At 41.0% G+C, this 72,089-nt stretch overlaps 3 protein-coding genes across 7 annotated transcripts; all 3 read right to left on the bottom strand.

Moving 5' to 3' along the window:
• Nucleotides 1–7,014: 7,014 nt before the first annotated feature.
• Nucleotides 7,015–11,134, bottom strand: LOC139415536 (t-complex-associated-testis-expressed 1). The gene is made up of 5 exons (XM_071163642.1): nucleotides 10,954–11,134; nucleotides 10,285–10,853; nucleotides 9,316–9,467; nucleotides 8,690–8,987; nucleotides 7,015–7,617 (listed from the first exon to the last, which is right to left on the bottom strand). The coding sequence occupies exons 1-5, from the start codon at nucleotides 11,132–11,134 to the stop codon at nucleotides 7,447–7,449; spliced, it is 1,371 nt and encodes a 456-aa protein (XP_071019743.1). The 3' UTR covers nucleotides 7,015–7,446.
• Nucleotides 11,135–20,754: 9,620 nt separating this feature from the next.
• LOC139415001 (E3 ubiquitin-protein ligase rnf8-like) lies at nucleotides 20,755–43,030 on the bottom strand. 4 transcript variants are annotated; one of them, XM_071162699.1, is made up of 9 exons: nucleotides 42,817–43,030; nucleotides 31,437–31,565; nucleotides 30,903–31,351; nucleotides 30,237–30,450; nucleotides 26,276–26,365; nucleotides 26,102–26,191; nucleotides 25,864–25,971; nucleotides 22,357–22,568; nucleotides 20,755–22,139 (listed from the first exon to the last, which is right to left on the bottom strand). In XM_071162699.1, the coding sequence occupies exons 1-9, from the start codon at nucleotides 42,940–42,942 to the stop codon at nucleotides 22,097–22,099; spliced, it is 1,461 nt and encodes a 486-aa protein (XP_071018800.1). In that variant the 5' UTR covers nucleotides 42,943–43,030; the 3' UTR covers nucleotides 20,755–22,096. The 4 variants fall into 4 exon arrangements, with proteins under 4 accessions (XP_071018800.1, XP_071018802.1, XP_071018798.1 ...); XM_071162701.1 differs by having other exon boundaries at nucleotides 20,755–22,134; nucleotides 42,817–43,020; XM_071162697.1 differs by having other exon boundaries at nucleotides 22,364–22,568; nucleotides 42,817–43,020.
• Nucleotides 43,031–53,299: 10,269 nt separating this feature from the next.
• LOC139414992 (NLR family CARD domain-containing protein 3-like) lies at nucleotides 53,300–64,181 on the bottom strand. 2 transcript variants are annotated; one of them, XM_071162686.1, is made up of 15 exons: nucleotides 63,463–64,181; nucleotides 62,739–62,790; nucleotides 62,374–62,556; nucleotides 62,190–62,210; nucleotides 60,197–61,946; nucleotides 59,717–59,890; nucleotides 59,391–59,564; nucleotides 58,143–58,316; nucleotides 57,886–58,059; nucleotides 57,524–57,703; nucleotides 57,164–57,337; nucleotides 55,503–55,676; nucleotides 55,236–55,409; nucleotides 54,405–54,578; nucleotides 53,300–53,799 (listed from the first exon to the last, which is right to left on the bottom strand). In XM_071162686.1, the coding sequence occupies exons 2-15, from the start codon at nucleotides 62,749–62,751 to the stop codon at nucleotides 53,766–53,768; spliced, it is 3,573 nt and encodes a 1,190-aa protein (XP_071018787.1). In that variant the 5' UTR covers nucleotides 62,752–62,790; nucleotides 63,463–64,181; the 3' UTR covers nucleotides 53,300–53,765. The 2 variants fall into 2 exon arrangements, with proteins under 2 accessions (XP_071018787.1, XP_071018786.1); XM_071162685.1 differs by having other exon boundaries at nucleotides 62,190–62,219; nucleotides 63,463–64,138.
• Nucleotides 64,182–72,089: the final 7,908 nt, after the last annotated feature.

Here is a 72,089-nt window from a genome sequence, read left to right as displayed (position 1 = left end):
TTTGCTGTTGTCATAACCAGGTAGCAAAGAACTTCAATTGGAACATCTGTTTTCAAAGTTGGATAAAATGTGTTATTTTTGTAAGAGTCTTAGAAGGGATGTCTTGTGACTGAAAATCCCCAACACAGCTCAACACAGCTCAAGACAGCTCAACGGTAGAGGCCTCCAACACAGCTCGACTAGAGGCCTTCATTGGAGATGACTCATAAGTGGGGCATGAGTTTAAGGAACATAAACATGATTTATTCAAGCCTTAGAGAGCAATTTGGAGATGGGAAGGAAAACCATGACGCCACATTAAATAATTGAGAGCAAGAAAAGTTTAAAACATCTGACTTATTTTTCTAGTAAATGCATTACTGGATATTTTAAATTATGTTGCAGATATCAAAGTACATTCATACAGTCCATAATGTGTTTCCCCTCTAGCTCATGGTTCTCAATGAAATGCCTTAGACGCAGATCTAAATTTTTTATTAAAACATTACAATTTGAAACACATTTGGGGCTATGTGACGGTGTAGTTGTTTGTTTTGAGGCCAACAAGAGATCTTTTTACGGAATTAATGTTCTTTCAAGATAATGATGATGAGAGATACAGCAGTTACAACATTCAGTTAATTAGCAATGGGAATCAAATATCACAGGGTGCAATAACATTCCCACTTCCTGACCCTCTAAATATAGTAACATAGTCAGATCCATGAATAATTTAGATCAGGAGGACTAAATGGTACAAATACTTCAAACTGAATCCATGAGAGAAGTCTTTCATCGCATCATTTTCCTTACTGTCAAAATGACTGTCACTCTTCACTACATGTTAATGCATTTCTGATTGACTTAATACATACATCAGCAATGTGATTATATCATGTCAGCTCAGCTGTCAATAATAACCTCAGCATTGCATATCTCTTATTTCCAATTAATATTTGAACACAAAATTATTATTAATTACTATATGAACAATCATTTCCTTCAAACTACCTCTTCTTTGTTTTCGTGATTTAAGTGCCTGACTGTGGGTGGTTAAAAAGTTAGGCTTAAAATCACACCTAAACCACATAGCACACCTACCAATTCATCCAAAACTACACCTTAACAACATACTGTAGATCACCTACCCATTCATCCAAAACCACACCTAAACCACATAGCACACCTACCAATTCATCCAAAACTACACCTTAACAACATACTGTAGATCACCTACCCATTCATCCAAAACCACACCTAAACCACATAGCACACCTACCAATTCATCCAAAACTACACCTTAACAACATACTGTAGATCACCTACCCATTCATCCAAAACCACACCTAAACAACATACTGTAGCTCACTTACCCATCCAACCAACCAACCAACCAACCAACCAACCAACCAGAAATACAAAGGCAGCAACAGAGCAACTCAACTTTCACTGCATCTCTTCTTAAGTAGCAATATACTGATGAGACAGGACATTTAATTGAGGCTGGCACCAATGATCAGGCCCTGAAAACGTCAAGATGTGCTTTGTCTATTGTCAGAAAAAGTAGGTTTAAAAGGAAGACCAAGTGCTGATTCTGATGATGCCTATCAGAAACAGCCAGACAGCCATCACAGAGACCCAAAATAGACTGAGGGCTGTGTTCAAATACTGATAATGTCAGCTTTAGTAATAAACCAGGAGGCTTTTTGAAGATATGAGAATAAACATGATCACAACTGAACAAATGTTCTATGTACTAATGGCTTATTTCCACTAGCAAAGTCTCAAAGCGAGGCAAGGTAAATAAAAAAAAATAAGTTCAATAAATGTGTAGAATTCACACCTAGGACCAATCACTTATAAAGTACACAGAAAGGGTGCCCAGCTCATGAAGTGAAAAATCCAACCCACTTCTCCCAGTCCACTGAAATATACGCACACATTTTGTAAATAACTCTTTAAATGGTTTTGAAGGTAGCGGTCAAAGGGCTTTGTTGCTGTGATCAAACTAAAGCTAACCCTAGGAGCTGGAGTCAATATGGCCCGGGATAAGAGCTAAGCTGACAGCTAGCCAGTCACTTCTGGCCCAGAGGCCTCTGCTATTTAACAGAAAACAACTTTGATGAATTCAGGGTGACGGCAGAGCTCAGTAATCTATGCCCAGGACTCATACTTACAATTCACACATTGTTATTAGATCTATATACACAAAGGATAGATAGGCCTTTCTCCATTTTATGTATCCTACTGACCTCAGATTCTCACAGCCCTTCCCATTCTTATCTCAGAAATGACTAGCATTATTGACTGATGTGGATATGTGATTGAATTGACTGTAAACATTGGATTGACCACTTAATAATCCAATGCTGTCAAAGATAAACTCATTCTGCTCATTCTGAAAAAACATACACCTATTTTGTGAAATCCGCTGATCATCCCACAAACAAAAATTGCATTAACAATATACTGGTAGATCTCTAGCAGAGAGTGTAATAGCATTTATTTCTCTTGATGCGTTTCTTCCTTGCACCCTACTACCTTTATAACGTCACTTGCCACTGGCCATTTTAGGGAACTAGATGCGAAGCAATTAAAGGAAGTTGTTCAACCTCAATCCCATTTTCTCGACAATAAACCAAAAAACACTTTAGCTATACAATAAAGCAGCAAACAAAAAATACACACCAGTCATAACCACAAGACACTGAGTCCTGTCATGGTTAGTTGTGGCTCACCTCATCTAAAGCGCATCTATGCAACCCCCATAACCAACTCAGGAGTGTAGTCAGGATATCCACCTTACATTTGTCATAAATTCTACCCCTTAACCTTTTCTTATTATCCCTGTCAGCTGACTTGACAGTGCTGTTTGATTTGTTTTCCAGATAGGAGGCTATGAGGATGCACTTAAGTGCCCATATTCACAGTCTCAGAGTAGGAGTGCTGATATAGAATCATTTTTGCCTTTCAGATCATAATGAAAAAGGGGAGACCTGATCCTAGATCAACACTCCTAGGTCTCGGTCTGCTCTGCAGTTCCTTAACGTGTCAGAGGCTTTGACCGTGGGTATCAGCTGAAACGAATGGTGTCCTTTATGGGGTTTTAATCACAGCATGTGACACAGCTCTGTAACCATACTGATGCTCCTATATCAGATGATGGAAGGTTATTATAACCTAGCTGGAGGTCACACACGTCATGGGAAGCACAGTTCACTCAGTCACAGAATGCCCTCTTTATTTAGATCACTCCTATTATGTCTGGGATGGGCTGAAGTTTGGAAACAGCAGATAGTGAAGCCCCAGAGTTTTAGACTTCAACAATGGTCAAAAAAAGATAGTGATACCGGCATTACATTACAGACTCAATAGTCCATTGCTCACTGACCAGCCTCTCACTAATAAAAAAAAAGTTCATTTAATGTAGATAAAACAGTTATATCAGATGGCGTCACTGTGATATGTAATTGTGTACAAATAAAAGTGTTTAACAGTGCTATGTTTACTAACCATAAAACAATAAATAGTATACAAGTACAGCAAACCAAGGTTATCAAACTGAGTTTTTTTAGTGACAATTCAGAAAACTGAAAATCTTTTCCTACCACAGACTGTTAACTTCGAACCCTTTATCCTAATGTAACATAGAACTAGGCTTGCAAAATTCCGGTAACTTTCCCCAAAATCCCGGTTGGTAAATTCCCAGAAACAGGAGGGCATAACCAGGAAATCCTGAATCTTCCAACCAGGATTTCTGAAAGACCTGGGAATTTTGAGAAAGTTAGTGGAATTTTGCAACCCTACATGGAACCCTTTATTGTGTGTACAAAGTGGAGTAATACCTTATAATACTGTATGTACTCTCACACCCAGAATGCTTTTGGGGCTCCTCTTTTTATAATGTTGTGTATCATTTTGTGGCTTAAAACAGGATTGCAGGAAAACGATTTTGTACTGTAAGTAATACAGAGATTGTAGGTTAGGACTGTCGTCGTGTTTCTTGTGCTTAGTCGATTGTGTCACCAGTAAATGCATAAAACGTGGTGTTTTATTAAACACTGCTAATCCTCAAATGTACTCGTCAACAGGGAAGTGTTTTGGGTTTTCAGATCAACAATCGACACATTTCTATATAAAATGGTGTTGTACAAGGAAAATGAATCTTGTAAATACAGTACAATTTCAATTGCAGACCCTGCGGCCAATCTGATGCTGTATGAGATATACACTTACTTTGCAATGGCAGAGCACTGTTGATTCTTTCCTTCAACGTTATTGGTATGTTTTAACACTCTTTCTTTATAGGGGAACGGCTGGAAGAGATAACACATTTTTGTATGGAGGTCAAAGCCGCAGATTTGAGTGCAGACAACTTGAGTGCAGACAACATAAGGAAGCCAACCGCTGACTTATTTGATCAATATTCCACTATCTTAGACTGCCATTCAGGCTAGTTACATTGGATGCGTCCCAAATGGCACCCTATTTCCTATGTAGTGCTCTACTTTCAAACATATCCCTCTGGGTTTAAAGATCTATGTGTTCTGGGCCTTGGTCAAAAGTAGTACATTCTCTAGGGAATAGGGTGCCATTTGAGACACACATATTGTTAAGTTTATTCACATTGCTCTGCCTGCATTATTCCTACTCTCTCAATGTCATAGATTGCTGGTCCTTGCAGCAAGATCTACAGTCAGGAAACATGTTTTGTACTGCCTAGGTAAGGTAAATCACAGGTTGAGTGTTTGACTACTAAATAATAAATATAGGGCAAAACTGTAAGTCTGCATGTACAGTTGAAGTCGGAAGTTTACATACACCTTAGCCAAATACATTTAAACTTAGTTTTTCACAATTCCTGACATTTAATCCTAGTAAAAATTCCCTGTCTTAGTTCAGTTAGGATCACCACTTTATTTTAAGAATGTGAAATGTCAGTATAATAGTACAGAGAATGATTTATTTCAGCTTTTATTTCTTTCATAACATTCCCAGTGGGTCAGAAGTTTACATACGCTCAATTAGTACTTGGTAGCATTGCCTTTAAATTGTTTAACTTGGGTCAAACATTTCGGGCAGCCTTCCACAAGCTTCCCACAATAAGTTGGGTGAATTTGGCCCATTCCTCCTGACAGAGCTGGTGTAACTGAGTCAGGTTTGTAGGCCTCCTTGCTCACACACGCCTTTTCAGTTCTGCCCACAAATGTTCTATAGGATTGAGGTCAGGGATTTGTGGTGGCCACTCCAATACCTTGACTTTATTATCCTTGAGCCATTTTGCCACAACTTTGGAAGTATGCTTGGGGTCATTGTCCATTTGGAAGACCCATTTGCGACCGAGCTTCAACTTCCTGACTGATGTCTTGAGATGTTGCTTCAATATATCCACATAATGTTCGTTCCTCATGATGCCATCTATTTTGTAAAGTGCACCAGTCCCTCCTGCAGAAAAGCACCCACACAACATGATGCTGCCACCCCCGTGCTTCACAGTTGGCATGGTGTTCTTCGGCTTGCAAGCCTCCCCCTTTTTCCTCCAAACAGAATGATGGTCATTATGGCCAAACAGTTCTATGTTTCTTTCATCAGACCAGAGGACATTTCTCGAAAAAGTACAATCTTTGTCCCCATGTGCAGTTGCAAACCGAAGTCTGGCTTTTTTATGGTGGTTTTGGAGTTGTGGCTTCTTCCTTGCCGAGTGGCCTTTCAGGTTATGTCGATATAGGACTTGTTTTACTGTGGATATAGATCATTTTGTACCTGTTTCCTCCAGCATCTTCACAAGGTCCTTTGCTGTTGTTCTGGGATTGATTAGCACTTTTCACACCAAAGTACGTTCATCTCTAGGAGACAGAACGCGTCTCCTTCCTGAGCGTTACGACGGCTGCGTGGTCCCATGGTGTTTATACTTTCGTACTATTGTTTGTACAGATGAACGTGGTACCTTCAGGCATTTGGAAATTGCTCCCAAGGATGAACCAGACTTGTGGAGGTCCACAATTTTTTTCCTGAGGTCTTGGCTGATTTCTTTTGATTTTCCCATGATGTCAAGCAAAGAGGCAGTGAGTTTGAAGGAAGGCCTTGAAATCCATCCACAGGTACACCTCCAATTGACTCAAATGATGTCAATCAGCCTATCAGAAACTTCTAAAGCCATGACATCCTTTTCTGGAATTTTCCAAGCTGTTTAAAGGCACAGTTAACTTAGTGTATGTACACTTCTGACCTACTGGAATTGTAATACAGTGAATTATAAGTGAAATAATCTGTCTGTAAACAATTGTTGGAAAAATTACTTCTGTCATGCACAAAGTAGATGTCCAAACCGACCTGCCAAAACTATAGTTTGTTAATTAACAAGTGGAGTGGAAGAGAAACAAGTTTTAATGACTCCAACCTAAGTGTATGTAAACTTCTGACTTCAACTGCATATTGACACTATCACAATGTTGCCTTGATGTTGCATAATACAGTTACAATGACCGCAAACCAAATCTGTGTATCAAAAGTGAAAAAAGGCTAACTCAATAAAACAGCTTGTGAAATTGTTGAAACGTGTCTTTTTACATACGACATATAACATGTACACAATGAAACCCATGTGGTAGAAGAATATAAAGCCTATATTTACCAGTATATCCAACTTCCCAACCTAATTTATATGCTATTATAAACTAGGTGGTTCAAGCCCTGAATGCTAATTGGCTGACAGCCGTGGTATACCACGGGTATGACAAAACATTTATTTTTACAGCTCTAATTATGTTGGTAACCCATTTATAATAGCAATAAGGCACCTTGGTTGTTTGTGGTACATGGCCAATATACCACAGCTAAAGGCTGTATCCAGGCACTGCGCGTTGCGTCGTACCCAAGAACAGCCCTTAGCCGTGGTATATTGGCCATATACCACACCCCCTTGAGCCTTATTCCTTAAATATATAACTCCACTTTGTACATTTACTAAACAGTGAATACAAACAATGAGTAGCCTACATACAGTGAAGGTGCCCCATAGCTCAGTGGTGGATCTCAACAACCTGAAGTCATCCCAGAATAACACCTACGTCAGTATTCATCCCTGACCTTCGGACCAAGCCCATTTATTACATCCTAATAAACTGGGGTTATTTTCCATGGGCCAAAGGTACAGTGATGTAGCCTATTTAGCTAAATTCTGATTTCAGTGGTAACACATTACAGACATCACTACATTTAACAACTTTGCAGATATGAAACAAATAGTAGGCATTCTGTCTAGAATATATGACAAAGTGGCACTTTGGTGAACACAAATGGGCTGTATGTTTATATGAATGAATGAAAATGTATTTTCATGTCAAATCGCCAGCTGGCAACCCATCCCCCAATGGGATTAATTGACACATAAACAAACATTACAATAATTCACTGTGATAATTCAGTGATGATTCTTCTTCCTTGTATTTAATAATGCTCTGAGGTTTAGGCTAGGTTCTCTTCTGTGTTGTGTTTCCTGTGTGCTTGGTTCTTATTGTTGCGTACCACCTGGCTGATGCAGTAGTCGCTCTCCTGGCCCACCTCTGTTAGGCGGATATCACACTCCACCATGCTGCTGTTGTGACACATGCCCTCCTCCAACACTTTACCACCATCCTGAATGAACACACACAAAACACAATGCACACAGCAGTTGGTTAATACACCACAGATATTGTATGATGCCAAACGCATCATCATCACCACAGTTTTTGCTCAGCACTGAAAGTGCGCCATCTTGAAAAGCTGACATGGAAACTTTTTTAGGATTGTAATAACAGTGGACTAACACTAAAATATAGTTTATTTGAGTCAGATTTTCACTTAGTCTCCCACTGACATCAGTGCATTAAGTGGGAGTTAGGATTCTCACACTGCCTGACCTCACACCGTAATCTCAGTCTGGAGAAACTTGGAACAGCTGGGGTCAAGGCTACATAGTATGTAATAGGACATGAAGGATGGTTTCAGTCCTTGAAAACACTGGATGAATTTACTGTGGGCTACGGTGTCATACAAGGCCTCTCCAATGGCCTATTGTACTGTCAACAGTGTTTTATTGTCATGTCTGAGACAAGCGTTTTTCTATTTCAGCGTACACTATAACAAGGTCAGACAGACATTTTGATGCACGTGACAGTTTTGCTATGCGGGTAATTTTTCACCCTGTGCACTCCAGTTCCACTTCCTGGGATGAACCTGACATCTGAAAGGGGAAGCTGCACGTGAGAGAGGGAACAATAAATCCCATTGGAAAACAACTCCTACTTAGCTTTCCATTATTGTGTATTTCTGGCATGCATATGAATAATTGAAGATGCAAACAGCTTGGATTGTAGAGCTAACATTTGCCTGTTTACTTTCCCATTGGAACCAAGTCTGTATAAAATGCCGTCTCTTTGTTGCATGTTTGATCCGTTATTTGTAGTTGTTGAACTATTGTACCACCTGAAAGGTGTTAGCAGCAGATATAACGTAGATGCTTCGTTATGCCTACCATATTACAACTTGACTTACTGTTAAATTAGTGACAATTGTTAAATGTTGAATCAGTAATGTGTTTCACTGAATCTAAAGCTGAATGATCTAAAACAAAACAATGCCAACCTTTAAAACAGTACAGTACTATACAATACAGCAGACAGATCATACGATGTAGTTTGTGTCTGAGGTAAGCGCCAGCACTCACCATACCCAGCCTGTTACAGGACAGGTTGATGCTCCTCAGCGTATTATTCTGGACCAGGACTTGGGATAGGACTGTGGCTGTGGGCTCTGTCATTTCATTGCCTCCCAGGTGCAGCCATTTCAGGGTGCGGTTCTTCAGCAGGGCCTGGGCGATGGCCTGGCCACCTTCGTCCCCCAGCCGGTTCAGACGCAGGTTGAGGGACAGCAGGCTGGAGTTCTTGGCCAGGGCATAAGCTATAGCCTGGGCCCCCGGCCCCCGAATGTTGTTGTCGTAGACAGTGAGTCTCTCCAGCTTACTCCTGGTTAGTTTAATTTAATTGTCAATAATTACAGGAGAAAATGTGATAAAAGGGAAGGATGAAATAGTATGAAAAAATGTATCAAAATAAAGTTTTTAATGAAAATATGTAAATCATTATTTTAATATGTTGGAAACCTGTTGTATAAAAGTGATAATACCCTCGAAACCGGTGTTTGGAGAATATATTGGCACTGTTTGCCGGACCTCAACTTCATCTGGGGCCTAACAACACCAGTGCCATTATATCCTCCTAACACTGGCTTCTCTGGCATTATCACTTAAAGGGAACACGTGCAGGTGAGGTAGGCAACCTGACAAAATCACACCTGTTAAGCAGCTTGCCGATGGCCCGGGCGCCCCGGTCCCCAATGAGGTTGTGGGAGAGGTTGAGCTCCCTGAGGGACGGGTGGTCTAGGAGGTTGTTCACAAGCTGACGACACTTCTCGTCATCCACTTTGCTTTGGTGGATCCTCAGCACCTGCGGCGATAGCATAGTATGGGGCGGGTAGATCTACGTGTTAAAAAATATATATATAAAACAGCAAGCTGGAATCAAACGTCATTCTTTATATATAAATATCATAATATATAAAACAGCACGCTTGAATCAAATGTCATTCTTTCCTCTGATAGAACAAAATGTGATGCTGTGGGCTATTATCTTTTAACAGTTTTGCTCAATTCATTCTGATCAACCTAGCAATTACGACACAGCCCTCACTATTGTCATTGGTTGCACTAATTTAACTGTTGGTCTACATAACCTGGTTCAAGCATTCATGATGCAGTGATGTCAAGACCTTGGTGTTTTTTTACCCAATAAATGACTGGGAGGATATACATATGGATTGTGCGACTCTCTTTGTTTTTATAGCTTAGTTTATTTTCCATTAGTCAGCACCTCTACATTAAATCATTTTCTCTGGGTGTGCACCAGCTCATGCTTTTTATGTGGTATTATATTATGCCAAGTAGCCAAGAAGCAATGAATCCCTGTGCTGTAGCATAATAACAGTTGTGTCATACAAGGAAAGGTGTTTAGGGTTTCAGCCTCAGGTATTGTTGTACTTCCTTTGATGTAAGTAGAGAATTATAATACTTCTGTGATACTGCAGTTAGTTTCACCTCATTTGAAACAGAATCTTTGTTACTGATGCTTACTGAGGAAGTGTGTGACACAGAGCAGAACAGAAATGCCCCAGACAACCTGACTCCATCCTGTATAGGAAAGCAGAGCAACAAAGCCAAAGGGCACAATGCCAGTGAACACTGAGAGGGAGTCGATCGATACTCACCTTCAAGGTCTTACAGGACTTCAAGGCCTTGGCCAGAGACTCGCAGTCGCGGAAGGTGAACTCAAAGAGGTTCCACTCAAAGTTCATGCCGCATCCCTTGACCCGGTAGACCACGTGAAACTCCTCCAGATGGTTCAGCTTGTCCAGCAGGATGCCAAAGTCAAAGTGGTCCATGGATGGCCCATCCATGCCCATGTCGCTGGCCGAGTCCGAGTTGTCATCGTCCTCTGACTTCTGGGGTTCCTTGATTGGCGGCATCAGCTGTGAGATGTCCAGCCTCTTCACGTAGTTCCGGCACAGAGGCACCATGCCCAGAACCGTCTTGGGGTCAGTGGCATCAGGAATGTAGAGCTCGATGATGTTCTCCAGGTGCCTCTCAAAGAACATGCGCTTCCAGCTGTGGCCGTATGAGGAGACGTCACACAGGCCCCAGCGCTGTTTGCAGCAGCGCTTCCAGTAGCCGTCGTCGCTGATCAGGTTGGCAGTCACCTGCAGGGGCAGGGACGGAGAGAGCCTCTCCAGGACATAGTCTTTGTGCCTGGGAAGAAGTTCTTCGAGGATGGGCTTCTCTGTGACCAAGATATAGAGGTTGAATTATGTGATCAAATAAACAACTGACTTGATTCATTGACTGAATAAATAACCTAGAACATATATAATAAAACATACCCTCAAAGTTTCTCACTATGTGTTGCAGGCAGAGGTTGGATAAAAGGGGCACTACAGTGAGGGACCACTCTGGATCTTCTGCAATGATCCTGCGCATCTTCCTGGGGTCTGCAGCCAAGTTGAGTTTTGCTACTGGGGGATACATGCCAGCCCCAGGAGACTTGGACATTGTTGCAGTCATGCTTGGGAATTTTTGGGGGAATTACCTGTTCAATATAAGAACAGAGTTTAACCAGAGAGAATTCTCAAAATGCAATGTTAGAGTTTGCAAATAAACCATAGTCAAATATAGTATTACTGCCACATTAATTTAAATATATCACAAACACTTTTGAGCAGGGATTCTGTAACTTGTTGGGCCCTATCTATGGCATTATCAGCCCTTCCAAACATGAAAGCTAAGGTTAGTTAGCCTAACTAAATTAGTAACTTATCAGCCAGCTAACGTTAGCTAACTTTAGCTAGCTAAGTTACTTGACATAGCAGGATAGCTAACTTTAGCTAACGCTGCAATGCATAGCTACCCAAATGCTGCAAATTCTCTATTTATCTGATAACGAAGGCACATGTTAGCTAGCTAGCTTACCTTGTTTTGCCTTTGCTCGACCGACGTTGCCGTGGTTACAAACAAGCACACTTGCACGTGGGAGAAACGCCCCGGGTGGGAAGTGGTATCCACTAGAATCCACAGCCACAAGGGCAAAATTGTCTATATCGTAAAAATGTATGAAAAAAACAATTATGTCTAGTGTTTGGCATATGTTTAGCAGTGTCGTTATGGTTAGTTTTCACATTGAATTTTAAGCATATAAATTGTAGAAGTAGGCAGAGTTTAGGCATAATTAATAGTTTGTTGCATCAGGACAGTCAAGCAGGGACAATCTGGTCATTTAGTTGCAATGCGCGTAATACATCCATATACTGAGTGCATGAATGTTTACCTATTATTTTATTATTTCCAGAACCAGAATTATGCATAACTGTTTTACTTCAACATAAAGCCAAACAAATCATAATTCTTAGGGGTGACTAACATTTATGCAGTAGCCAACAGCAGATGTCCCTCCTGTTTCTCTGTTCCCCAGGAGTCAGCAGCCAAAAAGAGTTTGCTTCCATGTGCATAATTTATATTTCCATAAAACATTTGAAATTGGTGGTAGAAGTACTGGCTAGTTATCAGGGGTAGAAAAAACAGTCCAAGATGTTGATACCATGTTACCCTACAACCCCAACCCACATCCTTAATGAATGTAGCCAGTAGATAGACACAATTATCATTTATTTTCTTGACCTGTCTGTTTTATGAAATCAACAATGAGTGGGTGTCATGATTCCCCATTCATGTACATATAATGCATTCACAAAAAGTGTACAATCCCAATCTCAGTAGTTAGGCAAAATGTAATTCAAAATAAAATCTTGTTAGTTTGGCTTAGATAGCTGTAGACAACAGTATTTTCCAGTGTTTCCCTTGCCACAACGGGTTACTGTAGATGGAGGTCAGTTGATTTCCTGTGGAAGTGAATAACCCAGCCATGTTGGGTGCTGTCAACAGCAACCAAGTAGTGTCCATGGGACCTGCTAAAAGAAGAGAAAACCGCAACTTCAAGATCTTACTCTCAGGGTAGTAACACCAAAGCAACACAATACCAGTGAGCAGGAACAATGTCTTAATCCAATTAATGGTATAAAGCTGACATCCAGCGTGCCTTTGTCTGAGAATGTAATGTCATGACTGATGATAAACTGTGGACAAAGTGTCATGTATTGATAGAAAGTGAACAGCGCTAGCTGCTCACACACTATATTTGTTACGTCTGGAACATATTGTTTGACCTGGTCGTTGACCTTGGATATCTTGGTGAGTTTGATCATAGGAAGGAAGTGGGCCTGCCTCGGAATAAAGGGGTACCTCAGGCCATCAGTCTTCAGTGTGTATGCGGTCACACTTATAACCACAAGGAAAGCAGTGGACACCATCCAGACAGCACACACTCTAGGAAACAGCAATATACAAGTTCATGTTTTGATGTTACCCTTTTTAGTAGAAATGTTTAATTAACAATGCTGTTTATAGAAATATGACTAACTTTACTGTGTAGTTACTAATGTAAGTAGAACGTAACAAGCATTAATGACATAGTAGCCTAATAACAAAACTGAATAACGACAATATATTTTTACAATATATATTCATCTGGTTATCCAATATGTAAAGTTACAGTAGACCAGGGGTCTCAAATTACCAGCGTGCGGGGCCCAGATTCACAAAGCACGCAAAACCGTCTTACGCAAAAAAACATGTAATGACCTTGGTTATATCTAAGATATAAAATACTTTTATCCGTAGGTTATTTTCAATATGCTACCACCTTTAATAACATAAATGGCAACAAACAAACAACATGCGACTGAATCCTAAGTAGCCATGTCCTCCCCCCCAAAAATGTCAGTTAAGAATAAATTTCTTCTTAAGAAGGTTTTGTGAACCTGGGCCCTGTGGGCCAAATGCTGTCCTCTGGACTTTGGGGAAGAAGATCCAATGTGTCCCGAAGGCAAAATTAGTTTGAGACCCCTGAACTAGACCATGAAGCAAACATACAAGCAGAAAGACTACTCACAGAGGAAAATGGACAGCAGCTCCACCCGTCCTCGGGGTGACGGCAGCAGGGCAGATATTTGAGCAATCACAGTGCACCATAGAGACTGAGCTCTCCACTGCTGCAGAATTGCTGCAGCATTGCTCTGGGATGATATCAGACTCAAGTGGGGGAGAGACAGGAGAGCGTGGTTCCTCTGCAGCCACCTTGTTCAGCATGGGCACACTGCTCTATGGTTGGTAATATTTCGCACACATCTGTTCCGTGGTGTTGCAGCTGTATCCGGACAGGCAACAGTGGGTTATGTTAGAGCAACACTACTTACAAACACACTGCTTAGGAAAACAAACATAGTGAAAATAAAAGTTATGAGGTGATCTGTGAATACCTTGTAATTCATATGTAATGAATCTCTAATATCTCTCAGTGAGGTCTGATGAGGGTCTTCATTTTGACCAAAAAGTTGGTTTCACCATTGAAGAACTACATTTATACTAGTGGTGTCAAATTTGTTTCGTACTCATTCAGGGAAGGGACAGCAGGCATATCCTCCATTGGTCATACAGGAGGTTGACTGATCAGAGCAGACCCTGCCACAACTAACACCAATGCAGCAATATTCCACATCTAAGGACAGAGAATAAAGTGTTATAGAAGCATTGTTTAATATGCCAAGATTGAAATTAATTATATTGTGACATACTGAATTATTTCAAATTGCAGTTTCACTTACCAGGTAAGGTAAGCCTATGAAACAACGTAAAGGGTGACTCCTCAAACAACACAATTAAACAACGTAAAGGGCAACCCCTCAAAAACAACATATTTTTATGCTGCATAGTAGATTTAATCTAACCACTTTTAATAAGGACCTAACTGGCCTAACCTGATGTCAATGATACTGACCTCAATTAGGGCTAATTTCTTTATCCAGTGTGTTTTTAAGTTGCTGACACCATTCAAACCAATGAGGGTTTGGAACGTTATAGCCAATTATCTCAGAATTATCTTTTTGCAGATAGAACCTTATAGTTCCAATCTCTCAAAATTGGTTATTGATCAATACCCAAATGTTAAATTATGCAACAAGGATATTCCATTGCCCTCGTTAGTTTAACTGGTTGAGGATTAAAGGTGAGGTGAGGATTAAAGCACTATGAACAAGACAATTTCAGCCAGTAGAGCTGATTCTCATCAGCGAAAAGCCTTTTCCCTGATTTATGTTCAGCTGAAGCTTGGCTGGCAGCTCAAAGACATCCCTGCAGAGAACCTGCACAGTCATGTCACGCCACGTCTCACAACAAAAGACTATAAACGTGTAATTACAATTACTGTCTGCCATCTTTGTTTCAGTCTGTAATGCAACATTATATAAATTACCCTCAAAGCACTCGTTTGAGTAAATTACTACTATCCAATCATGTAGACCTACTGCTCTTATTAAAACAATGATTTGATTACATCACACCAAGCTACAATGTATTAATGTTAAGTATTATAAATCTTACTCAGAGGCTGCCTTAGCAAGGCAATTGGGACAGGACTTGGGCAGTGAGCTGTGCTTGGTGCAGAGTGGACAGAATAGCTTACCCTGCATGCTACGCAACACATACTGTACACACTCAACACACAGAACTGTAGATGCAGTGTAGCTGTGTGCCATGATCCTGCTGTGTGGACCATTTGTGAGCAAGCTGGCAGATGGAACGAGGATTTTGGATAAGATGCATTTGGAGAGGATCCATCATCCATCCCAAAGCATCTAAACAAGCAAATTCTCTAGTCTAAAACTGTGGTGGTACTACAACACATGAATGTCTTGCTACTGCAAGAGAGTCTTTATTATGTGTTGAATGAAAGAATCACACACCAAAACATAACATATCTTAAATATAATCCATTTTTTTTTGTCACATGCGCTGAATACAACTGGTGTAGACTTAACCCTGTAATTCTTTCTTACGAGCCCTTCCCAATGATGCTGCAGAGTAGATTTGACAAATAATAATACAAATTAAATAGTAACACAAGAGGAATAAAATATCATACACAAGAATGGAATGATCTACAGGGACTACCAGAACAAGATCAATATGCAAAGCTATGAGGTATTTGAAGTAGATTTGTACATGAAGGAAGGGTAAAGTGACTAGGCATTATATATATATATATATAATCTCACACACACACACAGTGGGGCAAAAAAGTATTTAGTCAGCCACCAATTGTGCAAGTTCTCCCACTTAAAAAGATGAGAGAGGCTTGTAATTGTCATCATAGGTACACTTCAACTGTGACAGACAAAACTAGAAAAAAAAAATCCAGAAAATCACATTGTAGGATTTTTAATGAATTTATTTGCAAATTATGGTGGAAAATAAGTATTTGGACAATAACAAAAGTTTTCCACCATAATTTGCAAATAAATTCATTAAAAATCCTACAGTGATTTTCTGGATTTTTTTTTCTAATTTTGTCTGTCACAGTTGAAGTGTACCTATGATGAAAATTACAGGCCTCTCATCTTTTTAAGTGGGAGAACTTGCACAATTGGTGGCTGACTAAATACTTTTTTGCCCCACTGTATATACAGTGGGGAGAACAAGTATTTGAGACCCTGCCGATTTTGCAGGTTTTCCTACTTACAAAGCATGTAGAGGTCTGTAATTTTTATCATAGGTACACTTCAACCGTGAGAGACGGAATCTAAAACAAAAATCCAGAAAATCACATTGTATGATTTTTAAGTAATTAATTTGAATTTTATTGCATGACATAAGTATTTGATCACCTACCAACCAGTAAGGATTCCGGCTCTCACAGACCTGTTAGTTTTTCTTTAAGAATCCCCCCTGTTCTCCACTCATTACCTGTATTAACTGCACCTGTTTGAAATCGTTACCTGTATAAAAGACACCTGTCCACACACTCAATCAAACAGACTCCAACCTCTCCAAAATGGCCAAGACCAGATAGTTGTGTAAGGACATCAGGGTTAAAATTGTAGACCTGCACAATGCTGGGATGGGCTACAAGACAATAGGCAAGCAGCTTGGTGAGAAGGCAACAACTGTTGGCGCAATTATTTGAAAATGGAAGAAGTTCATGATGACTGTCAATCACCCTCGGTCTGGGGCTCCATGCAAGATCTCACCTCGTGGGGCATCAATGATCATGAGGAAGGTGAAGGATCAGCCCAGAACTACACGGCAGGACGTGGTCAATGACCTGAAGAGAGCTGGGACCACAGTCTCAAAGAAAACCATTAGTAACACACTATGCCGTCATGGATTAAAATCCTGCAACACACGCAAGGTCCCCCTGCTCAAGCCAGCGCATGTCCAGGCCCATCTGAAGTTTGCCAATGACCATCTGGATGATCCAGGGGAGGAATGGGAGAAGGTCATGTGGTCTGATGAGACAAAAATAGAGCTTTTTGGTCTAAACTCCACTCGCCGTGTTTGGTGGAAGGATGAGTACAACCCCAACAACACCATCCCAACCGTGAAGCATGGAGGTGGAAACATCATGCTTTGGGGATGCTTTTCTGCAAAGGGGACAGGACGACTGCACCGTATTGAGGGGAGGATGGATGGGGCCTTGTATCGCAAGATCTTGGCCAACAACCTCCTTCCCTCAGTAAGAGCATTGAAGATGGGTCGTGGCTGGGTCTTCCAGCATGACAACGACCCGAAACACACAGCCAGGGAAACTAAGGAGTGGCTCCATAAGAAGCATCTCAAGGTCCTGGAGTGGCCTAGCCAGTCTCCAGACCTGAACCCAATAGAAAGTCTTTGGAGGGAGCTGAAAGCCCGTATTGCCCAGCGACAGCCCCGAAACTTGAAGGATCTGGAGAAGGTCTGTATGGAGGAGTGGGCCAAAATCCCTGCTGCAGTGTGTGCAAACCTGGTCAAGAACTACAGGAAATGTAAGATCTCTGTAATTGCAAATAAAGGTCTCTGTACCAAATATTAAGTTCTGTTTTTCTGATGTATCAAATACTTATGTCATGCAATAAAATGCAAATTAATTACTTAAAAATCATACAATGTGATTTTCTGGATTTTTGTTTTAGATTCAGTCTCTCACAGTTGAAGTGTTCCTATGATAAATATTACAGACCTCTACATGCTTTGTAAGTAGAAAAACCTGCAAAATCGGCAGTGTATCAAATACTTGTTCTCCCCACTGTATATGTATATATATATATAAGAGTAAAATAAAGAGAAAAGTATTACACGTTAGTACAAAAAGAACAGAAACAGACAAGAAACACAACACACAACCCAATAATGATGATTGATTTAGGCTTCATGGCTCTGAAGAGTTGGACAATAAAAACTAAACATCACTTTCAGGTTACACTTTACATACTATACATTCTCCCAGACACCGCAGGATAAATAATGAATTGCAGTCTAGACACACAAAAAAAACAGCTAGATCAGCCTTAGCCTTACAAAATCCCCCAATTATGCCATCCTCAGCCTATAACAATGGTCACCAAGGCCTGGAGTTGACCGTCTATGACAGGAACCAGTGCTAGTAGGTCTTATCAGTTGCAGAACTAGGGAGGCTCCGGAGAGGTGGGTCTGGGACAACAACAAAAGACAAAAAGCCGATAGGTCCTAATGTTCTGTCTGTAACCCTCATCTGGAGTCTGTGTAGCTACCTCTCCCTGATTCCCCCTGCACTCTGTTCTACTGCAGCCACGGTTCATTGAGTGGAGCTTGTTTCTTCAAAGGGTTTGCGGCGAGTTCAGAGGCATGTCAGTTTGGCACAGTAGCACTATGCTGATTCTCCTAACAGCCCCAAGCTAATATAGAAAAGTAGGAATAGGATGTTTACTTAACTTAAAGCTCACCATTTGACAGTATGCATCAATGACACGTCATTTACACATTCCTATTAGTATTTAGGTTCTAAAATATAGGGCTAAATTATAGAGTGGGGGAAGGGGTTAGGCAGGGGCAAATGCTTTACTTTATCATGACACTGAAGGCCTAATGACATAATATGGTGTATTAGGAGGATATTCGCTTAATTATGTAATAAGATGGGTAATCCTACTTAGTAACTTAATGGGACATGACCGGTCACATGGTGCGACCCAAACGCTCAGCATGACGAGGGGGGGGGGGGAGCAAGAGAGAGAGGGTAACTGTTCTTTTCATGACACATCATGGTAGAGGCTCCTGGAGGAGATGGAGGGATGGAGTGAGGGGAGCGACGACTCTGACTAGGGCCCCGGGGCTGACCGTCACTGTCGCCCTGGTGTAACGCAGTCTGACAGACACACGCTTTCCTTGCTCTTGGCTTCTAATGAACTGGCATGACATGGGCCTTCTCCACAGAGCAGTGGAGGAGAGGGTATCCAGAAGCAGGCACTGAAACGCGCTCGGGATATCAACCTAGTGGGGGTGAATGAATCAGTGTTGGCGATCCCAGGCTGCATCTGCTCTAGCCTGGAACTGAAGAATAATGTGTGGGGAAATCCAGTGTCATCTTTGAGTCTTGCATGGCTTAGTGATGTTGTTAGTTAGGTTGCACTAAAAGAGCAAAGCCTCTTGTCCCCATTGCTTTGTGTCTGAAGAACCCAAAAAGATCTGTAACACAGTGGGGAAAATCTGCATGTTGATAAGACTAATCAAAGTAAATGAATTAACAAAACCATATAATTTATGTTGGTCGTTACAGTAGAATTGACATTGGACACATCTATGGTTGAAGAGCAGAGATAACACTGACTGCATTCTCTATTGACAGGTTAAAAAATGCAATGCCCACATATTTCCAGAAGTTCTGATGTCATTGCGTTCCCAGTTAAAAGCCAATTTATGCTTAATTCTAAAATGTGGTGGAGGCACCATATTGATGGTCTGACACAATCAGAGCCTCTGGAGGCGCAGAGTGCAAATTGACCTCCATACCACAAATGTTCCAACAATGGGGAGGGGGCTCCGTATTGACATGACTGTTTATACAGGACCTACCGTCAACCAAGCTCACTTCCTTCACAACAGCTCTGCGTTGCTCGGCAAAGCGCAAGAAGTTTGAGTGCCTTGATTTCTGCAGAGGCCATATCACCATAACTGCTTCACGGCAACCGCAGGTGTCCAATTGACCATGTGGCACCTTTAACAGTGCAGGGTTCCCCTCTGCATCATACAACACATTAGGATATTGGCCCATATATCTCACCTAGTACTGCCTGTTTCATACAGAGAAGACCTTTGCTATTGGAAAATGCAGTAGATGCCATCTTACAGAATTTACAATGCCTTGAGAAAGTGTTCACACCTAGACCTTTTCCGCTTTGTTATAACAGTCTGGATTTAAACTGGATTAAATTGAGGTGTGTAGATCAGTGACACAAATACCTCAATGTCAAAGTGAAATTGTTTTCAGAAATGTTTACCAATTAAATTCAAAAAGAAAAGCTGAAATGTCTCAAGTCATTAAATATTCAACCTTTTTACAGCAAGACTAAACAAATCCACAACTAAAAATATGCTTAACTATGCCCATAAGTTGCATGGACTCACCGTGCGCAAGTGTTTATCTTGAAATGACTAACCCCTCTCTGTACCCCACATACAGAATTTTAAGCTCCCCAAGTCAAGCAGTGAATTTCAAGCACAGATTCAACCACAAAGACCAGGGAGGTTTTCCTATGGTTTGCAAAGAAGGCTACCCATTGTTAGATGGGTAAAAAAAAAACATTTTAATATCCATTTGAGCATGGTGCAGTTAAATTGTACACTGGTGTATCAATACACCCTGTCACTAAAGATACAGGCGTCCTTCCTAACGCAGCTGCCAGAGAGGAAGGAAACTGCTCAAATGGAGAGAGGAAGGAAACTTGCCCATCACAGCCATTAAACTCTTAACTTAAAACAGTTGAGAGTTTAATGGCTGTGATGGGCAATAACAGAGAATGGATCAACAATATTATAGTTATTCCACAAAACTAACAAAATTACAGTGAAAAGGAAGCCTGTACAGAATAAAAATATTCCAAAACACACATCCTGTTTTCAATAAGACACTATAGTAATACTACAAAAAAAAAGTGGCAAAGAAATTAACTTTTTGTCCTGACTACAAAGCATTGTTGGGGCAAAGCCAACACATGACAGAGTACCACTTAAAATATTCAAGAATGTTATCAGTGTGCTTGCCATTGGTAAGGACTTGGGAGTTTTGTTTTTTTTGGATAAAAAGGTAAAAGCGCTAAGCACAGGCAAAATCCTAGAGGGTAACCTAGTTCAGCCTGCTTTCCAACAGACACAGGGAGACAAATTCACCTTTCAGCAGGACAATAGCCTAAAGCACAAGGCCAAATACACACTGGTGTTGCTTACCAAGATGACATTCAAGGGTCCTGAGTGGCCTAGATACAGTTAACTTAAATTGGCTTGAAAATCTATCGCAAGACTTGAAAATGGCTGTCTAGCAATGCTCAACAAACAACTTTACGATTTGTTTATAAAATAACGGATATATATTGTACAAATCTAGTGTGCAATGTGCTTAGACTTACCCAGAAAGACTCAAAGCTGTAATTGCTGACAAAGGTGATTCTAACATTGACTCAGGGGGTTGAATACTTATCTAATATTTATTTCCTGTTTAATGAAAAAAAAAATAGAATTCCACTTTGACAAGAGTATTTTTTTTGAAGATCATTGACAAAAAACAATTCAATCCATTTTAATCCCACATTTGGAAAAAGTGAAAGGGTGTGAATACTTTCTGAAAGCACTGTAAATTGTCTTAACATCTTCAAAGATCCTCGTGTAAGGGAATTCAAAACCCAGCACAGAGAGAAACACCACCCATCTGTTAATCCATGCAGAGTGCCAGCAGTATTTCCTGCATTATTGTTGGGATGGTGGCACAATCACACTTAACCATTTTCCTCCATGGCAGGAGCCATTGCATTAGTTGCTAGGCAATGGGGCAGTGTGTAAATTGCCAAAGAGTAGGTGGAAGGTGTGATTTGAGAAGTGGAATTTACAAAAAGATAGATAGATAAACCAGTTTCACACCCACAAAAATAGTATTGTTTTTACTGGCGCCACCTTGTGTCCATTTCTGTGCAGACATTTTGTGACACGTCAAATGAATGAAGAAACTTTATTCCGTTTCAATGGGAAAATAAATGAACACAAAAAAAAAATAAGACATTGTTACCAAATATATGAACACTAACGTAATTTATTGTACAATATTGAGTGCCTTAGTTTCCTGTCAAGGACGGGCTTTTTCCTCTGCACTCTCCACGGCCGTCTCTGACAACCTTACAGGACAATGCGTGTAACAGAAAAAGAAAAAAAGTCACGTGAAACACCCAACGTCAAATTGGCTAAAGATCGACATTGTCTACATCTGAATCACCACTGATATAAGATGCAGGGCTAGAGCTCCAAATGACGCTCCCTTCCAGGGAGATGACGGAGCTGAAGCTATCCATGAAGAGGTCACTGTTACTGCTGCTGCTACTACTGCTGCTGCTACTGCTGCTGCTACTACTACTACTACTACTGTCGTCGTCGTGGATCACCATCACCTCCTCTGGCTGGGCTGTGTGGAGAGACAGTAGTAGAAGGTACCATGAGAGCCCTTCAGACTCACTGACCTGGGTCGTGTTCAGTAAGGCACACTTGTTAACTTACTTTGATTTGACTTATCACACAAACATCCATCCATCCGTCCTTCCATCCATCCGCCACATCTTCACCCATGAATTCCAAGGCTTCCCTCAACAACTTCCACAAACTTAGGAGTGGGGTGAACGCACCTCTCACCTTTCCTCTCAGTGATGAGCACCAGGCGTCTCTGCTTCATGTCTGGGCTGAGCTGCTCCACCATGCGATCGATGCAGTTGTCCAGCACTAGCGAGCGGGTCTGAGAGAGGATGGCCTGCCGGCAGATGGGGCACTCGTCCTTCCGCTTGCGCCACTCACTGATGCAGTGCAGGCAGAAGCTGTGGGCGCAGTTAAGGGTCACCGCCTGTAGGGGATATATGAACGAAAGATCGAAACCAAACAGCTCGGATTAAAGGCTTACAGCATTCAAAATTCCGTTTTACCTGTGGCTTGTATCATATTATACTGTAAAAGTGATATTTTCTGGTTAAAAATAGGGCTAGGCGATTTATCAAATGAAGGTTTTAGCGTGATTTCCAAATGCCTGTATTGTATTTTTTTATTTAAGAGTGTTCTGTGTTTTTTTGGTCTCATATCGTTAGCTCCTTCTGTGCTGTGTGCACTTTCCCACTTGCGGACACCAAGCCCCTTGCCCTGCCACTCACAACAATGATGAAAGATGACCTTCTTCCTCTCTGACAACAAGAAGTGTAAGGGATACATTGGGATTTTGGCACTTTCTCAGAGTCAGGTGAACTCGTGGATACCATTTCTATGTCTGTGTCCAGTATGAAGTAAGTTAGAGGTAGTTTTTGCGAGCCAAGGCTAACTAGCGTTACCATAGACTTCCAGTCATTGCGCTAGCGCAAGTTAGCAACGACCTTCAAACCTCACGCAGAGAAATAAAAATGGTATCCACGAGTTCATCTGAATCTGGGGAAGTAGATAAAGGGCCTCACTGCCAATCCCTTAACTATTTGCATTGGAGGTTTGATCCAACAAAATAGTTCATATGGACACCAAAATGCTTTGACATTTTACTGTAACAGTTAAGAAAAAGAAAAAAAGATAGTTAGAAAGGTTGTGTTTCAACTCCCAAAATGTAGAACAAAGCGGACCCTACTAAACCAAGAATATCAATGAACACGATTGCTCAGTTTGTCGTGTGCGGCATTGCAGTACTGCTAGCAGAATTTTAGACAGACTTATGTGCTAGCTGTCTAGTCTGTTTTATAAAAATGTGCAATGAGCATAAAACACATTTAAATGATGAATTGGCAACTTGTTCTCATTCTGAGAAATAAGTATCTTCTTTACTAGGTAAGCCACTTGAATTCAATATCTTAAAGTGAACAGGCTGTGTTGTTCAAACAGTTGAAGATGGACAGGAGGGTGTATTCATAACAGTTCAACTGTCCTACCTTATTATCAAGCAAATAGATCCAAGTTGCCAAGACTAAATATTAAAGATCAGCTGGCTACTCACTAGCACATGGGCTTTTACTTAATAGATTTATTATGAGACCTATGTACATTTTCTAGAATGCCTGCTACAAGAAGTAGGTCATTATTAGTGGATGTGCATTGATCTGGTTACATTTGTAACAAAAATAGCATTTTCATAGAGACTTGAAAGGTAGATCAGCGGTCTAAGGCACTGCATCTCAGTGCTGCATCTCAGTGGCACACAATTGGCCCAGCGTCATCAGAGTTTGACCGGGGTAGGCTGTCATTGTAAATAAGAATTTGTTCTTAACTGACTTGCCTAGTTAAATAAAGGTTCAATAATCATTATATATAGACTGCTCAAAAAAATAAAGGGAACACTAAAATAACACATCCTAGATCTGAATGAATGAATTATTCTTAAAAAAATACTTTTTTCTTTACATAGTTGAATGTGCTGACAAAATCACAAATTATCAATGGAAATCAAATTTATCAACCCATGGAGGTCTGGATTTGGAGTCACACTCAAAATTAAAGTGGAAAACCACACTACAGGCTGATCCAACTTTGATGTAATGTCCTTAAAACAAGTCAAAATGAGGCTCAGTAGTGTGTGTGGCCTCCACGTGCCTGTATGACCTCCCTACAATGCCTGGGCATGCTCCTGATGAGGTGGCGGATGGTCTCCTGAGGGATCTCCTCCCAGACCTGGACTAAAGCATCCGCCAACTCCTGGACAGTCTGTGGTGCAACGTGGCATTGGTGGATGGAGCGAGACATGATGTCCCAGATGTGCTCAAATGGATTCAGGTCTGGGGAACGGCCCGGGCCAGTCCATAGCATCAATGCCTTCCTCTTGCAGGAACTGCTGACACACTCCAGCCACATGAGGTCTAGCATTGTCTTGCATTAGGAGGAACCCAGGGCCAACCGCACCAGCATATGGTCTCACAAGGGGTCTGAGGATCTCATCTGGGTACCTAATACCTCAGGCTACCTCTGGCGAGCACATGGAGGGCTGTGCGGCCCCCCAAAGAAATGCCACCCCACACCATGACTGACCCACCGCCAAACCGGTCATGCTGGAGGATGTTGCAGGCAGCAGAACGTTCTCCACGGCGTCTCCAGACTCTGTCACATGTGCTCAGTGTGAACCTGCTTTCATTTGTGAAGAGCACAGGGCGCCAGTGGCGAATTTGCCAATCTTGGTGTTCTCTGGCAAATGCAAAACGTCCTGCACGGTATTGGGCTGTAAGCACAACCCCCACTTGTGGACGTCGGGCCCTCATACCACCCTCATGGAGTCTGTTTCTGACCGTTTGAGCAGACACATGCACATTTGTGGCCTGCTGGAGGTCATTTTGCAGGGCTCTGGCAGTGCTCCTCCTTGCACAAAGGCAGAGGTAGCGGTCCTGCTGCTGGGTTGTTGCCCTCCTACGGCCTCCTCCACGTCTCCTGATGTACTGGCCTGTCTCCTGGTAGCGCCTCCATGCTCTGGACACTACGCTGACAGACACAGCAAACCTTCTTGCCACAGCTCGCATTGATGTACCATCCTGGATGAGCTGCACTACCTGAGCCACTTGTGCGGGTTCTAGACTCAGTCTCATACTACCACTAGAGTGGAAGCACCGCCAGCATTCAAAAGTGACCAAAACATCAGCCAGGAAGCATAGGAACTGAGAAGTGGTCTGTGGTCACCACCTGCAGAACCACTCCTTTATTGGGGGTGTCTTGCTAATTGCCTATAATTTCCACCTGTTGTCTATTCCATTTGCACAACAGCATGTGAAATTTGTCAATCAGTGTTGCTTCCTAAGTGGACAGTTTGATTTCACAGAAGTGTGATTGACTTGGAGTTACATTGTGTTGTTTAAGTGTTTGCTTTATTTTTTTGAGCAGTGTATATTGTTTTAAAATCAGGGGGTTTAAACGGGTGGAGTTTTGGCTTGTCCGGTGACATAAAAGAATAAAGAGTTCCAAGCCTCTCTGCCAATAACAGATAAAAAGGATTTGATATTGAGATAAAAACAGCCGCATTGGGCCTTTACCGTAACCTTTCGTTGTGATAACATTGGAATTAGAGATTGAGATTACAGTACAGAGTCTTCCAGTTAGTAGCTATACTCCCAGACAGAGATGTAAACTTAACTGTACATGAGACTTATTGATATCCAATGGGAACTCCATAAAACGGTCAAAATATTTACCCTAATGAAGAGCTCAGAACAAATGATGCATTGAAGTTCGTTCTCCAGCACCTCCGTCATTTGTGTTACCACCTCCTCCTTTTGAGTTCTTGCCCTCTCCTTCTCTTCCTGCAAGACAACACATTGGTTTGAAACCTCACCAATTTATTTTAATCAAGGCATGTCAAGTGAAGACAATTTCATTCAAACGAGTTAGGAAATTCAATTGAGTGAGGAAGTCACGCTGAAGGTAGCTTACCTTTGTCACCTCCAGCTCTTTGTCTTTGGCCTTGAGGACGTCCTCGAAGCCTTGTCGAGAGAGTGCAAGTTCCTCTATGACTTTTCTTTGCTATATCGATAGTAACAGATTCAAGATTGGTTACACAAATACAATTGTGTCAGGCATTTAATACAAGAGCTTAATGTTGTTTACCTCTTGCAATGCCTCCTCCAGCTGCTTTTTCAAACCCTTCTCCTCCAACTGTTTTTTTAAACCCTCCTCTTCATGCTGTGTTTTTTGCACCTTTAAAACAACAAACATTTGCCAGTGTTAAGAGTCATCGTTCTGGAGCACACCTTGATCATTATCAAATACATATTTGCTCTACTATACACTCAAATACGTTTGTGTAAGATTCGTCCTGAAAGGTCTTGTCAGAGTCGTATAATATATACAGTGCCTTCAGAACTTATTCATAACCCTTGACTAAATCCACATTGTCGTTACAGCCTGAATTCAAAATGGATTAAATGCTTGTTCTCTTTCGCCCATCTACACACAATACCTCATAATGAGTGTTTTGTGGTTGTTGACATTTTAGCAAAGTTATTGAAAATGCAGAAATCTAATTTACATACAGTAAGTATTCATACCTCTTTGCTATGAAAATCCAAATCATCCTTGAGCTGTCGCTACAACCTGTGGCCAATTCAATTGTTGGGACAAGATTTAGAAAGAAACACACCTGTCTATAAAGGTCCCACAGTTGAAAGTGCATGTCAGAGCAGAAACTATACCAATGAAGTCCAAGGAACTGTCCATAGCTCTCTTGTAATGAGGCATACAGGACCAGTCTAAAGTTTGAACACACACACTCATTTAGAGGGGTTTTCTTTATTTTTACTATTTTCTACGATGTAGAACAATAGTGAAGACATCAAAACTATGAAATAACACATATGGAATCATGTATCAACCAAAAAGGCATAGATAGTGCAAAGGGTGGCTATTTGACAAATCTAAAATATTTTGATTTGTTTAACCAGCTTCATGAGGAATGCTTTTTCAGTCTTGAAGGAGTTTCCACATATGCTGAGCACTTGTTGGCTGCTTTTCCTTCATTCTGCAGTCCAACTCATCCCAACCCACGAAGAAACTTTATTCCGTTTCATTGGGGGAAAAAAAAAAAAAACATAATTTGGGTTGAGGTCAAGTGATTGTGGAGGCCAGGTCATCTGATGCAACACTCTATCCCTTTCTTTCTTGATCAAATAGACCTTACACAGCCTGGTGTGTTTTGGGTCAATGTCCTGTTGAATTTTAAATAAATCAGTGTCACCAGCAAGGCACCCCCACACCTCCATAATTCACGATGGGAACCACACATGCATAGATCATCCATTCACCTACTGCGCGTCACAAAGACACAGTGGTTGGAAACAAAAATCTCAAATTTGGAGTCAGACCAAAGGACAGATTTCCACCGGTCTAATGTCCATAGCTCGTGTTTCTTGGCCCAAGCAAGTCTCTTATTCTTATTGGTGTCCCTTACTAGTAGTTTCGGTGCAGCAATTCAACCATAAAGGCCTGATTCACAGTGTCCTCTGAACAGTTGATATTGAGAAGAGTCTTACTTGAACGCTGAAGCATTTATTTTGGCTGCAATCTAAAAGTGCAGTTAATTAAAGATTTGAGGCTAGTAACTCTAATGAACTTATCCTCTGCAGCAGAGGTAATGCTGGGTATTATTTTCCTGTGGCGGTCCTCATGAGAGCCAGTTTCATCATAGCGCTTGGTTCTTGCGACTGCACTTGAAGAAACTTTCAAAGTTCTTAATTTTCTGGATTGACGGACCTTCATGTCTTAAAGTAAAGGACTGCCGTTTCTCTTTGCTTATTTGAGCGGTTCTTGCCATATGGACTTGGTCCTTTAGGGCTATCTTCTGCATACCAACACTACCTTGTCACAACAACTGATTGGCTCAAATACATTAAGGAAAGAAATTCCACAAATTAACAAGGCACAACTGTTAATAGAAATGCATTACAGGTGACTGACTACCCAATGAGCTGTCATCAAGGCAAAGGATGGCTACTTTGAAGAATCTCAAATGTATTTTGATTTGTTTAACACTTTTGGTTACTACATGGATTCCATATGTGTTCCTTAATAGTTTTGATGCTGTCACTATTATTCTACAATGTAGAAAATAGTAAACAAAAGAAAAACCCTGGAATGAGTAGGTGTGTCCAAACTTTTGACTGGTGCTGTATAACTGGGAAAGGGTAGAAAACAAATTTCTAGAGTAATGAACATTTAAGAGCTCAGTGGTTTCCATCATTGGTAACTTGAAAAATTATGGAACTACCCAGACTCTGCCTAGAGCTGGCCGTCAGACCAAACTGTGCAACTGGTAGTGCTGAGCAATGTGCTTTGAGGTTTGTTTCAGTTAGATAAAAAAATAACATAGATCAAGGTTTTTGGTTTCAATTTTAAAAAATGCACTATGCATTATGTGGGTTGAATGCTGTAACACAGAATAAAAACAATACCTCGGTAACCTCATTGCTGCTATTCCTGCATTTCAGTTGAATGCCTCCTTGCACTTTCAATTTGCCGTCATAGCACATTTAGACTTGCCATTTGCCTTCATTGCACATTTATACATCCCACTTAACATACATTGTATTTAATTGTTTCACTTGTAAATTTTTTGCATTCTTATACTTGCACTTCTGGTCAGATGCTAATTGCATTTCTTTGTACTGTACTTGTACAATGACAAAGTTGAATCTAATCCATGTAGAATATTGGCCTGTTGGAAACAAGCTCCCTACCTCATCGCATAGTTCAGTCTGGATATGATTTATCTCTAGAGAAACTGTGCAATGTGCACATTGAGCTCACAGAAAAAAAACCTGAACAAAATGGAATTCACAGAAATAAAACAATTAGTTGTTTAAAACCCGAAAAATTTGACATTTCAGTTGATCGCTCAGTACTAGCAACCAGGCAAGGACCTTGATCAGGGAGGTGACCAAGAACACAATGACCACTAACAAAACTACAAAGTTCCTTGGCTGAGATGTATCTCTTTGGGATTCCCGGGTGGCGCAGTGGTCTAGGGCACTGCATCGCAGTGCTAGCTGTGCCACCAGAGACGCTGTGTTAAGAAGCAGTGCAGCTTGGTTAGGTTGTGTTTCGGAGGACGCATGGCTTTCGACCTTAGTCTCTCCCGAGCCCGTACGGGAGTTGTAGCGATGAGACAAGATCGTAACTACTAACAATTGGATACCACGAAATTGGGGAGAAAAGGGGGTAAAAATATCTATATATATATATATTTAAAAAAATATATATATTTTTTTAAATGTATCTCTTTGGCCTGACTGCAAAGCGCTATGTCTGGAGAAAACCAAGCACAGCTTATCACCTGTCTAACACCATCCCTACCGTGAAGCATGGTAGTGGCAACATCATTCTATGGGGATGCTTTTCAGCAACAGGGTCTGGGAGACTGGTAAAGACAGAGGGAACAATGAATGGAGCCAAATAAAGGCAAATCCTTGATGAGAAGCTGCTACAGAGGGGAGGGGGGGGGGGGGGGTCAAGGTGTCGAAGGTTCACGTTCCAACAGGACAATAACCCCAATGCCGGAATGGCTTCAGAACAGTGGCCCAACAAAAAGCCCAGACTTGAATCCCATTGGAAGACTTGAAGAGTGCTGTTCATTGCCACTCCCCATTTAACTTAACAGAAAATCCCCAAATGTGCAAAGCTGAAAGCTGTAATCGCCTCCAAAAAGGTGCTTCTACAAAGTATTGAATGAGGGCTGTGACTATTTATGTAAATGGCATATTTATGCATTTCATTTTCAATATACATGTAATACTATTTCTAAAAACATGTTTTTACTTTGTCATTGTGGGCTACTGTGTGTAGATGGGTGAGGGAGGAAAAACTATTCAATCCATTTTGAATTCAGGCTGTAACAACATATGGAATAAGTCAAGGCGTATGAATACTTTCTGAAGGCACTGTGATCACAACAACAACAAAAAAAGAATAGGCTAGCAACGGGGTATAGGTCTGTAAATTTTATGTGACTGGAGGATAATCTTATAAAAAGCAGAAATTCTGGATGAATCCCTGATATCCCCTTACTGAGGCTCACCTCCAGGCGGTTCTCTGTCTCGCTGATGGACCTCTCCAACATCTCCATCCTGTGCAGCTGGCCCCTCAGCATCTCCAGCTGGCTCTGCAGCTCCCTCACCTGCTCCTCCCGGTGGGGGTCATCCCGCTGTCTCCCCCCCTCAGCCTCCAGGGCCTCCACCTGCCGCTGGGTGAAGTTCATCCGCTCCTGCAGCACCAGCATGTTCTGGCTGTACCTAGCAGCCAATCAGTACATTTTTGTTTATCAGTCTAGATGTTAATAATGAGAACACCTGGTTTTTTCTGCAAATCTGTCCTCCTTTCCTCGTGCTGATCTAGGGTTGCAAGATTTAGCTAACTTTCACAATCTCCCAGGTTTTTCAGAAATACTGGTCGGAGGATCCGGATTTCCTGCTTATTCCTTACTGACTCCAGAAATCTTCCTAACAGGATTTCTGGAAAAGTTACCAGAATTTTGCAACTCTTTGCTGATCAAAATAATAGACCTGGTGAAAGCCAGCCTAATGATGAGCTTCCATCATATTGTTCCACCTGTCAAGTCTTTTCCAATCAGTGCTGACAAGGAAAGGAGGATTGATTTCTAGACAATTGAGAAAGGGACATATTGTCTTTTATATAGAACCTGCCCAATATGTTATAAATGTAGCAGCAGGAGACACAGACGTACATTTGCAGGCTGGACAGACTCCTGCTAGGACTGCTGGGTCTCTCTAGAGGCGAGTCCAGCCGCCGATGCTGCCGCATGCTGGGCCCGGCCTCCTCACGTACCCTGGTCCCTGGCTTGTCCCGGGGCTCGTCTGTGGGGTAGGCCTGGCCCTGGGACTTGTCTGTGGCAGAGTGGCGGTAGAGCTTGGATTTAGAGGAGGTTGAAGGCTCCAGTTCAGAGTTAAATTTCCTCTTCGTCTTCTTGATTCTGGATGTGGCGCAGGACCCTTCACTTGGTCCCGTCACTAGGTAGGGTTTGATGTCCTCGAGGCGCTGCCGAACCAGTATGTACTCATACTCCACTTTGGTGCCGACGACGGGCACCCCCAACTTTATCGAGTCCCCAAGCCTCAGCAGGTGAGCTTTGTCCACAGGAATTCGTTCTCCGTTCACCCACACACCATTAAGGCTCTGAAAAAAGAATAAACTGCTTACACCTTTTTTTTTTTTATAATAAAAAAACTATTTTAAAATTGGATATATGGAGAAGCTGTACCTTCTTATCGGTCACCGTCCATTGGCCGCCGTCTCGTTGCTTGAACATACAGTGCATTCTGGATATCATTAGGGGGCAGCTTGGGGACACGAGCTGGTGAGTGACATTTAAGCCACGTCCAATTGTGACCTGAGACAAGAATGGAGTTTAGGGAATTGTCACACAGTAGCGCGTTATACTTTTTTTTGCATAATGTTTACAATAATATTTCTTTGCATAGAGCAGAATAAGAGTCCATAGTTCTCTGTATGATAGAGAAATGTTCTAGTGATGTTATTCTATGTGACATGTTGTGGCGACCTGTCATTCAGGGCAGGTCGGGCCAGTTTTGTATGTTATTTTGGCATTAATAGATGTGAACTGATGTTACAAACAATGTAAAGCCACATACAAAAATGGTCTCTTTTTCTTGAGTAAAGCATCTCCAAAATGCAGGTGTTTCAACTAGAGGTCGACCGATTAATCGGAATGGCCGATCCGGTCTTGCAACCTTACAGTTAACTAGTCCAACGCAATAACGACCTGCCTCTCTCTCGTTGCACTCCACAAGGAGACTGCCTGTTACGGGAATGCAGTAAGCCAAGGTAAGTTGCTAGCTAGCATTAAACTTATCTTATAAAAAACAATCAAATCATAATCACTAGTTAACTACACATGGTTGATGATATTACTAGATATTATCTAGCATTTCCTGCGTTGCATATAATCTGACTGAGCATACAAGCATACAAGTATCTAAGTATCTGACTGAGTGGTGGTAAGCAGAAGCAGGTGCGTAAACATTCATTCTAACAGCACTTTCGTGTGTTTTGCCAGCAGCTCTTCGTTGTGCGTCAAGCATTGCACTGTTTATGACTTCAAGCCTATCAACTCCCGAGATGAGGCTGGTGTAACCGAAGTGAAATGGCTAGCTAGTTAGCGCGCGCTATTAGCGTTTCAAATGTCACTTGCTCTGAGCCTTCTAGTAGTTGTTCCCCTTGCTCTGCATGGGTAACGCTGCTTTGATGGTGGCTGTTGTCGTTGTGTTGCTGGTTCGAGCCCAGGAAGGAGCGAGGAGAGGGACAGAAGCTATACTGTTACACTGGCAATACTAAAGTGCCTATAAGAACATCCAATAGTCAAAGGTTAATGAAATACAAATGGTATAGAGAGAAATAGTCCTATAATAACTACAACCTAAAACTTGTTACCTGGGAATATTGAAGACTCTTGTTAAAAGGAACCACCAGCTTTCATATGTTCTCATGTTCTGAGCAAGGAACTGAAACGTTAGCTTTCTTACATAGCACATATTGCACTTTTACTCTCTTCTCCAGCACTTTGTTTTTGCATTATTGAAACCAAATTGAACATGTTTCATTATTTATTTGAGGCTAAATTGATTTCATTGATGTATTATATTAAGTTAAAATAAGTGTTCATTCAGTATTGTTGTAATTGTCATTATTACAAATAAATAAAAATCGGTATCGGCGTTGAAAAAAATCATAATCTGTCGACCTCTAGTTTCAACCTAGCTCAGTGCTTGTGGTGGAGCAGCAAGCGGAAAATATGGAGCGTAAGGGTTGGTAATGTTCTCTAGTTGCGCTGTGATTGGCTCAGTGTTCTGTCACTCATTAGGGACATTACCTCACCGCAAAATCTACAGGTAGAGCTCAAAAATTCAAGCCCATTGAGTGCTGCCATAGAGTTACATTAGAAGTGCACATCCAAGAAGACTCAAGGTCATTGGCCACAGATAAAATTACATCAATTCAGTTTATACCTACCGTACCCTTGATTAGACTGATGTCCAACCTCATACTTCTAAACATTTTAGCTAGCAAGCTAGACAAGCAGTCATCATGGATCAAGTGGACAATCTACTGGCAAATCCTTTTCAATCCTTGTCATATGAAGAGAAACTACAGATAAAATGTATCAGTGCTCATCGGCCATAAACATTACACAACAAGCTGGAAATCGCAAATTCAACAATGAGTGGAAGGAATCAGTGGCTAACTGCAAGCGTTGCAAAGCAAATCACTAGCCTGCTATTCAGTGGTGGGGGTGTGTGGTCCAAGTCTGGGTTAAAGGCTCTCTTTTCTAAATTTAAAATAAAAACCATTCAACACCATTGGCCATAAAAGGTTGAATACATTGGCCATGCTGTCAATCCAGCATGACTTCTGCCGCGTTCAAAACAATTGGAAACTCAGAATTTGAAAATCTCCAGACTTCGGTGAGTTTAAGCCAACTGGGAACTCTGGGGGTGGGAGAGCTCCAAATCGGGCCTCTTTCTAGAGCGCCGGCCTGAAGATCACTGACGTCATGATTCAACCTTGTTTATGTTGTGTAGTAAGCTGTCAGTAGCCCATGTGCCTCCCCCTATGAATGTAGTGAACACTTATTGACTACATTGGTCCTAGCTCGCTTATTGTCTTAACCGAAATTACAGATGGCCTCTTATTCACTCGACCCCTTATGCCATAGTTTGTACATCTCAATTGTCAGTAGAAAATCCATTTGTTTAACTTCTCTAGGGTAGAGGGCAGCATTTGGAATTTTGGATGAAAAGCGTGCCCAAATTAAACTACCTTCTATTCAGGCCCAGAAGATGGGATATGCATATAATTGGTAAATTTTGTTAGAAAACTCTAAAGTTTCCAAAACTGTTAAAATAGTGTCTGAGTATAACAGAACTGATTTGGCAGGACGAACACCTGAGAAAAAAAATGTTGTTGTTTTCTATTCAATGCCATTACAGTATCCATTGACTTAGGACTCAAATTGCAGTTCCTATGCCTTCCACTAGATGTCAACAGTCTTTAGAAATTGTTTCAGGCTTGTATTCTGAAAAATGAGGGATTAAGAGCAGTCTGAATGAGTGGACTCTGCTGTGTCAGAGCTTTTTCATGCGCGCGACCGAGAGAGTGCCTTTCTGGTTCACTTTTTATATTGATGACGTTATTGCCCGGTAAAAACAACCAGAGGATTGAATATAAACATCGGTTGACATGTTATGAACTTTACGGATACAACTTGGATTTTTTTGTCTGCCTGTTGTGACTGCGTTTGAGCCTGTGGATTACTGAAGAAAACAAAGAAAACTGAGGTTTTAAGAGAGACTTTATCGAACAAATGGAACATTTATTGAATAAATGAATGTCTTCTGAGTGCAACCATATGAAGATCAAAGGCAAGTGATTCATTTTCTCTATTTCTACTTGGCTGGTTACTGTTTATAATGATTTGTCTGCTGGGCGATGTCCTCAAATAATCGTAAGGTATGCTTTCGCCGTAAAGCATTTTTAAAATCTGACACCGTGGTTGGATTCACAAGAAGTTAATCTTTAAACCTATGTTAAATAGTTGTATCTTTTCTGAATTTTTATAATGAGTATTTCTGTATTTGACGCTCTGCAATCTCACTGGATGTTGGCCAGCTGGGACGCTAGTGTCCCACATACCCTAGAGGTTAAGGCAGTATTAAAGGTTTGTTATCCTGTTACCCTCTTCATTAGCTTCCTGTGGAGCCATAAACTGTAAGGATTGGAGAAGGAGGAGTGTTTTAAGTAGGATGTATAACTGTGAAGTGAGAAATGTTTTGCTGTCCGATTACAGCTGTACAGAACCGTTGGGAAGAATTAAACTTGGTTAAAGCTTCTCTAGTGTCCGTGAGTTATTTACTCTGAAAAATAAGAACCTAACACCACATTAGAAACATATACTAGTTGGTTGCTGCTTTAGGGCACCTAGTGCTGATGTGATATGCAAAATGTTGGATAAGATATGAAAATAGGTAAATATATTTTTGGGGAGAAATGAATATAAAACATGTTTAACACCAACTGTCAAATAAGAAACATATTTATGTTGCCAATGTATGTAACCTGACCCAAGTTATGACATTTCCAACAGCAGGGGTGGAAAAAGTACCCAATTGCCATACCTGAGTAAAGTAATGATACCTAAATAGAAAGTTACTCAAGTAAGTCACCCAGTAAAATACTTGAGTAGAAGTCTAAAAGTATTAGGTTCTAAATATACTTAATTATCAAAAGTCAAATTAATTTCAAATTCCTTTTATTAAGCAAAGCTGATGGCACCATTTTCTTGTTTTTAAAATGTACTGATAGTCAGGGGTACACTCCAACATGATTTACAAACAATGCATTTATATTTAGTGAGTATGCCAGATCAGAGGCAGTAGGGATGACCCCCTGTTCTCATGATAAGTGCGTGATTTATAATTTTCCTGCCATGCTAAGCATTCATCATGTAAAAAGTACTTTTGGGTGTCAGGGAAAATTTATGGCGTAAAAAGTACATTATTTTCATTAGGAATGTAGTGAAGTAAAAAGTTGTACACATTTATAGTAAAGTCATGTATACACACAAAAAAAAAAAAAAACTTCTGCCAACCAGAAGGTTCACTAATTGGTCCGTTATCACATCATCAACTTGTATCGATCACATTTTTACAAACATGGCTGAACATTGTTCTAAAGCTGTATCAGTGGCACTAGGTTGTAGTGATCATAACTTGGTTGCACTCATTAGGAAAACAAGCTACCGATGGTCCGACAGAGGGTTCAATCAGGACTCATTTGTGAATAAGATTAAGAATATGCAATGGTTAGAAGTGTGTTGTAAGGATGATCCTGAAATGTCACCAAGTTAATGAAATGATTTGAGTATAGCTGATAAGCATGCCCCTAAAATGCACCGAGGTCAAACGGTGCCCCATGGATTGATGAGCTGAGAAATGTAAATGATTCAACGTTATGATGCCAAAACAGCAGCAGATAAATAAACAGATAAACAAAAGGAAAGAAGGGATTCGATCAGCACAAAATAAATGTATGAAGTGTGATGGGGGGGGTGGAGAATGTTGAAGGCCATTCTGGGTAGGAATTATAACATGTCTGCCTCTGTTGAATCAGAGGGTATATTCATAACAAAACCATGACATCGCAAACTACTTTAATAATTTACAGGCAAAGTTGAGGAATGCTATGATTCCAACTGATGGCTCCATGTCATATACCCTAATAAAAGATTGTATGATGACGGAGAGGCAACACATGTTTACATTTCACCAAGTATAAAGGGAAGAGGTAGAAAAGATTCACCTGATACAGATAATATTGACGCCAAATTGCTTAGAGTTACAACTAACCAAAAACCTACCCCAATCCCTCAGTGCTTGATGTATGGGGTGTGCACAGAAGTCTGGAAAGAGTCAAAGGTTATTCCACTAAGGATAAAAAAAAAATCTGCATTCACTCACTGGTCCTAATAGTCGCCATATAAGCTTGCTACCTGTGTTGTGTCTGTAGAAATCAAGGATTATTTCTCATGTAATGGTCTGAAAACAGGTTTCCAGCATGCATACAAAGGGCATTCTATAAGTACGGGTGACTTACGGGTCACCTGGGTGACTTCATGATAAATGTCATGTAGCACACTCATTTTGGAAGTTATCATTCTGAAACTTTGCACAAATACTGTTGCCCTCATGTTTTTCACTGAAATTGTCCCCATCATCCTATCTGAATGTTTGTTTTGTCTTGTTCATTTTAAAAGGTGATACAACAATAAGAAAAAAACGTATGTTCTTTTCCATTGTATTATCTAAACCAGATCTATTGTGTTATATTCTCCTACATTAAATTCACATTTACACAAACTTCAGAGTGTTTTCTTGCAAATGAAAACAGGAATATGCATATCCTTGGTTCTGGGTTCAGTTAGATTTGGGTATGTCTTCAGGCAGAAATTTAAAATAGTAGGGGAGTAGCTGTAAGAGGTTAACATGAGTCTTCAATATTCCCAGGTCTGACTCACTCTCTCTCTCTCTCTCTCTCTCTCTCTCTCTCTCTCTCTCTCTCTCTCTCTCTCTCTCTCTCTCTCTCTCTCTCTCTCTCTCTCTCTCTCTCTCTCTCTCTCTCTCTCTCTCTCTCCCTCTCTCTCTCTCTCTCTCTCCCTCTCCCTCTCTCTCTCCTCTCTCTCTCTCTCTCTCTCTCTCTCTCTCTCTCTCCCTCTCTCTCTCCCTCTCTCTCCCTCTCTCTCCCTCTCTCTCCCTCTCTCCCTCTCCCCCCCCCCCCCGGGCTCGAACCAGGAACACATCGACAACAGCCACCCTTTAAGCAGCGTTACCCATGCAGAGCAAGGGAACAACCACTCCAAGTCTCAGAGCGAGTGACGTTTGAAACACTATTAGCACGCACCCCGCTAACTAGCTAGCCATTTCACATCGGTTACACCAGCCTAATCTCGGGAGTTGATAGGCTTGAAGTCATAAACAGCGCAATGCTTGAAGCATTGCAAAACGCACAACAGTGCTGTTTGAATGAATGCTTACGAGCCTGCTGGTGCCTACCATCGCTCAGTCAGACTGCTCTATCAAATCATAGACTTAACATAATGACACAGAAATACGAGCCGTAGGTCATTAATATGGTCGAATCCGGAAACCATCATCTCGAAAACAAGAAGTTCATTCTTTCAGTGAAATACGGAACCGTTCCGTATTTTATCCAACGGGTGGCATCCATAAGTCTAAATATTCCTGTTACATTGCACAACCTTCAATGTAATGTCATAATTACGTAAAATTCTGGCAAATTTGTTCGCAATGAGCCAGGCGGCCCAAACTGTTGCATATACCCTGACTCTGCGTGCAATGAACGCAAGAGAAGTGACACAATTTCCCCTGGTTAATATTGCCTGCTAACCTGGGTATCTTTTAGCTAAATATGCAGGTTTGAAAAATATATACTTCTGTGTATTGATTTTAAGAAAGGCATTGATGTTTATGGTTAGGTACACGGAGCAACGACAGTCCTTTTTCGTGAATGCGCACTGCATCGATTATATGCAACGTAGGACACACTAGATAAACTAGTAATATCATCAACCATGTGTAGTTATAACTAGTGATGATTGATTGATTGTTTTTTATAAGTTTAATGCTAGCTAGCAACTTACCTTGGCTTCTTACTGCATTCGCGTAACAGGCAGGCTCCTCGTGAGGCAGGCTCCTCGTGAGGCAGGTGGTTAGTGTTGGACTAGCTAACCGTAAGGTTGCAAGATTGAATCCCCGAGCTGACAAGGTAAAAATATGTCGTTCTGCCCCTGAACAAGGCAGTTAACCCACCGTTCCTAGGCCGTATTTGAAAATAAGAATGTGTTCTTAACTGACTTGCCTTGTTAAATAAAGGTGTAAAAAATAAATTAAATTTAAAAAATTGCAGAATCGGCATCCAAAAATACCGATTTCCGATTGTTATGAAAACTTGAAATCGGCCCTAATTAATCGGTCAACCTCTATCCCGTACCCCTTCAAACATTCAAACTCCAGCTGCGTACCTCCTCCTGCACCTGGGTCAGCGCACTCAAATGTTTTTTTTTTGCCATTGTAAGCCTGCCACACACATACATTTATTAAACATAAACTCATTCTTATGTCACAACCCGGCTCGTGGGAAGTGACAAAGAGCTCTTATAGGACCAAGACACAAATAATAACTTAATGAGAAGGGTGTGCTTGAAAGGATGCACATAATTGGAGAGTCTCAGTCTTAAATCATTTTCCATACACAGTCTGTGCCTGTATTTAGTTGTCATGCTAGTGAGGGCTGAGAATCCACTCTCACATAGGTTGTGGTTGCAAAGGGCATCAGTGTCTTAACAGACAATTTGCCAACGCAGGATACTCTGAGCGCAGCCCAATCCAGAAATCTGGCAGTGGCTTCTGTTAAATTCAATTTTCACAGAACAGCTTGTTGCAATTTCGATGAGGCGCTCTTGTTCAGTTATCGGTAAGTGGCCTGGAGGCAGAGCATGAAAGGGATAACGAATCCGGTTGTTTTAGTAATCCGTTTCGGGAAAGTACCTGCGTAATTGCGCACCCAACTCACTCAGGTGCTTCGCAAAAATCACATTTGACATTGTCTTAAGCTTCAGTTAATTTGCACACAAAAAAAATCATACAATGATAGAAAGACCTGTGTGTTGTTCTTGTTAATGCAGACAGAGAATAGCTCGAACTTCTTGAAAATAGTTGCGGAGAGTCTCTGTAATCCTAGATTCAGATCGTTCAGGTGAGAAAAACATCACCCAGATAGGCCAGTCATATGAGAAACTCGTTATCATGCAAGCAGCCAGACAAGTGAAAATGGTTAGTCAATACTTTGCTCTTGATGACCAGCGCACTTCTGTATGTTGTAAAAGCGTTACATGGTCGCTGTCCATATCATTGCATAGTGCAGAAAATACACAAGAGTTCAGGGGCCTTGCTTCAACAAAGTTATCCATTTTCACTGTAGTGTCCAAAATGTTTTTCAAGCTGTCAGGTATTCCCTTGGCAGAGAGAGCCTCTCGGGGATGCTGCAGTGTACCCAAGTGGCGTCGGGAGCAACTGCTTGCATGCATGTCACCACTCCACTATGTCTCCCTGTTATGGCTTTTGCGCCATCAGTACAGATACGAACATGAGCAGCAGCTACATTTGGCTACATATGGACAGTAAGTAGAATTAAGGCGAGACAGTAGCGGTTAATGTGATTGGATGTTAATTATTTGACAAGGCTACCTGTATTTGGCATTGTGTTGTTATTTTGCTGAACGCTCGATGGTTTCATTTTATTTTTGGCAGTGAAACGAGGCTACTCAGACAAGAAAAAAAATCCTCACCCAAATGTATAGCACCGTTGGAAAATATAAATGGGCTGCTTGAAAATGTGAAAAAAAAGTGTCTCTCATTTTTATTTGGCATACCCACGACAGGCATTGCACGTTTGGGAATACCCGATCTAAGACAACCCAAGGACAAATCACCTTTACAGTTTTATATAGAGCCAAAACTGGATGGAGCTCTTTACCAATCCATATTTCTCAGGCAGAAAGTAAAGCCACCTTCAAGAAAGAAAAAATTACATTCTAATGCGATAAAAAATATGACTGGACAGGAAATAGAAACCATCAACTGAATGTTAATGTGATTCCTGTCAGGTATTTTAATTGTCTATTTGTTCAATGTTTTGTAAAGTAATTAGCTAATGAAGATCCTAATAAAAATTCACAAATACACACCCTGCTACCAGCGAAGCCTTGTCTAGCAGAGAAGGAGTTCATTCGCCCTCTTACTGCATTTGGGAAAAAAACACAGCCGAGCCCCACCTGCCTTGAACAACGGGTCGCCACTGCTGGCATGAATCTAAAATGTATTTTTTGCTTCACCAAGATTTACATGCTACAATCACCACTGGTGGTGACATGTACTGTATGTAAGGGTTGTCATTTAAAAACAAAGTATTTGTGTTTAGTGAGTCCGCCAGATCAGAGGCAGTAGGGATGTTCTCTCGATAAGTGGAAATTGGACCATTTCTATCCTGCTAAGCATTCAAAATGTAACGAGTACTATTGGGTGTCAGGGAAAATGTATGGAGTAAAAAGTACATAATTTTCTTCAGGAATGTAGAAATAAAAGTAGTCAAAAATATAAATAGTAAAGTAAAGTACAGATATCCCCCCCAAAATACTTAAGTAGTACTTGAAAGTATTTTTACTACTGTTAAGAGCTAATTGTATATTTTGCCTCCCGGAACAGGATGGTTTAATCATTATGTAAGACAAACATGGAGATGGAGGAAGCTTGTCATTAAGTGCTAAGCGTCTTATGACATGTCTAACGTTACATAATTATCCCTATCGAGGAGCGGCTTTTATGGAGGAACTTTGAACTCCCGAGTTGGTTTAAAATGTTGGACCTTGCCAAATGTTAAACTTGTGTGTGCAGAGCAGCATTAGAATAACAAACACGTCTTAAACAACATTTAGTAGTTAGTAAATCCAATGTGAAATGTGATAACTATAGTACCCTTTACTAGCATTGAAAAAGTAAATTCTCTAAACATCAAATATAATTGTAATATGTTTCGTAAAGAGGTGTATACTAACAGTGAAGTGCTTACCTACAGGCCCTTCAACAGCGCAGAATACAATAATACAGAAAAAACATGTATAGTAACACGAGGAACAAATACACAATGAGCAATGACAGCCTGGCTAACATATACATGGGATACCAGTAAGTTACCAAGTCAATGTGCAGGTGTACGAGGAAATTGAGGCAACGTTAGATCTGTAACAGGATAGACAATAAACAGTAGCAGCGTATGTGATGAGTGTGGAAGTGAGTATGTCGAATGTGTGCACGTGTAATTTATGAATTAAAAACTAGTAACGTTGTCAGTACTAGGCTAGAGTAACCTATGCTTCAGAGGGTAACCTACACTGTACACACCCATTGGCAAATATAACGTAAACTCACCCCATTCCGTACAAATGTGCGCAACCGCAACATTCAAACGAGGCTACAAAGAAAACTAATGGGATTGTGGCGACTGTGTTGACTTCAAAATCGGGGGTGTGAACTAGGTTTCTATTCAAGCGTTGATCGACATGGTAATGGCTCTATAGTATTGGAGAAAAGTTCAAAACTGACCCTCCGTTACATCTTGACATGCCATGTCGTAATGTACAGCACGCATAAAGCAACTATTTCTGTCTTACAATCTCTCTCCACCAGGTGTAGCACTTCTCTCATCCTTTAAAAAGAAGAACTGGACAGTGACGGGGTAAGGGGGGGATACCTAGTCATTTTTTTCGTCATCATTGCATGCGATCATCATTCTCAAAGACGCTGTTTACTTCTAAGATCACTTTAGCACCGCCCTAAAGACCCGATTCAAATTCAACAAACTTTCAAATAGGTATGTAATGACACATTATATAAACTCTTTATAGTCGTTTATTTACATTTTAGAGGCTATAAGGTGATAAGTTGGACAGATCGAGTGGGGGGGGGGACATTTCCCCACACGACATCTCTTCTCACTGTCACGCATTAGTTTCGCTTCCCCACCCACCATTTTTAACAAGACAGGCTCATTGCCTGCTTGAATTATGCAGAAACAGGCAGCGTTTAGGTCATGTAATTGATTTTGTTGAAAAGGGGAGAAATTGTGCTTTACAATGGTATTGACATTACAGTTGATCTGGAAGTATTACATTTTTGGGGCGCTAAAATAAGGGCAATTGTACGGACCAAGGCGATGTACGAGTTTACGTTAGTATTTCCAGCTGGCAGATGCTGGAATAAGTTTGAGTGACAGAGAGGGCTTTGCATATTGAACAGGTCTCAGCCCTTGACTACCATTTCGCATTCAAGAGGGATTTAGCTAACATTCTAGTTAGCTAGCTAGCCAGTAGGTTGAGGTTCAACTTTAGCACCAAACAGCTAACTAGTCAAAATGTACATACAACATGTATGTTTGATTCGCAGCTACATTTACTAACGGCTAAGTTAACTATCGTTAGCTAATTACTGTACCTCTGTATTCTCGAACAGGCGGAGCCAGTCCAAATCTTTCCCGACTCGTGTCAAACACCATACTAATTTCTTCGCAGATTCATCTTCCTCGGCTGTAGAGAAATTTGAGCTTTCTATTTGGTCCATTTTACAACATATTACAGCCAGATAGCTGAGCAAAATATGTTTCGTTTTCCCTTCTTAGGGGGTGACAGAGCTTCAGAGGAAAATAAGTCACGTGACTTATATTAAAAAAGTCCCACAATGCCTCACTCCAAAACTTGCTGTGTTTTCACTACTTACCCAAGCCACAAAGTCCACATTGACTACATCGTAAAACTGAATTAAAACAAACATTTGCTTTCTGTGTCAATTTAAGGTTAGGTTTATGCATAAGGTTAAAAGTGCGGTTAAGTTAAGTCAGGTTTAATATTACATTTTAAGAATTGTGCGGGGTTATAACTTTGTGGCTGTGGTAACTAGTGACGACAAAACTTTTTCTTCATGTCTGGACCATTGATTGTTCTGGAAAAGGGCTCCAACAAGTCGATCGCGAGCTCGCAGCCCACCTATAAGTTGCTCGTCAAACAATTATGAAAGTGCATGTATGGCATAAACACATCTCACAAGTATCAGACACCTCAAGCTCCCGGCTACTATCCAATCAAGTCCACATTGACATTATCAAACCTATTTAGCAACAATTGGCCTAAAAAGTCAAAGGTAACACATCTGCCAATTAATTGTATAGCAACATTGCCCCTGTAAGCCAAATCAAATGAATCGCGAACGACCATTGATTCACGTAAACACGAGAAAAATATACTTTTACTTTCGAAGCAAGCATGACGCTTTTGACCGCGTTGACGCTCTGAGGCCCGTCTGTTTTCTAAGGAAAGGTTAACATTGTTTTACCCGAAACAGTCTTAACACTTGTAATTAGAATTATTCACTTTCTTTTCAATGTTTTTTTTTCTCCACTTGTCCAGTGTGCATTTCAAATCAAATCCAATTTTATTGGTCACACATAATTTATTAAAAATAAAAAAAACTGAAATATCACATTTACATAAGTATTCACACCCTTTACTCAGTACTTTGTTGAAGCACCTTTGGCAGCGATTACAGCATCGAGTCTTCTTTGGTATAACGCAACAAATTTGGCACACCTGTATTTGGGGAGTTTCTCCCATTCTTCTCTGCAGATCCTCTCAAGCTCTGTCAGGTTGGATGGGGAGTGTTGCTGCACAGCTGTTTTCAGGTCTCTCCAGAGATGTTCGTGCGGGTTCAAGTCCGGGCTCTGGCTGGGCCACTCAAGGACATTCAAAGACTTGTCTCAAAGCCACTTCTACGTTATCTTGGCTGTGTGCTTAGGATCGTTGTCCTGTTGGAAGGTAAACCTTCGCCTCAGTCTGAGGTCCTGAGGGACCTGGAGCAAGTTTTCATCAAGGATCTCTCTGTACTTTGCTCCGTTCATCTTTTCCTCGATCCCGACTGGTCTCCCAGTCCCTGCCACTGCATGATGCTGCCACCACCATGATTCACCGTAGGAATGGTGGCAGGTTTCCTCCAGACGTGACGCTTGGCATTTAGGCTTAAGAGTTCAAACTTGGCTTCATCAGACCAGAGAATCTTGTTTCTCATGGTCGGAGAGTCTTTAGGTGACTTTTGGCAAACTCCAAGCGGGCTGTCATGTGCCTTTTACTGAGGAGTGGCTTCCGTCTGTTCACTCTACCATAAAGGCTTGATTGGTGGAGAGTGGCAGAGATGGTTGTCCTTATGGAAGCTTCTCCCATCTTCACATAGGAACTCTAGAGCTCTGTCAGAGTGACCATCGGGTTCTTGGTCACCTCCCTGACCAAGGCCCTTCCCCCCTGATCGTTCAGTTTGGCAGGGCGGCCAGCTCCAAGTAGAGTCTTGGTAGTTCTAAACTTCTTCCGTTTAAGAATGATGGAGGCCACTGTGTTCTTGAGGATCTTCAATGCTGCAGAAATGTTTTTGTACCCTTCCCCAGATCTGTGCCTCGACACAATCATGTCTCGGAGCTCTACGAGCACTGCCAACTGAATACTTATATTAAATAAGTTATTTCTGCGTTTTATTTTAATTACATTTTTTTTTTTTTTATCTAAAAACCTGTTTTCACTTTGACATTATGGGGTAATGTGTGTAGATTGCTGAGGATTTGTTTTTTAATGTAATCTTTTTTAGACTAAGGCTGTAACGTAACAAAATGTGGAAAAAGTCATTGGGTCTGAATGTATGAAATGAGTAATTATTACCTTCACCACCTGGGGGCGGCCCGTCAGGAAGTCCAGAACCCATTAAAGCAGTATGGAAACATTATTAAAGTGACTAATGTTCCATTATTAAAGTGACCAATGATTCCATGACTATGTACATAGGGCAGCAGCCTCTGAGGTGCATGGTTGAGTAACCGGGTGGTAGCTGGCTAGTGATGACTATTTAATAGTCTGATGACCTTGAGATAGAAGCTGTTTTTCAGTCTTTCGGTCCCAGCTTTGATGCCCTTGTACGGACTTCTCCTTTTGGATGATAGCAGGGTGAACAGGCCGTGGCTCGGGTGGTTGATGTCCTTGATGATCTTTTTGGCGTTCCTATGACATCGGGTGCTGTAGGTGTCCTGGAGGGCAGGCAGTGTGCCCCCGGTATTGCGTTGGTTATCGTACCAGGCAGTGATAGGTGTCCTGGAGGGAAGGCAGTGTGGATGCTCTCAATTGTGCATCTGTAAAAGTTTGTGAGGGTCTTAGGGGCCAAGCTGAATTTCTTCAGCATTATGAGGTTGAAGAGGTGCTGTTGCGCCTTCTTCACCACACTGTCTGTGTGGGTGGACCTTTTCTGATTGTCAGTGGTGTGTACTCAGAATAACTTGAAGCTTTTCACCTTCTCCACCACAGTCCCGTTGATGTGTATAGGGGCGTGCTCCCTCTGCTGTCTCCTGAAGTCCACAATCAGCTCCTTCGTTATGTTGATGTGGAGGTAGAGGTTATTTTCCTGGCACCACTCCGCCAGGTCCCTCACCTCCTCCCTATAGGCTGTCTAGTCATTGTTGGTAATCAGGCCTACTACTGTTGTGTCATCTGCCATCTTGATGATTGCGTTGGAGGCGTGCGTGGCCATGCTGCCATGGGTTAACAGGGAGTAGAGGAAGGAGCTGAGCATGCACCATGTGGGGCCCCTGTGTTGAGGATCAGCGTAGCGGAGGTTTTGTTTCCTACCTTCACCAACGGGGGGCGGCCCCTCAGGAAGTCCAGGACCCAGTTGCATAGGGTGGGGTTCAGACCCAGGACCTCAAGCTTAATGATAAGCTTGGAGGGTACTATGGTGTTGAAGGCTGAGCTATAGTCAATGAACAGCATTCTTACATAGGTATTCCTTTTGTCCAGATGGGATAGGGAAGCGTGTAGTGCATTGTCTGTGGATCTATTGGGGTGGTATACACATTGAAGTGGATCTAGGGTGTCAGGTAAGGTGAAGGTGTTATGATCCTTAGCTTGCCTCTCAAAGCCATTCATGATGAAAGAAGTGAGTGCTACGGGGCGATACTAATTTATTTCAGTTAACTTTGCTTTCTTGGGTACAGGAACAATGGTGGACATCTTGAAGAAAGTGGAGACTGCAGACTGGGATAGGGAGAGATTGAATATGTCCGTAAACACTTCAGCCAGCTATTCTGCGCATGCCCTGAGGATGTGGTTAGAGATGTTGCATCCTCAGAGCCTTGCTAGGGTTAACACGCTTAAATGTCTTACTCACTCGGCCATGGAGAACAAGTGCCCACAGTCCTTGGGAGTGGGCCGTATTGGTGGCTGTCCCCGGGGACAGATGCCCAGAGAGGGAGGGTTGACCCCTGCCCAAGGCCACCAGGGGGCACCACTACATTCAGCCAGCTTCCTTCCCCAGGTCTTTGGGGGGAAAGGGCCAGATGAGGTGGAGACTGACCAATGGAGGGGGGGCTACCCCCGCCAATGGCCACCAGGGGGCACCAGTACATCCAGCCCGCTCCCTGCACCAGGAAGATGAGGGGAGAGGGCTGAGGCCGACTAAGGGAGGGGTGGGCCGTCCCCCATAGAGGGGTCCGACCCCTGCCCAAGGCAATCAGGGGCGCCAACACATCCACCCAGCTCCCTTCCCTAGGGAGGTTGCCAGACCGCCACCAGCTGCCATCAGGGAGCCATGCGTCATGTGTCACTACATCCAGTCAGCTGCCTGCCCCAGGGATATGGGGGAGAGGGCCAGAGACGGCTGAGGGCAATCCAGGGAGGTGGGCCGACCCCCACCCAAGGCAGCCAGGGGCGCCACTACATACACTTAGCTCCATGCACTAGGGAGGTCGGGGAGGAGGGCCAGAGAGGAATGGCGCCGACCCAGGATAGGGGGGACCAACACTCAGGGAGTGGGGCCGACCCTCACCCACGGTCACCAGGGGGCACCACTACATCCACCCAGCTCCCTGCACCAGGGAAAGAGTGGGGGGGATGGCCAGAGAGGGTTGGGGCCGACTCAGGGATGGGGGCTGACCCCCGCCCGTGGCCACCAGCGGACGCCACTACATCCAGCCAGCTCCCTGCCCAGGGAATGGGGGGAGAGGGCCGGAGGGTGCTGGGGCCGACCCAGTAAGGGCGGCTAACTCCTGGAGAGGGGGCCCAATACCCACCCACGGGGGGAAATCCCCACCCAAGGGGGGAAGAGGGTCGGAAAGGGGTGGGGCTAACTCAGCCTGCCCTCCACTAACAGGTTGTTACATCAATCTAATGTCAAAAAGGGTGACAGAGCAGACAACCTCAACAGAGGAACATATAGAACGCTCCGTCGCTCCTTTTGCATCGAGTGTGTAGAGTCCTTAACCATAACCCTATTTTCACTGCAATTTCAACGTATGATTATGTTGACATTAGATTGATGTAACAACCTGTTAGTCAGGTCCAGTCATTGTTTTTTAATTGAACTTTTACCCCAATTTCAATGTTTACAACGCTGGTTGAAATTAGATGAAAACCATACTGGTTGATGACTTTTGCACATCCAAATGTGTTTCCAACGTAGATTCCACACATTAGGCTGACAATAACGTTGAAACAACATTGTTTCAACCAGTGTGTGCTCAGTGGGCTGGAGCTGTTTGGCCGCCATATTAGAGAATTTGTACCCTGTGATTAAATCAGTAATAGCTAGGCATCATTGTTTAGACTTCCCCTAGCTTTATGTTCAATTTGGTGCACTCATTATGAAGACATTTTGTGAAAATGGTGGTATGGAAATTCTTACACGGGGACATTCGAAGTCAATCTTAAATTACTCATTGTTTATTGTCAGCGCGTTGGAGAGGTTCTAACCAACTCAATGCACCATAGTACACATGTCAATCAGGAGCTCTCCCTGGGCAGACCCAGCCCAGGGTACGGCTGGCTATACATCGACAAGTTATATTTGCATGATTTAGCATAATTAATTCATCATTACCGTTTTTTTCCATTCATGTGACCGACCAATACTGTTTCATAACATGTGACAGACCAACATCTCATGAGGCTTCTCCTCTCTAAGTGGAGACCTTGAAACTGAGATATCTTTCGTTTGTTCTCAAAACAACGTAATCCGTTCTCAAAACACGGTCTGGGCATACTGACAATTTGCAGCTACGGATAGTGAGGATTTGTACAGTCAGCCATTTATCTCAGCCAGCTCACTGGTCACCATAGCAACACCCATCCATAGCACACTCTCCAGGAGGTATATTTCACTGGTCATCCCCAAAGCCAACACCTCTTTTGGCCGCCTTTCCTTCCAGTTCTCTGCTGTCAATCACTGGAACGAATTGCAAAAATCACTGAAGCTGGAGACATATCTCCCTCTCTAACTTTAAGCATCAGCTGTCAGAGCAGCTTACCGATCACTGTACCTGTACACAGCCGATCTATAAATAGCACACCCAACTACCTCATCCCCATATTGTTATTTTTTTGTTGTTGCTCTTTTGCACCCCAGTATTTCTACTTGCACATCATCATCTGCACATTTATCACTCCAGTGTTAATGCTAAATTCCAATTATTTCACCACTATGGCCTATTTATTGCCTTACCTCCCTAGTCTTACTACATTTGCACACACTGTACATAGATTTTTCTATTGTGTTATTGACTGTACGTTGTTTATCCCATGTGTAACTCTGTGTTGTTGTTTTTGACGCACTGCTTTGCTTTATCTTGGCCAGGTTGCAGTTGTAAATGAGAACTTGCTCTCAACTGGCCTACCTGTTTAAATAAAGGTAAAATAAAAAAATGAACACAGAAATTGGTTTATAGAACAGAACATGTATAGAACACAGAAATTAGCTATAAGAATATTATTAGTTATAAGAATAGTACAAGCATAAAAATGTCCCTTACAATGGGTTACCTGTACCTCTTTGCTGGACGTAATGCATTCCTATGGGATTTCATATAGGGTGCAATGTACTGGGAGTTACTTAATGTTAAAGTTATAGAATCATATTGAATATAATTTCAATCAATAGAAATACAGTACTAGTCAAAAGTTTAGACACACCTACTCATTCAAGGTTTTTTTATTTGTTGTACTATTTTCTACATTGTAGAATAATAGTGAAGACATCAAAACGATGAAATAACACATACAGAATCATGTAGTACCATAATTTGCAAATAAATTCATTAAAAATCCTACAATGTGATTTTCTGGATTTTTTTTCTCATTTTGTCTGTCATAGTTGAAGTGTACCTATGATGAAAATTACAGGCCTCTCTCATCTTTTTAAGTGGGAGAACTTGCACAATTGGTGGCTGACTAAATACTTTTTTGCCCCACTGTAAGTAGCATAAAAGACAAAACATCTGGAATACAATAACTCCACATGCGCAGCTAACTCTGAAGATGGTGTGGTAGGGTGTAGCCATTACTTGGATCCTATACCTGCCCCTATACTCTCCCTTCCTCAACCCTATTGAGAAATGATTTTCAGAATGGAGGTAGAAGGTCGCCATCCCCATGAGGATGCCACCCTCCTTCTGGCCATGAATGAGGCATGCGACGACATCAATGCAGATCAATGTCAAGCTTGGATTTGCCATTATATAAGGTTTTTAGCATGAGGACATTCATTGTGGATGAGAATTTAGGGCCAAATGCTCAAGACAGACTTGCTGCAAATGAACGCGTGCTAAACGTTATGTTTCATTTTCATGAATTTAATTTGTTTAATTTAATTTCTTACATTTGATTACTGACAGTACACCTATGTTGCAATTATATCTGAAAAATATAAATACTTTTTTTGCATGAACGATTGTAAAGGATCTTCATTGATCACACCTTTGAATACACATTGGATAGATATTATGGAAATTATAGGTTTTCTGTCAATTTTGTTGGGTAATGTAAGTGTATTGCCTAATGTGAAAACTGTGTAATGTACTGTAATTTACACTACTGTAGCATATTACTTTCAGCACTTCTAAGGGAGATATGAAACTAGTTTCTTGCATTGTTTGCTATTGGATTATCTGGTAGATAATACGACTAAATTGAAATTATCTAATTATGTTGTGTTTTGGTGATTAAACCAAAGTTCTCATTACATCGCACAATAAATGTATATGTTGAATCAATGGTTGTGTGGTGAGAGATGTTTACAATCCAAATGAAGACATGCCATTAGTTGGGTGTAACTCTGTAACTAAATATGCCATTAGTTGGGTGTAATTCTGTAACTAAACATGCCATTAGTTGGGTGTAACTTTGTAACTAAACATGCCATTAGTTGGGTGTTACTCTGTAACTAAACATGCCATTAGTTGGGTGTAACTCTGTAACTAAACATGCCATTAGTTGGGTGTAACTCTGTAACTAAACATGCCATTAGTTGGGTGTAACTCTGTAACTAAACATGCCATTAGTTGGGTGTAACTCTGTAACTAAACATGCCATTAGTTGGGTGTAACTCTGTAACTAAACATGCCATTAGTTGGGTGTAACTCTGTAACTAAACATGCCATTAGTTGGGTTTAACTCAACATGCCATTAGTTGGGTGTTACTCTGTAACTAAATATGCCATTGGTTGGGTGTAACTCTGTAACTAAACATGCCATTGGTTGGGTGTAATTCTGTAACTTAACATGCCATTGTAGTGAACATGCAGTACATGTGATTGAAGTCATGGAATGGTCTGGGGAGTTTGAGGTGTTTCAGGTGGAACTTGTGTGAATTACAGTGTGTGTGTGTGTGTGTGTGTGTGTGTGTGTGTGTGTGTGTGTGTATGCATGTTTGTTTTTGTATAAGTCGTATGAGTAAGCAGTGTTAGCTACCTGTCTAGGCTGGTAGGGAAGGCAGGAATGACTGTAGATATGTTTTAAAGGCTGAACGATCTTTGTACCTCCTAGGTCAGCCCTTCTTCTCTTCAAATTCTGCAGAGCCTCATCCATAGTCTTCGGGCTGTAGTCCTCACTCTTACTGACATCCAGAAAGACACACACACAAGGTCAAGGGGTCATCACCACAACATATTAAAGGCCCAAGACATAGACATTTAAATATGTTGCCTACCTGCTACAAATTATTAGATGTAAACATTAACTGTCAAACAATGTCACCGTTTACCTTTGGATTAACACCAAACAGAATGACATGGCTAAATGTGTTTGTAAACAACTTGAACTGACTTGAGACAAGGTTTGGAAGGAGAGAACACTCACAGACAGAAGGGGAACTCTGGGTACAGGCTCAGCATGACCAGTGGGTCGCCCATCAGAGGGCCTGGGAGTGGGGGGAGAGAGAAAAGTGGAGAGAGAAGAGGAGAGGAGAGAGAGAGAGAGACAATGGAGAACGAAGAGGAGAGGAGGAGCCAGATAGGTCCGGTCGACCAGCTGGTCAGATAGGACCGGTCTGGCCGGCCTGATAGGGTGGTCCGACCGGCCAGATGGAACCAGTCGGCCTGACAGATGGGACCAGTCGGCCGACAAGATAGGTTGAGCCTCGACACAATCCTGTCCCGGAGCTCTACGGACAATTCCTTCGACCTCATGGCTTTTGCTCTGACATGCACTGTCAAGTGTGGGACCTTATATATACAGATGTGTGCCTTTTCAAATCATGTCCAATCAATTGAATTTACCACAGGTGGACTCCAGTCAAGTTGTAGAAACATCTCAAGGATGATCAATGAAAACAGGATGTACCTGAGCTCTATTTGAGTCTTATAGCAAAGGGTCTGAATACTTTTGTAACTAAGGTATTTCTGTGTTTTTTATTTATTTTATAAATTTGCCAAAATTTCTAAAAACCTGTTTTCGCTTTGTCATTATGGGGTATTGTGCGTAGATTGATGAGAAAAAAAAATATTTAATCAGTTTTAGAATAGGGCTGTAAAGTGACAAAATGTGGAAAAAGTCAAGGGGTCTGAATACTTTCCGTGTGCGTTACAACACTCCTATTCGGCTGGAGTGTCGTAAAGCACTCTGGAGCAGTGGAAACGCATTCTCTGGAGTGATGAATCATGCTTCACCGTCTAGCAGTCGGATGAACGAACCTGGGTTTGGCAGATGCCAGGAGAACGCTACCTGCCCCAATGCATGGTGCCAACTGGTGGAGGAGGAACAATGTCTGGGGCTGTTTTTCATGGTTCAGGCTAGGCCCCTTAGCTCCAGTAAAAGGGAAATCTTAACGCTACAGCATACGATGACATTCTAGACGGTACTGTGCTTCCAACTTTGTGGCAACAGTTTGGGGAAAGCCCTTTCCTGTTTCAGCATGACAATGCCCCCGTGAACAAAGCGAGGTCCGTACAGAAATGTTTTTTTGAGATCGGTGTGGAAGAACTTGACTGGCTTGCACAGGGGCCTGAACTCAACTCCATCGAACACCTTTGGGATGAATTGGAACTCTGACTGAGAGCGAGGCCTAATCACCCAACATCAGCGCCCAACCTCACTAATGCTTGTGTCTGAATGGAAGCAAGTCCCCGCAGCAATGTTCCAACATCAAGTGGAAAGCCTTCCCAGGAGGCTGTAATAGCAGCAAATGGGGGACCAACTCCATATTAACTCTCATGATTTTGGAGTGAGATGTTCGACGAGCAGGTGTCCACATATGTCAAATGAGGTACTGGCAAATTACAGTATGAAGGAAATATGCTTTGAAATCTGTCAATTTTCCACTTGATCACTTCCCTTTACTGGAATGACCGGTATAAACTAGCCCATACCTCCCCCAATTCAATGCTATTATATTTGTGGGATGTAGTGAACAAGTTCACACTTCAGTAGATTTGGGATGCATCCCGGTTTGCGACAGGTAGCCTAGCAGCTAGAGCATTGGGCCAGTAACCAAAAGGTGGCTGGTTCAAATATTATGGGTGTCTGTCCTGTTATAGCACCAATAATTACCAGCTAATAGGGTAAAACATTTTATATCCAGTGTTTGATGACAGATGTAAAATAATAATTCCACAACTGACAAAGGCAAATTATAATCTGTTAATGCTTCTTTATTGAAATATTGATTGAACATGCATAACTGGAAAACAAATCATACCAACGTACCATAGTGGTGTGCCTGAATCCCATTCCCATTCCCAGCCTCTAGACTCATAGCATACATTGAAAAATGAACAGCTGTAGAAAAATCACCCACATAATAAAATATCTACATGGAAATATGCATCCGCTCAGTACACTGCGTCTTTGGATAAAGGCAGTCATCCATTATGTCATAAAACATCTACAGATCTGTACAAACATCGACAAATATTTATCAGTATAAATATATTTCTGCTCTGTACATTGTGTTTTTGGATACAGGCAGTCATCCATTATGTCATAAAACATCTACAGATCTGTACAAACATCTACAAATATTTATCAGTACAAATATATATATCTACTCTGTACATTGTGTTTTTGGATACAGAATTCATCCATTATGTCCTTTGATCATTTCTCTCTCCCCACAGGATAAGGCCATGCACTGTTGATAGGTTGATAAACATAGACAATCATTCAGGTCAAAGATACAGATACCCATATTTGATTAATGTCCCAAAAGAATGCAACTATTGATCAACATTAAGATCAAAATACCTGGGTTAAAATAACTATTTGAAATGTTTCAAATACTTTGTGTTTGATGTTGCCTGCCAATAGTGCCAGGTGGGAAGGGTTTGCACTCGACTATTCTATTGGTTCTATTGATAAATGAAAGTACAAATCAAGCCCAGCTAATGTATTTAAAATGACTTCAAAATAGTATTTGAACTCAGATCTGATATAGATTTTCTGGACCCAGTTTTTCCAAAAACATTTAATCCAGATCAAAAGAATCCTGTGTTGTATTAAATTCTGATCCCCTTCCAGATGTGGTCCCTTTTTTATTTTGGGATATCGTACTAAGACAAAATGAAAAATCCCATTATATGCTACAAAAATATGTCATATGACATTAAGTCTAAATATTGTCTTCCTGTGTGTTTCCAAAATCGAATGGGGAAACCAGATTGAGACAGCACAGGATCATTGTGATCTGGATTAAATGTTTTTGAAAAACTGGGCCCTGAACATTTCAAAAGCACTAACCTCAGTGTCTCCAGTTTAAAGGTTGGGTCCTCCATTACGGCAGAGAGCAGTCTCAATCCAGAGTACCCAGGGTTATTGTTGTCTAGATTAATTTCTCTCAGGTGTGACGGGTTGGACAACAGAGCTGAAGCCAGAGAAGAACATCCCCCATCTGTGACTCTACAGCGTGACAGTCTGCAGAGAAAGACCGAGAGAGCAAGGAGGGAGAAAACATGAAAACACTGTCTGTAAACCCTAGTTACATTGCTAAGATAAGCAGACTCAAAACAGCAATTCTGTAATCAAGTATTATTACGTAAAGGCATGTTAATTGACTTGACAGCAAGAGATGAATATTACATGTGCAATAGAATATAATGTATTGTATGTGTGTTCTCGCCACCAGAGGGAGAAAAGGCTTAGATAAAACACCCAGGTTTCCTCACACACACATTGTGTGTTAGTGTTATGTGCACACGCTTGTGTATCTTACAGATGTTGCCTTCACCAGGGTTGCGGTAAATTCCAGGCAACTCAGAAAGTAAACCAAATCCCAAATGTTCCCAATTGAAAAACATTGCGAGAAAAGTATGAAAGACATTCCTATGTACTTCCTGAATTGACCCCAACCCTGGCCTACACCAAACCCAGCTCAGAAATCAGTGTGATTGAATGTGACTGAATAACCTCTGATTGAATGTCTCAGCCTAACATTATCTTCCAAAGTGTAGTCATTCTGATGTACTATTTTTGTTGTGGTGCTAATTTATGTGATTCAAGTCAATGATACCATAGAATTGGAATTAGCCATAGTCTGAGGGTATATGTTAATTATATTTCTATGGAGCTTACCGGAGTGTCTTCACTTTACAGTGAGGACTCCCCAATCCAACACAGAGCAGTTCCACTCCTGAATTCTTCAGCTCGTTGCCACTCAGATCCAGCTCTCTCAGACTACAGCCTTTTGAGCTGAGAGCTGAGGCCAGGGCACCACAACATCTCACAGTGAGATTGCAGTCCTTCAAGCTGAAGGAAACACCATTTTTGATTGGAATGTGTTAAAATCGCTTTATAGTTAAAATAACATGTACCTTGTAATATAATGGTCACAATACGTACTGCAATGTCTCCAGATTACAATGTAGATTCTCCAGTACAGCAGAGAGCAGGTTTACTCCTGAATCTCCTAGACTATTCCGACTCATGTCCAGCTCTCTCAGGAATGAGGGATTTGTCTTGAGTGCTGAAGACAAGAAGAAAATCCCGTTCGCTGTGACACCACAATCTGACAGCCTACAGAGAAGCAAGCATAAGACATATTGATACATTTTATCAATGCATCAAAATCATCCAATAAGTAGTAGTGTATCACTTGTAGATTCAATACGATCATCCAATATACTGTACATTGCAATATAACATTTGTTGATTAATATACATTGTTAAATCATTTGAATCATCTGTCACCTTCAAGATTGTCTAACTTCTCCATTATCTAACTCAAGTTTAATCAATAAAAATGATTAACTTTGTGATACTTAATTTTAGGACACGTACACTACATGACCAAAAGTATATGGAAACCTGCTCGTTGAACATCTAATTTCAAATTCATGGGCATTAATATGGAGTTGGTCCCTCATTTCCTGCTAAAACAGTCTCCACTCTTCTGGGAAGGCTTTCCATTAGATGTTGGAACATAGCTGCGGGGACTACTTGCTTCCATTCAGCCACAAGAGCATTAGTGAGGTCGGGCATTGATGTTGGTCGATTAGGCCTGGCTTGCATTCAGCGTTCCAATTCATCTCAAAGGTGTTCGATACGGTTGAGGTCAAGGCTCTGCGCAAGCCAGTCAATTTCTTTCACACCAACCTCAACAAACCATTTCTGTATGGACCTCACTTTGTGCACGGGGTCACTGTCATGCTGAAACAGGAAAGGGCCTTCCCCAAACTGTTGCCACAAAGTTGGAAGCACAGAATCATCTAGAATGTCATTGTAAGCTGTAGCATTATGAGGGCCCTAGCCCAACCATGAAAAACGGCCCCAGACCATTATTCCTCATCCACCAAACTTTACAGTTGACACTATGCTTTGGAGCAGGTAGCGTTTCTCCTGGCATCTGCCAAACCCCGATTTGTCCATCGGACTTCCAGATGGTGAAGCGTGATTCATCACTCCAGAGAATGCATTTCCATTAGGCCAGAGTCCAATGCCGGTGAGCTTTACACCACTCCAGCAGAGGCTTGGCATTGCGCATGGTGATCTTAAGCTTGTGTGCGGCTGCTCGGCCATGTAAACCCATTTCATGAAGCTTCCGACTAACAGTTATTGTGCTGCAGTTGCTTCCAGACGCCGTTTGGGACTTGGTAGTGAGTGTTGCAACCGAGGAAAAACTACTTTTACATGCTAAGTACTTCAGCGGACTCGTTCTGTGAGCTTGTGTGGCCTACCAATTCGCGGCTGATCCGTTGTTGCTCCTAGACATTGCCACTTCACAATAACAGCACTTACAATTGACTGGGGCAGCTCTAGCAGGGCAGAAATTTGATGAATTGACTTGTCAGAAAGATGGCATCCTATGACGGTGCAAGTCATTGAGCGCTTCAGTAAGGCCATTGTACCGCCAATGTTTGTCTACGGAGATTGCATGGCTGTATGCTCGATTTTACACACCTGTCAGCAACAGGTGTGGCTGAAATAGCCTAATCCACTTATTTAAATGGGTGTCCACATACACTATATATACAAAAGTATAATGTATAATTTAGCTCTCTTACCTCAGTGTTGTCAGATTACAGTAGGTATTCCCCAGTCCAACAGAGAACAGCTTCACACCAACATCGTGGAGTTTGTTTTTCCCCAGGTCTAGCTCTCTCAAACTTGAAGTGCTGGAGCTGAGAGCTGAAGCCAGTGCTTCACAGCATTTCTCAGTGAGGTTGCAATCATTCAACCTAGGGTGATATAGAACAGATCCTTTATTGTTTATTTGACCAAACCTCACAACACACACACCCAGAAGGGTGGAAACAGAACAGCGTCAGCCGCAGAGCAGTGCTGCCGAACCAAATACAGTCTGCCGATTCAGTCCCGACTTATTGCCCTGCTTAAACCAACCACCATGAGGACACAGTCTTTACCTCAGTGTTTCCAGTGTACAGCGTTTATCCTCCAGTACAGAAGAGAGTAGTTTTACTCCTAAGTTACCAGGTTGGTTCTCACTTAGGTCCAGCTCTCTCAGGGGTGATGGTCTTGGCCTCAGGGCTAAAGCCATAGCCAGAGCAGCACAGCCTTCCACTGTGAATGTGCATTTTTTAAGCCTTTGGAGAGAAGTGACATTTTTTTAAGATTGGTAACATGAGGTGCATATTATTTCATATGCATTGTTATATAGTCTAGTTAATGTAAAATATGACCATAGTGTTGAATTGAAAATATCAATAAAATAAAATATTATCTATGAAAACATTTCTCAAAGTGCTCAAAATAATGAGTTGTTTACAACAGTTTCTCAAGTTTGCACTGTGGATTCTTCAAAACAACTGTCAGCCGTTCTAATTCTGAGTCTCCTAAGTTATTCCCGCTCAGGTCCAGCTCTCTCAGGTGAGAGGGGTTTGACGTCACAGCTGAAGCCAGAGAAGCACATCCTTCTTCTGTGATACTACAGTTTGACAGCCTACAGAAAGAAGGAATAACGCCGTCACTCTTCACTCAGAAATATGGGATACCGTGTAAAGAAAAGACTATTCAATTATTCACCTCAGCGTCTCAAGTTTACAGTGTGTATCCACCAGTACTGCAGAGAGCTTCTCCACTCCTGAGCCTCCAGGGCCATTCCTGCTTAGATCCAGCTCTCTCAGGTGTGAGGGGTTCGACGTCAGGGCTGAAGCCAGAGATGAACAGCCTTCTTCTGAGACTCCACAGCATGACATCCTGTGATGTTAGTTCATGTAAAAACATTCAACTCTTTGCCTCAAAAGATGATTCACATTTAGAAAATATTCAGTGTCATTGTGAATAGAAGTAAAGCATTGTAGTTTTACAAAAATCATTCATATTAATGTTAATTATGGAACATTTGGCTCGAAATGGGTCACCTTAATGGCCAGAAATATTACCCAGAAATTATATTTTTTGGGGAGGAAGGGGCACACATAGCCACAACCATGAGCAAAATCATATGTTAGCTAGGGCTGTGATGATACCAGTATCGCAATATTTCTTCTATGGCAAAAATTCAAACATGCAGCAGACCAAACTGTCTGGTCCTTTAAAAACCTGCTGAATAGCTTGGAAAATAAATAAATGTGACTCTGGATGACAACATAATGTGGTTTGTTTCCAACAATTAGGGCTGTTTTCCTAAAGAAGTTACATCTGCTTTATATTTTGTTTCCTTGCCACGATACTGTCGTAATACTGGTATCATCCCGGCCCTAATGCTAGCCTATAACTGGTTTCATGAGTTTAAAGAAATCAATGGATTGTTATATATGTTTATATGAACCACACAGGCAACACTCATGCCATCATTTGAGGAAAACAATTAGCAAGTAAAATTCCCGGTTTACTTTTAAGTGAATTCTGCTGCTTGTGTTTAGACAGGTGTATGCTGAACATGTCTTAATCCTGTATTAAGGTGTACTGTCCTTAATGTTGCACATCAAATGGTCTTCTGTTTGTTTTCTCCACATGACAGAGAAGCATGTCTGTTCTACATGTCATATATCTATTTGGACTTTCTGAATACATTTTTATCAAATTAGTCAAATCTACTACAAAACACACAATGTTGAATGTGTGACAGTCTAAAAAGCATATTGACTTTCAAATTTCTGTTGATGTCTCCATAAGGAAGGGAAAGTAATGGTACCGTGGTAAAAAGGTGAAACTAAGCTAGGATTCTTACTCAGGTGTGCCTTCGCCGGGTCAATGGGAATCTACCTCCACAGTAACCTTTGTCTAATGCAATTGTTTTTGCTTAATTCCACTGATCAGAATACTCACCTCAGTTTCTGCAGTTTACATTGTGGATCTTTGAGTACAGTAGAGAGCATTTTTACACCGGAGTCTCCTAGGTTATTTCCACTCAGGTCCAGTTCTCTTGGGTGTGATGGGTTTAACCTCAGTGCTAAAGCCAGAGAAGCACAGCCTTCCTCTGTGATATTGCACTGAGACAGTCTGAAGAGAGACATTCTACAATTAAATGGCATACACTTACTATAGGGCTGTGCACTAAATGGTAGTACAAATCAAATCACAACACATTGTTGGCCGTAAATACAGTTATCTAGCATTTAAAATCTAATTTCACGCTCAGAAGATTGTCTTACTTCAGTGTATCTAGTTTATTGAGTGGATTCCCCAGTCCAGCACAGAGTGTTTTCACTCCTGAGTCCTGCAGGTCATTGTTTCCTAGGTCCAGCTGTCTCAGACTAGAGAACTTTGAGCTGAGAGCTGAGGCCAGTGCTTCACAGCATCTCCAGGTAAGTTTACATCCATTGAGTCTGGGAAAATATATTGTCAAATGTAATGAGTTATCAGACGACATCTTCGGTCTCCAAAACTTCCTTCACAGAGCGAAAAATACTGCACAAATGAACCATGGCATTTTAAAGAGACAGGACACATTGTTGTCCTATCCTAAACAAATTTAGAACGGGTAACATGGTGGTTACTTATAGAAATGAATTATCTTCACTTGAATAGATCAGTAGTATGATTTTGTCCAGGGACTACGAAATGCAATTACCATCAAGTAATAGAATATTGATTTGCTAACTTTCAGTACATCGATTTGACCAAATACTCACAGAGCGGTTCTAGAAGCTTTGACCACTGGCAGCAGCCTCAGAAGACACTCATCCGATCTGATGTATTTCTTCAGGTCAAACACTTCCAGCTCGTCCGTGGAAGTCAGCAACACAAAGACCAGAGCGGACCACTGTGCAGATGAGAGTCTGGCAAACAAGGAACTTCCAGACCTTATGTAGCTTTGGACTTCCTCCTGTAAGGAATGGTCATTCAGCTCATTCAGACAGTGGAACAGATTGATGCAACACTCTGGAGAGGGCTTTTCCTTGATCTTCATCTTAATATACATGGCTGTTTTCTCATTGGTCTGTGAGCTGCAGGTTTTTTCTATCAGTAAACCTTGTAAGATATCTTGATTGCTCTTCAGCGAGAGGCCGAGAAGGAAGCGGAGGAAAAGGTCTAGGTGCCCATTCTCACTTTGAACGGCCTTATCTACTGCACTTAAGTAGATGTCTTTGCCTTTGGAGCAGTGTTGTTCTTCTAGCATTGGATTTTCATTGCTGGTTTTGAATGAGATGAAAACATACACAGCAGCAAGAAACTCCTGGATGCTCAGATGCACAAATTGGTACGTCTTGCTCTCGTACAGTCCAAACTCTGTATTGAACATCTCTGAACAAACCCTTGAAAAAATGGACCCCTCTCTGACATCAATGCCACACTCTGTCAGATCCTCTTCAAAGAAGGTCCGATGGTCTTTTTCCAGTTGCTGATAGGCCAGTTTTCCCAGTGACATGATGCTCGCTTTATACCAGAGTGGATCTCGCTCATTTTCTCCAGGGTACTTTCGTTTCCTTAGCATTCTCTGGATGTTCAGGAAGTGCATGTACATTTGGGTCAGGGTTTTGGGGATCTCTCCACTTTCCATTTTGTTCATTCTCTCCAGGACAGTGGCTAAAATCCAGCAGAACAAAGGTATGTGACACATGATGTAGAGGCTCCGTATTGACTTAATGTGTTTGATGATTCTGTTGGCCAGTTTCTGATCACTGAATCTCTTTCTGAAAAACTCTTCCTTCTGTGGGTCATTGAACCCTCGTACCTCTGTCACTCTGTCAACAAACTCAGGGGGGATGCGATTGGCTGCGGCTGATTGGGAGGTTATCCAGATGCGAGCAGATGGGAGCAGATTCCCCTTGATGAGGTTAGTCAGCAGCACATGCAATGAAGTTGACTCTGTGATGTCACTCAAGATCTTGTTGTTCTGGAAGTCTAGAGGAAGTCGACACTCATCTAGACCATCGAAGATAAATAACACTTTGTGTTCATTGTTGTTGAGAATTCCTGCTTCTTTTGTCTGAAGAAAAGGATGAAGAATGTCCATCAAACTTTTATTCTCCCTCATCAAATTTAGATCCCGAAAAAGAAGTGGAAAGATGAATTTTATATCCTGATTTGCTTTTCCTTCAACCCAGTCCAAAACAAACTTTTGCAAAGAGACCGACTTTCCAATGCCAGCAATTCCTTTTGTCAGCACAGTTCTGATCGGTTTGTCTTTCCCAACTATGGATCTGAAGATGTCGTTGGATAGGATTGGAGTTTCTTGTAAAGCTGTTTTTTCAAATGGTCTTACCTCATGCTCATTATTGACCTCTCCACTTTCCCCCTCTGTTATATAAACCGCTGTGTAGATGTCATTAAGCAGTTTGGAGTTTCCATGCTGAGCTAAACCCTCCTGAATAGTACTGATCTTACTGTTAATCTTCAGATAGTCTTTTAGTTTTTGATGGCGGTCTTCAACATGTATATCTGAAAGAAACAAAATGACAGAAAAATACATCAAAACATGAAGACGATAGATTTGATTGTTAACAGAAATCTATGCTCAGTAGCTTGTGTGTGCCCTTTTATTCAAAGGGCTGTGACATCCACCAAAAATATATAAAGATTCACACTTAGTGTCAGATTTGCATGTAAAGTTAAAAGTAATTACTGTATTTAAAAAATAAATTTAAAAAACTTAGATGGTCTGTAGAGGGAGGGTGTTATTACCTTCAGAATTAGGAAAAGTATCTTCATCATCTGGAACGAGAAAAAGCGAGAGAGCGAGAGAGAGAGAATGCGAAGGGAGAGAGCGACAAAAAGATCTGGGATGTGTGTAAAATTTCCCAACACCAGATAGTAAGTTGTACTTTATGTATTCAATTTAATGAGTCAGAAGTTTGAGGTTACTTACCACCACCCTTCGAGCCCACACTGATGTAATAATTAATGTCTCTTATTTGGCTGCCAGAGATTGTGGGTGATATGACATTGCTGCCATCCTGAGCGGTGTTGGTAGACTGGAAAGAAGTTCCTTGTGTAGGTATGGAGAGATCTGGCCTCTTCGTAGGGCCAGCCTTCTTAAAAAAAAAACGTTCTGAGAGAGAGGAGTCAGACAGGGAAAATATAGAGATGCATCTATATATAGGAGCAAAACAAATTCCAGACTTGTTTCCATTTTAACCAGTCCTGTCCTCTGTATAACACAACGTTTATTTAACTAGTAGCTTATTCTACAGTTATGGCCTGTATATGGGTTGAACAATTCTGGTTAATTACCTTTGGAATCCATAGATACAATCTCAGCTGGACTGGAATGGACAGACAAGGACTAACCCGGAAAACAGAGAAAAAGCAAGAAAGAGATGTAAATATTTTGGCTATTAGCTTGGGTGCACATTCATTTAATGTTCCAAATGCAGGTTGACGTTTATGCTTAGCCAAAACTTCAAGATGGCGGACTGAACACAACTATGTAGACCACCTCATGATAAAAACGAAATATTCAATATCGGTAAATTAGACTAAATATTAGCGCTACACAATCTGGTGTGTAATAACCTTCAATCTGGATAACAACACAAAACAAATCACGAGACTAGAGAAATGCATCGACAAATATTACGAAAACAAGCAACACCCAAACATAACGGAGAATAAAAGGGGAACATATTTCAAAACGAAAACGTGACTCTTCTACAGACACAGACGATTTAATCTTTTCACCACCGTGAATGGTAAAGGTCGAACCCGATCTGTTAAAAAATCAATAAATGACAAACTGCGCATACTTGAACTAGTCAGTAAGGATATAAAAGTGTTCAAGGCAAGTCTCAAGATGAGTGACGAAACAGCTGCGACATTGGAGAAAGACAAACAAGCTAACAGGGACAGTCAATAAGATTAAAACTGAAGTTAATGAACTTAAAATGGAGAACATCGTTCTGAGAGAAGCCTTACTTGACATACAGACTAGATCCATGAGAGAAAAACTGGTACTTACAGACCGAGGTAATGAAAGTTTCAGGTTGGATATTCGTCTGTAGTTTTCCTTACGTCCACCAACAGCAGTTAGGGATGTCAACAAAGTGACAAATCAACATTTTCACATTTCAATAGCTCTTTAAGCATTACTCCTAAAACGTTCAAAACTGGTTGTAGCTAACCCGATGGCATAGACACACATTGCACACACTTTTTTTTTGTCTATTTACATCTTGCACTATTTTAAATTATGTATTTAAATTTTTGAATATCAATAGCTCATTGGTCATGTGACCTACTGACTTCAAAACAAGGTTCAGAATTCTTCTCAGTGGGCCTACACATTGCACACCAATGTTTGTCCATTTTCATCTCTCGATTTTACATGAATTTTTCAAACTTTAAAATTTCAATAGCTCCTTGGTCATGTGACCTACTGACTTCAAACAAGGTTCAGAATGTCAACTAATTGGGCCTACACATAAGACATATTTTTCCAACATCATGACACTTATTTGGAGTCTGTGGCTCAAGTGGTTTGAAAGCGCGAATATCCTTTGAATATACTATTTTAAACTGTCTTTACCACAGTTGCAGCTATCCAAGAGAAAGAAGAAGTTCCTGAATGTGTAGTTAGACAGTTCCTCCTTACAGCGCTTCAGATCCCACGCGAAGCTATCGACAAAATCGAACTCGAACGTGGTACACTGCTTCGGACAGATATACAACCTTGTATATGATGAATCACTATAATTGTTTGCTAAAATAATAATAATTGCTTGCCATAATGTAATTTTGATAATGGCGAGACTGGTGAGAGGTAAAAATCCTTTGCATAAACTGCCTACATTACTACAAATATAAATAGCTAATTATGGAAAATAAGATAAACATGATTTAAATATATATATATATATATATATATATATATTGTTATATAATACAAATCGAGGTGAGGGCGATTGTTAGTTGAGAATTATCTGTTAATTGAATGATTAGAATATTCCGTCCTGAAACATATAATTGTATGGAATTGATTAGAATGTATAAAATCATAATCAATAAATGTGTAGTCCTAGTCAGAATTAGGGTAAAACAATATGTCTTTATGGTATTTTAAACACAGACTGTCTGAGCTTGGTGCCGACCTGACTAGCGATTTGGGAGAGAACGGGGAGTACTCTCAAGGACAAGGTCACTAATCTCTGTGGGCTGGGTAGTGAGACAGTGTGTGCGTAGCAGGACATTTTGTGCGTCTGTTTGTGTGTACAGTGGGACAAAAACGTATTTAGTAAGCCACCAATTGTGCAAGTTCTCCCACTTAAAAAGATGAGAGAGGCCTGTAATTTCCATCATAGGTACACTTCAACTATGACAGACAAAATTAGCAAAAAAAATCCAGAAAATCACATTGTAGGATTTGTTTATGAATTTATTTGCAAATTATGGTGGAAAATAAGTATTTGGTCAATAACAAAAGTTTATCTCAATACTTTGTTATATACCCTTTGTTGGCAATGACAGAGGTCAAACATTTTCTGTAAGTCTTCACAAGGTTTTCACACACTGTTGCTGGTATTTTGGCCCATTCCTCCATGCAGATCTCCTCTAGAGCAGGGATGTTTTGGGGCTGTTGCTGGGCAACACAGACTTTCAACTCCCTCCAAAGATTTTCTATGGGGTTGAGATCTGGAGACTGGCTAGGCCACTCCAGGACCTTGAAATGCTTCTTACGAAGCCCCTCCTTCGTTGCCCGGGCGGTGTGTTTGGGATCATTGTCATGCTGAAAGACCCAGCCACGTTTCATCTTCAATGCCCTTGCTGATGGAAGGAGGTTTTCACTCAAAATCTCACGATACATGGCCCCATTCATTCTTTCCTTTACACGGATCAGTCGTCCTGGTCCCTTTGCAGAAAAACAGCCCCAAAGCATGATGTTTCCACCCCCATGCTTCACAGTAGGTATGGTGTTCTTTGGATGCAACTCAGCATTCTTTGTCCTCCAAACACAACGAGTTGAGTGTTTACCAAAAAGTTATATTTTGGTTTTATATGACATTCTCCCAATCTTCTTCTGGATCATCCAAATGCTCTCTAGCAAAGTTCAGACGGGCCTGGACATGTACTGGCTTAAGCAGGGGGACACGTCTGGCACTGCAGGATTTGAGTCCCTGGCGGCGTAGTGTGTTACTGATGGTAGGCTTTGTTACTTTGGTCCCAGCTCTCTGCAGGTCATTCACTAGGTCCCCCTGTGTGGTTCTGGGATTTTTGCTCACCATTCTTGTGATCATTTTGACCCCACGGGGTGAGATCTTGCGTGGAGCCCCAGATCGAGGGAGATTATCAGTGGTCTTGTATGTCTTCCATTTCCTAATAATTGCTCCCACAGTTGATTTCTTCAAACCAAGCTGCTTACCTATTGCAGATTCAGTCTTCCCAGCCTGGTGCATGTCTACAATTTTGTTTCTGGTGTCCTTTGACAGCTCTTTGGTCTTGGCCATAGTGGAGTTTGGAGTGTGACTGTTTGAGGTTGTGGACAGGTGTCTTTTATACTGATAACAAGTTCAAACAGGTGCCGTTAATACAGGTAACGAGTGGAGGACAGAGGAGCCTCTTAAAGAAGAAGTTACAGGTCTGTGAGAGCCAGAAATCTTGCTTGTTTGTAGGTGACCAAATCCTTTTTTTCCACCATAATTTTCAAATAAATTCATTAAAAATCCTACAATGTGATTTTCTGGATTTTTTTTCTAATTTTGTCTGTCATAGTTGAAGTGTACCTATGATGAAAATTACAGGCCTCTCTCATCTTTTTAAGTGGGAGAACTTGCACAATTGGTGGCTGACTAAATACTTTTTTGCCCCACTGTATATGTGTGCATATGGTTGTGTGAATGTGTGGGCGTGAGAAGTCAGTATAAAATTAATTCTTGACTTTAGAATGTTCCCGTGAATAAACCTTTTTGACTATTTTAGGCCTCCGTCTGTTTCATTCAACCAGTATCTTACAAGTTCTGGTTTGCAGACTGAGTAATATAATTCAATTGGGTTATGTACCTTGAAAACAAAATTATCTTATCAGTGATGGAAATGCATGTGGCTGTTGATCTGCTTCTGTTCTGTGGGTTGTACTGTGTGCTCTTATCGAAGGATGGGTCCCAGTCTCTCTGGGGCCATGGGATCCGGGGGTCTGGGGTGGTCTGCACGGGCATTGGGATGACAACCCAACTCGGGATGAAGAGGGGTTTTAGCGGGTGGAATAGTGGGGACCAATTGGAGGTTTGCTTAGTACCATGCAAATATCATGGTACAGCTATATAGACACTTAATCATCATGTTACTTTTTAATGGTTCGTTTACAAACATATATTATGATTAATAGAACTGAAACTTGTGTCTCATTATGGTAATTGGTGAAATAAGAATAGCCAGGCTAAGCAGATAATAAGAAAACACGATCAGTATTTACCTGGCTAAAAGAAAAGGAATATAATATCAATTGTTTACAGGGAACTCATTCAACAATTTTAGATGAAGTTTTGTGGGAAAATGACTGGGGAGGGGGTAAATACATTTCTCCCATGGGCAAAGAAATCCAAAAGGGGTAACGATATTAATTAACAGTAATTTTGATCTAAATATGCAAATTTTCCAAACAGATCCTCAAGGTAGATGGATGATTTTAAATATGTTATTGGACAGTAAACAGATATGGCTTATTAACCTATACGGTCCAAATAATGATGATCCAAGCTTCTTTGAAAATATAAGAATTTAACACTAGACTGTATTATTATGGTGGGAGATTTTAATACGGTCTTAAATAGCTCTATGGACCGGAAAGGAAATCACACTACAAACTAACACCCTCAGGCACTTAAGGAAATCATGAATGTCATGGATATATTGGAATTAGTGGATATATGGAGGCTTAAATACCCTGACCTAGTGAGATATACATGGCGGAAGCTTAATCAAGCTAGTCGTCTTGCTTACTTTCTTATCAAATCAAATCAAATCAAATCAAATTTTATTTGTCACATACACATGGTTAGCAGATGTTAATGCGAGTGTAGCGAAATGCTTGTGCTTCTAGTTCCGACAATGCAGTAATAACAAGTAATCTAACTAACAATTCCAAAACTACTGTCTTGTACACAGTGTAAGGGGATAAAGAATATGTACATAAGGATATATGAATGAGTGATGGTACAGAGCAGCATAGGCAAGATACAGTAGATGGTATCGGGTACAGTATGTACAAATGAGATGAGTATGTAAACAAAGTGGCATAGTATAGTATAAAGTGGCTAGTGATACATGTATTACATAAGGATACCGTCGATGATATAGAGTACAGTATATACGTATGCGTATGAGATGAATAATGTAGGGTAAGTAACATTTATATAAGGTAGCATTGTTTAAAGTGGCTAGTGATATATTTACATCATTTCCCATCAATTCCCATTATTAAAGTGGCTGGAGTTGAGTCAGTGTCAGTGTGTTGGCAGCAGCCACTCAGTGTTAGTGGTGGCTGTTTAACAGTCTGATGGCCTTGAGATAGAAGCTGTTTTTCAGTCTCTCGGTCCCAGCTTTGATGCACCTGTACTGACCTCGCCTTCTGGATGATAGCGGGGTGAACAGGCAGTGGCTCGGGTGGTTGATGTCCTTGATGATCTTTATGGCCTTCCTGTGACATCGGGTGGTGTAGGTGTCCTGGAGGGCAGGTAGTTTGCCCCCGGTGATGCGTTGTGCAGACCTCACTACCCTCTGGAGAGCCTTACGGTTGAGGGCGGTGCAGTTGCCATACCAGGCGGTGATACAGCCATTCTCTCTGCACAAAAGTGTTGATAGGGGACAGAATGCAGTCGGATCATCACATAATTGACATATATTACGCTTACAGAATTTCAATGTGGGCGAGGATATTGGAAATGTAATCAAAGCCTACTGGATGGTAACTTGTTTATAACTAGGACAGAATAATTTATAACTGACTTTTTCAGACATAACATAAGTACAGCAGATCCCCTTATTGTATGGGACACTTTTAAATGTGCCTTTAGAGGCCATGCAATTCAGTACTCACCTATAAAACAAAAGCAATTTAGTTCAAAAGAGTCCATTTTAACAAAGGAAATTGAGGGACCAACAGTACAGTTAGATAGAAATAAAAACTGTACTATAGAGGCACAGAATAAATTAGAGGAAAAACAAAAAGAAATGGAGGAACTTATTCAAGAAAGATCCAGTGTAATATATTATAACAATAAAGCGAACTGGATGAAATATGCACCAAATAATTTTTCAATCTTCAACATAGAAATGCTACTAACAAAAATGTATTGAAACTTGTTACAAATGGAGTCAAGCAAGATTCACTGAATGATATTTTGAAAGAGGAAGTAAAGCACTTTAAGAATATGTTTTTATTTCGGTCTCCTCCATCTCCACTAACTGAAGCTAATTGTATGGATTTTTCCCCTATTAATAATGTAAAATTAACATCTGTACAGAAAGACTCAAGTGAAGGCCAAATTACAGAGGAGGAACTTCTTGATGCAATTAAAGCCTTTAAGTCTGGGAAAACTCCAGTTCTGGATGGCATACCAGTGGAAGTATATCAAAGTTTCGGACACGCAACAAGAAGGTCTGATTTCATTACTACTGAAACAGGATCCAAGTGGTATATTTAAAGATCCAGTCCATTTAAAAAATTGGAGGCCTCTTACACTTCAGTGTTGTGATGCAAAAATTTGAGCTAAATGCTTGGCGAATAGAATTAAAAAGGTATTGCCAGATATTATTCATCCTAATCAGACAGGTTTTTTACATTGGAGATAATACAATAGAATACTATGAAATATCGGGCGAAACCAGGCCTGGTTTTCAAAGCTGATTTTGAAAAGCCTTTTGATAAAGTACGACCGGAGTTTATATATAAATACCTAGAATATTTCAATTATGGAGAATTTCTTATAAAATGGGTTAAAGTTATGTATAATAACCCTAGGTGTAAAATGGCTACATGTCAGAAAGTTCTGAACTGTCAATAGGAGTGAAACAAGGTTGTCCACTATCGGCATATCTATTTATTATTGCCATCGAAATGATAGCTGTTAAAATTAGATCCAACAATAATATTAAGGGATTAGAAATCCGTGGCTTAAAAACAAAGGTGTCATTGTACGCTGATGATTCATGTTTTCTTTTAAAACCACAATTAGAATCCCCTCACAGGCTCATAGAGGATCTAGATACTTTCGCTAACCTCTCTGGATTAAAACCGAATTATGATAAGTGTACTATATTACTTATTGGATCACAAAAAATGCTACTTTTACATTACGGTGTAGTTTACCAATAAAATGGTATGACGGGGATGTGGAAATACTCGGTATACATATCCTGAAAGAAAGAAATGATCCCTCCAATACATTTTTATAGAAACTCAGCAAAAATAGATAAGATCTTGCTACCATGGACAGGAAAATACCTGTCTATTTGTGGAAAAATTACCCCGATAAACTCTTTAGTCACATCGCAGTTTACCGATTTGCTTATGGTTTTGCCTACACCTAGTGACCTGCTTTTTAAATTATATGAACAAAATATATTCCATTTTATTTGAAATGGCAAGCTAGACAAAATTAAAGGGCCAATTTATATACCGAATATGAATTCAGAGGGCAGAAATGATTAAATATTGAAGCCTCTCACTAAAGGCATCAGTCATACATTATTAAATATTGAGACCTCTCAATAAAGGCATCAGTCAAACAAAAGTTAAAGTTAAATCTGAAATGGTTCTCTAGTAAATTAGTAAGAATATCTCACCCCATGTTCAAGAATGGCCTTTTTTCCCATTATTCAGATTACAACTGCTCACTTTCAGTTATTTGAAAACGAAATAATCTCAGAAATATTGTTATTTTTTAAACAAGCCTTAGAAATCTGGTTGCAATTTCAGTTTAATCCACCTGAAAAGACAGAACAAATAATGCAACAAACATTGTGGTTAAACTCAACTATACTAATTGATAAAAAAAAGTATTTTTCAATAAAAAAAATTAAAAAAGGTATAACCTTTGTAAATTATATAAATAGGACTGGTGGAGTTATGTCACACATGCAGCTAACACAGACCTATGGGAATGTCTGCTCTACCCAAAATTACAACCAACTAATTGCAGCATTACCACAAAAATGGAAGAGGCAAGAGGAAAAAAGTAAGGAACTTGTCTGTCGGCCCTGCATTAAAGACGAAAAATGGTTAAAGAAAATGGTGATAAATAAAAACATATACCAATTTAATTTAAGGACCAAAAAAAATGATAGCTGTGCCACATAAATTGCAAAATAGTTGGGAAGAGATTTTTGATGTACCGATTCCATGGCACATGGTTTATGAATTGACACGCAAAACTACGCTGGATTCAAAACTTCACATTTTTCAATTTCCATTATTATACAATATTTTTTGCAACCAATAGAATGTTATATATATACACAGTTGAAGTCGGAAGTTTACATACACCTTACAGGCTGACTACTGTCACGAGTGCGAGCGTTGCAGAAAATGAAGAAATCTATACTATTCAACTATTGCACCCACACTGCTCACGCACGCCAACGAGCGTCTGCGTTGCCAAGGGCTAAAATAGAAGTCAGTTCTATTTGTGACGCTGCAAGTCCTGCCTCTCCCATCTCCTCATTGGTTTATAGAAGCAGGTACCCACTTGCCATCTCCTCATTGGTTATACCCACGTGGGTGACTGAAAGACGAACGAGGTCAGTGGCTGTAATGCACCTAATTTATGAAAGTTGCCAATCGCAATATAAAGTCAAGAGAAGAAAAGGCAGAGAAGGAGGAGAGATGACTAAAAACAATTCGGTTGACAGTTTTATGTGTGGATTAATTGTCGGAGTAGAAGACCTTGTGCAAGCTATCTAGCTAAATTGACATAAATGTTTAATGCTTTTCGACCTGTCCCCAAATTAATGTAATTGGCTAAGAGTTTGTTTTGATATCTTAACCTGCATGTCGTGATTGCGTTTGGTGTTGGGGTACAAAATAAATGTATGCACGATGGCGCACGCGCGCAGCCGGTTTGGGCTCCGTGTTAGCCAAATACATTTCAACTCAGTTTTTCATAATTCCTGACTTTTAATCCTAGTAAAAATTCCCTGTCTTAGGTCAGTTAGATCACCATTTTATTTTAAGAATGTGAAATGTCAATTATATTAGAGAGAATGATTTATTTCAGCTTTTATTTATTTCATCACATTCCCAGTGGGTCAGAAGTTTACATACACTCAATTAGTATTTGGTAGCATTGCCTTTAAATTGTTTAACTTGGGTCAAATGTTTCAGGTAGCCTTCCACAAGCTTCCCACAATAAGTTGGATGAATTTTGGCCAATTCCTCCTGACAGAGCTGGTGTAACTGAGTCAGGTTTGTAGGCCTCCTTGCTCACGCACGCTTTTTCAGTTCTGCCCACAAATTTTCTATGGGATTGAGGTCTGGGATTTGTGATGGCCACTCCAATATCTTGACTTTGTTGTCCTTAAGCCATTTTGCCACAACTTTGGAAGTATGCTTGGGGTCATTGTCCATTTGGAAGACCCATTTGCGACCAAGCTTTA

The sequence above is a fragment of the Oncorhynchus clarkii genome, chromosome 8, assembly GCF_045791955.1.
Source record: "Oncorhynchus clarkii lewisi isolate Uvic-CL-2024 chromosome 8, UVic_Ocla_1.0, whole genome shotgun sequence".
Lineage (NCBI taxonomy): Eukaryota > Metazoa > Chordata > Actinopteri > Salmoniformes > Salmonidae > Oncorhynchus > Oncorhynchus clarkii.
This window is presented reverse-complemented; position numbering and strand designations above follow the sequence as displayed.

What these genes read in the sequence shown, in the direction of transcription:
- LOC139415536 (XM_071163642.1), bottom strand. Translation starts at nt 11,134, where the DNA reads ATGACTGCAACAATGTCCAAGTCTCCTGGGGCTGGCATGTATCCCCCA. An exon ending in CATAGTGAGAAACTTTGAGG is followed by an intron (nt 10,854 to 10,953) that starts GTATGTTTTATT and finishes TCTTGGTCACAG; the next exon opens with AGAAGCCCATCCTCGAAGAA. An exon ending in CCTGTAACAGGCTGGGTATG is followed by an intron (nt 7,618 to 8,689) that starts GTGAGTGCTGGC and finishes GTGTTCATTCAG; the next exon opens with GATGGTGGTAAAGTGTTGGA.
- LOC139415001 (XM_071162697.1), bottom strand. Translation starts at nt 42,942, where the DNA reads ATGGACCAAATAGAAAGCTCAAATTTCTCTACAGCCGAGGAAGATGAA. An exon ending in GCCTGTTCGAGAATACAGAG is followed by an intron (nt 31,566 to 42,816) that starts GTACAGTAATTA and finishes TTCTTGTCTCAG; the next exon opens with GTCACAATTGGACGTGGCTT. An exon ending in AGTCTGTCCAGCCTGCAAAT is followed by an intron (nt 30,451 to 30,902) that starts GTACGTCTGTGT and finishes ATTGGCTGCTAG; the next exon opens with GTACAGCCAGAACATGCTGG.
- LOC139414992 (XM_071162685.1), bottom strand. An exon ending in TGTAAACTTGAGACGCTGAG is followed by an intron (nt 58,060 to 58,142) that starts GTGAATAATTGA and finishes TTCTTTCTGTAG; the next exon opens with GCTGTCAAACTGTAGTATCA. An exon ending in TGTAATCTGACAACACTGAG is followed by an intron (nt 55,677 to 57,163) that starts GTAAGAGAGCTA and finishes GCTTCTCTGTAG; the next exon opens with GCTGTCAGATTGTGGTGTCA.